This window comes from Saccoglossus kowalevskii, chromosome 2 (genome assembly GCF_978046115.1).
Source record: "Saccoglossus kowalevskii chromosome 2, keSacKowa6.1, whole genome shotgun sequence".
Lineage (NCBI taxonomy): Eukaryota > Metazoa > Hemichordata > Enteropneusta > Harrimaniidae > Saccoglossus > Saccoglossus kowalevskii.
This window is the reverse complement of record NC_140642.1, coordinates 525,984-598,072: the sequence shown is the minus strand read 5'-3', so window position 1 is coordinate 598,072 and position 72,089 is coordinate 525,984. Positions and strand designations below refer to the sequence as shown.

Sequence of the window (72,089 nt, the reverse complement as noted above, 5' to 3'; positions counted from 1 at the left end):
ACCCTGACAGACTTGTTCATGTCAGACATAGTCTTAATGTTTGATCTGGGTAATGCATCGTATAAGCTCTTTTGAGGTGCATCCTGGCTTTTTGCAGGTACCAATCTCTCACTTATGAATCGGGATGCAAGGGCCGCTCCTTTTTGAAGTGCTGTTGTCAAACATTGTTCAACCTGTGCAGAAGCAACACAGCCAGTTGCAAAGTTTATGAGGTTAGGAGGTGGCTCTCTCAGATTGAATGGGTCTGCAAAGGTTCCATCAAACATACTCTTCATCTTTGTGACATCTGTATTCCAGCGTTGGATCTCTGCATTGGTTGTATGGCCTCCTTGTGCAGACTCTCGATTATGACTGATCATCTGGGTGAAACGACAGGAATATATTCCAGTTGTGGGTCTGGCAAGAAACCACCGGGCTAGTGCTGAGCCTTTCAGGGTCAGGCCGATGATTCCCCCTGTGCCCTTTAGGGCTTTGTTTTCTGTCGCTTCTAGGGTGTAATCCAGCCAAACTCGGTTGAACTTTCCATCAGTCAACTTTGGAACAAAGGTTCCCTCATTAAATTCAGCTTTCACATCATCAGGAATTCGCAACATCATCAGCAGCATTACTGGCAAATATCTTGCATAATTTGTGCGGTTGCTGGCAAAGAGAAGAGGGAGAAGCTGCACTTTGGCTGCTTGATACACAGGCCACTTTGCCTCTCTTGTTGCAGCAAGGAAGATTTTGAAGGGCACCATGACATTACAGAGAAAGTCGTCCCAGAATCTGAATGTGGGTGAGAGTTCACGTCCTTCATCCTTATACTGTTGCATCAATGGAAGAAGTTGTGCATCAGTACACTCTTGAAGTCGTGTAAGAATATCTGTCGCTGTGTCGGAGGGACCTGGTTCATTGATAGAGGCACACAGATCGCCAAGTAAGTTGTTGAATTGCTCAGGTAAGTGTAGCTCCTTTTCCTAACACCACTGATGGAACTGTAGCAGAAACCTATAATGCAGTACTTTGTCAACAAGTTTCATGGCATACACTCCTCTGTCAAAGTCTTTGCCTGAGAGAATTTGTTGTGATGACCCTGCAGCAAACGCCCCAGAGTCATGTAGAAGTTGCTTGAGGCCAGCATCACCATAGAGAAATTCGATCCCTGAGAACACGGACATTAGCAAGTGCATCCCACCATCAACAGGAATGACATCGGGCAGCTCATTTTGATGTGACCAAACAATCTCCAGCGCTTTGGTTAGTATACCCATGTCAAAACATACTGGGATGTGTGAGTGGCCAAGTGTCGAAGATGCCTCCTGTAGTCGCACCAGAGTAGTGTAGATAGTTGCAGGATCATTTGGCGGAGCCATAAGGATAGGGTTGAATGCAACAATAGACACACCCTGTGCTTGATCACTGGACAGTTTCACATGATATTGTCTCCAGGGAGGAATAACTGTCTCTTGTGTATTGTGGAATATGCCAGATCTGGCCATATTGTATATCAGTTCAGTTGTACGGGCATCTGCAACATCTCTGATACTTGAAAGTTCTTCAAGCTCTTCTGAGGTTGGAGCTGGCTGAAGGACAGGTTCTGGTCGTTTCATTGGTTTTCTATATGGAAGAATCCAGGAGAGGTCACCACCTGAAATCATATACGTGTAAATATATATTAAACAGCCTATAAATAGGTATGGGTAATGCTTCTTTCCAATGCTGCATGGCATTGTGATAATCTCTGGTTTACAAATTTTAAACTCATCACACATGCAAATAAGTGGACACTTCAATACATCTCCAAACCTAAACTAGTAAGTCATTTAGGCAAGTGGATCTAATGATACACATGCATACTTCTATAAGCAATGTTTAGTGAGCCAGCATTAATTAAATCAAGCACTAATAGGATTTATACACTACCTTGCACAAGAGATACATCTAGACATCTATCAGGAGCACGTGGAATGGGAGGGAAATGAATGTCACCCTGCACTGTCTGGGTCACTAGGATGCTTGTCATGGCGTTAGTAGTTCGCTTGCCATCCACTGTACGCTCGTTGTGATCCCAGTTGTCTCCCACACTGATGACCATTTTGCCACCACTTTCCTTGGACAATACTTGGGGTGGAACGAATGAGCCATACTGTGCTGTCTGTGTTGCGCTAACCTGAAGCGCTGCTGATGTAAGGAAGCGACGCAGTTCTGAATAGGATACTGAATAGCCCAATGAAAACATGTGTTCCACAAGCTTCCTGCTCCCAAATTCATGATGAAGGTGGATGGCCAGCCCCAGATGCTTTGGTGACATTTGTGAAGTGGCCAAAGTGGTTATATCACATGCAATGTTCAAACACTGGATCTGGTCATTATCAGCAATATACGCTGCCTGGGAAAACAGGTCTTTGTTTGTTAGCCACCCTATAGCCTTGTAGAGAAGAGGGTTCACAAAGTCTTTCAATGAGGCCATTGTCATGTCATCAGGAGAGAAGTAATTCTGTGGCGGAGCTGTTGATTTTCTTAAGCGTTGACGTAGGATACCGACAGCTTTATGTACAATGACAGCTTCATCAGTTTCATCCTCAGGTGACTCTGTATCATCTAGCTGCTCCATCTCTTCAGATGTGCCCTTTAGTGTTTTCACAAAGTCACTTAATTTACACAGAGCATCACCCACTGAGATTTCACTTGAGCATACAAGGTCTGACATGCCAGGTTGAGGAACAAATGCAATGTCAGGGCATTCTTGCATCAGCTGCCGTTTCAAACGAAAAGACCTGTACTTCTCAGGGTTCTCAACACCAGCTTCAGTTGCAAGCTCTTGAAAGCGAGATCGTAGTGTTGAAAGGGTGAAGACTTGTTTTTCGTTTATGATGGCGGGTCGGAATTCATTAATAAGGGCCTTCAGTGCAGTTTGGTATGCATTTTCAGTGGCTGCTTCCTTTCGATGTGCTGCAATGTGTCTATCACTTATGTAGCTCGGGTAGCACCCCTTTTGTCTATGGTACCGTGCTTCAACAGCTACGAGATCCCCGTTTGCAACACCATAAAGTCGTGTCAACATGGTCTGATCACTTCTTCGTTTAGCAGCAGCTAACATTTTTGTGTATATATTCTCTGTGTCAGGCACATTTTCGATAGAAGCCTCTACCATGGACCAGCCGTATCTGTGTTTTGGATTGCAATTTCCCCCACAGATAAAGCAGTTGTTTTTCCAGTCAAATGCAGATGTTGATATTCTAGACCAGGTTAATGTTGCACTAACATCAAGCAAAGCATTCCCACCACCAGCATCTACACTACTAGTACTGCTACAACTACGCTTACTTACCACTCGTTTGATGTGTACACGACTGCAGTATGTTGCTCTACAGTTCCTGTGATACTGGATACTTATTTCCCCAAGGGAAATTTCTTTCTCAAATGCAAGTAGTTTACAGCCAATGTCATCTTGACGTTCATGACATGCTGCAAATAAGGAAGCAATTTTGGACAGTTCTGGGTTTCGTGCAGCATTTTTGGGAGAGAAGCCTTGTGAACAGAATATGCATGTACCACTGTCAAATATTTCACATTTTCGTTTCTTCGAGGTGTTCGCAAGACTGAAATCTGCTGACATCTTGATGAATTACTTTAGGCTGTCTTGATTTGTAATCTTCCTGTTCTGAAAGAAACAACAACGTGTGTGTGTGTTAGGGAGAAAAAAGCAAAATTGTGTGCAAAGCTATTGCACATGTATAGAAAGTACAAACACTTTTCAAGAAGAATAAGAATGTTTCTGTCCACATGTTGATTTGTCAACATGACTCCTATGGTCAAACAGAAACTGTAATTATCTAAATAAAATGGTATTTTACTAAGCATAGTTTGATCAATATCAATTAAGTGAACCATGAATATGCTAAACGGTGAAAATATGTGTAATACCATTGGTCACATGATCATTTGACCTCTGGTGACCTTTGCTTCAGACCTATGAACATATAACTTACAGAGTCTGAAAAGCTATTAATATAGCTTTACAATGGTATAATGGGTTTTAAGATAGAGTAATTAGAGGGAATTATATTAGGATTTATGTTTCCCCTACCCCCATTTCATAGTACCACTAGCATCTGTTTTGCGGGTTCTACATTACCAAATTCAAACCTCAATTTCTCAGCTCGCCAGCATTTCCCAAGATGTCCTCAGGCTGTTTTATACTCTAGACATATTGTCCTTCAAACTTATGCATGAGGACAAATGTGGCACTTTGGGTGCCACTACCCCCTCAGAGGTGGCCTCTGCTGCAGCACTAATAGTACATGGAAGTGGCGCGTTATATGCCATTGTCGCCTTTTTCCAAAATATCCGCCTATCTTTGTTCATCAACGACTTGGCCAGATTATCAGACTCGAATTGGATCTTATTATTTCTGCTGTAGCGTAACGCAAGTTTGAATTGTGACCTCGATTTGCGCATCATGTGGTACACAAAACCATATCTAGGTTTACCGGAATCACACCAAGAATGAAAATAATTGCGAGCTGTGTCATGTGCCTCTTTAACTACTTCATTCCAACCAGGTACAGCCACAAAACGTCTGGTTGATTTTCTAATAAATGTTTCATCACCAGCACTTCCTAAGGAATCAATAATTTGTCCATAATATTGAGTAATCATGTCATGGTGGTCACTGCGACAGCAGTCATCAGATACGCACATAATTGCATCCATCAAAATTGTCTTTCAAATCCAGATCCTGTGAAAAAAATACAATTTTTTTTACAAACAATATACAGTTCACATAAATCCACCAAAACCTTGCAACAATAATTCAGTTCTCTCAAATGCACATTTAAACAAATGGATTCAAACAAGTGACCTTGGACGTAGATGGCGCTGTGACAAGATGGCCTACTGTATATTGAAAGATGGCGGCCCGCCGTGTTTGATCGCAAATTATGAAAGATCGTCACGATATTAACGTAGCTAGTTCACGTCATTTAAAAATTGCAGCTAGATAAACACTGAGTTACACAAAATTATTATTTTTGTAAACAATAACTCGTAAACAAGATACAAACGAGAGTGCCAGTGATCAAATACAATTGCACTAATACATAGGGTTAGGGTTAGGGTTAATAAAGAAACAGCCGAAACAACAAGAAGAAACCCAAAGAGAAACACTAGAAAACCCATAAAATACAGACAAGATGACACCGCAGATACTGATGAAAAAACAGCAGACAGACCACAGTCAAATGGTCACATCGAAAATAGCGATACCAGCCAACAAGTAGTGAATGAAGTTGTGAAAGTATACACCAATCCGTTAACTCCCACCCAAAACAAATCTACCCATTTACTATTTGTTAAAGAAGATACTCCCAGCAAAATACCAGTAAGAATGATAAATGGGGACACATCTATGTCACCAAAACAACCACCAAAGATACAAGCCATTGATAATCAGCAACTTGTTGAACTAATTGAAGATAATCATCATCAGCAAATCTCACTGTTTTCAAACATGGATACCAAAATTACTGACACTTTCAATCAACTTCTTCATAAATTAGCCTCAGCTACTGCAACAAAATGCAATATTCCAGTAGATGTGAAAATACTCCAGAAGGAAATAAAACATAAAGATGAAGAAATACAAGAAATAAAGATGCAACTTAGAGAGAAACAAGACACCATAGAAAAGATGCAAGTAAAGATAAATAACACAATTATTGAAAACAACTCAATGACTATTGAAACAGCTCAAATGAAAGAAATTATCAAAAGTAAGGACTCAGAAATAAACAGACTAAAGAAAGAAATGGACAAACAAACAAACAGCAGCTACACAAATGAAAACAACTTTCAGAAAATGGGAAAAAAGATATGTGAAGTTGTAGTGGAACAAATAGATAAAGTTGGTGAAACAGTTAAAAATAATGAAAAGTTGGTAACAGCTGTAGATGAAACCAATCAGCCATCCCATCAATCAACAGAGCAAAAAGACACTAGTTATACATCAAAGAAAACAACTAAGGAACCATTAATGTTACAGTATGTCAGAAAACAACGTCAACCCAGGAAAATACCAAACGGGGTACAACATCTTATTATGAGTGATTCTCAGTCATCCTCTATACATAACAGATATTTAGCAAAGAATCAAATGGTGTTAACGTACAGTGGTGCTACTATAGATACCATAAGACAGGCAATATTAGAAAATGAATTCCCAACAACTATAAAAACATTAACACTGAATATTGCTGGTAATGATATTGACAATGGAACTAGCAATGACGATATCTGGAAAAACTATGAAGATCTTATCTTCATTATAAAGCAGAAAATTCCAAATATAGTCCTGTTCTTATGCGAGATATTTCCAAGAAGACACTGGCTGGAAAATAACAAAAGACAGATGGATATGTTGAATGACAAGATTAAAACCAAAGATAGCAAGAAAGATATCCACAGAGTCAGTATGAATAACATACAACTACGTAATCTTAGGAATGATGGCATACATATCAACCACAATGAGGGTGTAAAGCTGTTCATTAATAACATCAAATCTGCAATAAATGATTTCTCTCCATTAGAAGCACGTCCACAAACAAGAAGGAATATGCAAAATAATACATGGGGATTTCAAACAAATCCAACTAGACATACAAACTACAACACGAATGCATCAAACCAACCTACCGATACTTATGCTTCAGTACTAAAGAGTACCATCAGCAGAAAACAGAGAAATGAATACCAGCAACAAAGACATGACAACGAAGAAAATGATACACAGATTACACAGAACGCAGACGATACTAAACACCTCAATGTGACTATACTTGCGACGTTAAAAAACCTAGAAAAACAACTAGCACAACTCAGGTCAAGAGGCAGTGGTACACAATAATGGTAAAATGCACAAAACCATGAAAGGAAATAAATATAAGAAAAATGTTATTACACAAAACATAATGACAATTGGACACTGGAACTCACATGGATTACGTTATAATTACGTTCCAAAAATATCACAAAACGTAGACACTAAAACAAAACAGTTAATCAATATTGAGAAATGTATTCAAAATTATCACATCTATGCCTTTACAGAAACGTGACTAGACCAGAAATCAATTGATTTAATTCCAACACCAGAAGAATACTATGTTCATCACAAAATTCGCAGGCAACATAGTAAAGCATGGAAAAACTCTGGTGGTATAAGCATGTATATAAAGAAATCAATAAGACCTGGTATTACTGTGATACAGAACTCTAGTGATTTTACACAATGGTTAAAACTTAAAAAAAAATATTTTAATCTTATAAGAGATATTTATTTATGCACGGTGTATGTCCCACCAGCTGATTCCTCATGGTATGTGAATAACATAGACATGAACCCTTACCAGGCTATTGAACAAGAAATACAAAATTACAAAGAGAAAGGTGCAATAATGATACAAGGCGATTTTAATGCCAGAACTAAAAATTTAATTGACACAATAACAGATGATGAGGACAATTATACTCCAATGCCAGACAATTATATTTATGATAATGATATGAAAAAGAGAAACAATATGGACACAAGGAAAATGTAACTATGTAAAAGTAATCAACTACATATATTGAATGGTAGATATAATGGTGACATACTTGGTCACTTTACTTGTCATGCGGACAATGGAGGTGCCAGCACTGTTGATTACTTTCTAGCTGACAATAGATTAAGTAAATATATTTTGAACTTTAAAGTCAAAACATTAGTACCAGGAAGTGACCACTGTCCTATATCAACAACAATACAAATGCCAACATTTACAGAAACAGAGTTTAACATAAACAAAAACCTGCAAAATCACCCAGGAAGCTATAAATGGACGAAGTCAGCAACAGATATTTACAAGATATTTTTAAAAACAAAAGAAGGTGAACAATTAATAAAGTCATTTACAGAAACTGATTTTACAAAAAAACATGTAAATGAGATAACCCAAAAATTTCAAAATATATTAGAAAACATTGCCAAAAAATGTAACATAAAACAGACAAAACACAGAAAAAACATTAAGAAAAGTAAAGTAAAATGCACTGACTCAAACTGTATGAAAATGAAGAAACAACTAGAAACTCTTGCCAAGCACATACAACAGAGACCTTACGATGAAAACTTGAGAAAAGTATATCATGAAGAAAGAAAACTATTCAGAAAATATGTCAAAACACTTCAAAAGGAAAGATGGCAAATGATGAAACAAAAATTAGACAACCTAGATAATGAAGAAAATACAGTGAAATTTTGGGAGGTAATAAGACAATACACAAAGAGAAAACAAGACAGCATTGTGTCTGAAATACCATACAATGATTGGATAAACCATTTCCAGAATATCAGTCAAAATACTAGTACTTCAGAAAAGAGACAATCAGAAATACAGAAACTATTAAGGCAATTAGAAAATATGAATTTCCTAAATAATATGTTGAACGCTGAAATATCACTTAAAGAAATCAATGAAGCTTTGAAAAAGATAAAAACAAGAAAATCAGTTGGAATTGATGGCATCCCATCTGAAATGCTAACGCATAGTCATCCATTAATAGCAGAAGCATTACAAAAGATTTTTAATATCATTTTACAAAGGGGAGAATATCCAGATTGTTGGAACACAAATATAATCACACCAGTACATAAAAAGGAAGTCAAATATGATCCGGCCAATTACAGAGGCATATCAACAAGTAACACAATTGGAAAATTATTTGCAATAATTTTAAATAAACGTATAACACAACATCTTGAAACCAGCAACATAATCCATAAAAACCAAGCCGGCTTTAGACGCAATCACAGAACAACTGATCATATACTGACATTACATACACTGATCAAAAAATACCAATCAAAAAACAAAAAGCTTTACACTTGCTTTATAGACTTAAAAAAATGTTTTGATAAAGTTTGGAGAGAGGGACTATTCATAAAATTATTACAAAACAACATATGTGGTGGTGCATATCGAGTCCTAAAACATATGTATATGAATATGCAATTCAAAATTAAATTAGATGACAAAGTGACCGAGAGCTTTAAAATGCAAGAAGGTGTCAAACAAGGGTGTCCATTAAGCCCAACATTATTTAACATTTTTATAAACGACTTGGTAGCCAACATTGATAACTGTACAATGAATAGTCCAAACCTAAGTAGTCAAAACATCTCTTCACTTCTATTCGCTGATGATATTGTTCTAACAGCTATTAACAAAGAAGACTTACAAAGGTCATTAGACACACTTTATGAATATACAAAACAATGGGGTCTACAGTTGAATATGAGAAAAACAAAAATTATGATTTTCAAAAAAAATGGTCATAAATCAAAAAATACAGAATTCTCATATGGGCTAAACACTATTGAAAAAACAAACCAATTCGCATATCTAGGGGTAACATTTAATACAAATGGGGCAATGAACATGACCATGGAAAGATTGGTAGATAAAGCAAAAAAAGCTGATGCAGCAATCAAACCAGTATTAACATCAAACAAGTTAAACATGCTTTTACAATTGAAATTATTTGAGGGCATCCAGACACCAATTTTAACTTATGCTGCAGAAATTTGGGGAATCAATAGCAGACCAGAGTACTGGGACAAAACGTGTACAGAAAAACACCATTTAATGCTCTGTAGACGATTATTAAATGTTAATAACAGAACAAGTAACATTGGTAGTAGAATGGAAATTGGACGACTACCATTACTAGCAAAAATACAACTTAATGCAATCATATACTACCAAAATATTATTAAGAATGGCCCAATCAGTCTAGTATATGATGCAATAAAAGATCAACAACAAAACAAATATAATGACACATGGTTAATGAATCTGCATAAAATAAAACAGCTGTATGATATTAAGAATTTAGAAACAATTAAAAAAGACCAGTTTAAACAAAAAGTGAATGAATATTACAATTGTAAATGGAACCAAGATAATCAAAGACCAGATTCAAAACTAAGAACTTATACATTACTGAAGAAAAATATAAATACTGAACCATACATTAAAATCCTTGATAATAAAGAAAACATTGGTCTATTAGCAAAATTGAGACTAAGTGCCCATAAACTAAACATCGAGATGGGAAGGCACAAAAGACCAAAAATAAAAAACAGAAGACAGAAAATGTACTAAATGCAACCTACTTGAGGATGAAATTCATTACATCACAAAATGTGAACTTTACACAGATGAAAGAGAGTTGTTATATTCACATTTTCAAAGAAAATTAACAATTTTCAACACTGTACAAACAAAGAAAAATTCATTCATATATTGAATACAAACAACAAATATTTACTAACAGAGCTTATCAAATTTATAAAAACAGCAAATACCATTAGAGAAAACCACCTAATGGGTCATTAATATTTTTTTAACATTATTTCATGTAACTGTATTGTAGTAGATTTTAGATATCTAACTTGTTATGTTTATTTTAACACCTTTATTGCATTTCATAGACCAAAATAGATATGTAATTCATTCTATAAGGTTGTAATAAAGAATTATCTTATCTTATTTTATCATAGACGGTGCGACCACCAGCTACGGGCATCAAACAAATTACCTTTGTAGATTCACAACGATACAATTCCCGAAATTTCATATATCGTTGCTTACAAATATATCATCTTATATTTTAGTCCTGCGTACACGAACTGTATCCGGGGGGTAGACCATAACACGGACCGACGATCGCACGACTCAGTCATTTTGGAGTGGATAGCAAAAAATTAACTTTTAGCGTCTTCACAATAAAAAGACTGGGATCAATCGACATAAACTACTATTTTACGATTTAAATGACTATTCCATGTTGTCACGAGGCAATATTTCGTTTACAAATGATATTCTACACTACCGATGACGTAAAATTCTGGCTAATCTTTCAAAATGGCGGACGTACCTCCTCTGACAGGGCATTTTGAATGAAGTTATTCAGTTTTCTCTCGTAACGGCACTCACAATCGTAATCACGTGATACTGTTGGATCAATGATTTTTTTTATTGTAATAATCAAACCAGAACGATTATCTTGAATACATCCAAAAACAGTCATTTTCCAATGCATGGTCGCTATTGTGACGATCGAATACAAAACAACCGTGACTGCATGTGCAGGGCAGTGCGAAGATGCATTGTCCATTAGTTAGCCCCGATCAACATAGCATTATACGTAGGGCTACTTATATTTCAGTTAAACGCAAGAAAATATTTTTTTAGCCAACACAAATTGAAATAGATAACTGGCTTGAAGGAGCTTTAATGACAAACGAGCAGGCAAACATATCACTGCAGGAAGCATTAATTAAATAAGGTAAAAACTCACACTCAGTAGAAAAAAAAACAAATTACTCCACTGTACTTACCAAATAATTTAGTGATCTTCAGACTATTCAGTCTTAATTATCGCGAAGTGACAACAGGCATCCATAAACATGGACCCGAACACGAGGTGTGTTACCATTTACCTCGCTTAAGCGAATCTTCTCTGTCGCATACGACTTGTTTACCACTTCCGTGTGACTGGGAATGTTCTAGAACCGTACTGTGTCTGGGTGGAATTTTTAGAAACTGGTTGAATAGGTAATAGAACACTGTAGGAGGCAATAGAAGGTAATGGAACATTCTAGAAATTTGTAGTAAGTTCCAGACTCATTATGTATGCTGATGTAATGGTCTATTTATAGACAGTGTGGGTATATATATATAGGGGAGTTGTTCAGCACTGAGATCAGATCGGAGATCTCGTTGAATTGTATTGGAGTTTAAGTATCTAGTTATTGGAGTAGTGGAGTTTTACCGCGTTATTGTACTTGATGTTTGCAGAGTATAATAATACCAGTACCAGTTGAAACCTCATCTGTTGGCTCCGTGTTTGTATTTTATCATCGCCGCCAGGGAAGTCTTTTTGTTACTGTTGCCATTTTGGTATTTGAACCATCACACCTGTACTATACCAATTACGGTAATATTACGTTGCGTGTGACATCTGGGGGCTCGTCCGGAAACAGTGAAGACATATAGAAGACAACATGGCCAGCGAGATAAAAGATATGTCGAAACAAGAGTTGATGGAATGGGCGGATGAACTGGGAATGACTGGAGAAGACAAAAAGAAATTTATTTTGGAGCAACTGAGTTCTCAGCGGGCTGACAGACAAGCCGCGAGGGAAGAGAGAAAGGCAAAAATGAAAATAGAAGCAGAGGTGAGGAAAATGGAGATTGAGGAAAGAAAGTAAAAGTTACGACTGGAAGCGGAAGCAGGCGAAAGAGAGAAATTGCGAATGGAAGCAGAACAGCGAGAAAAACAAAGAGAATTTGAGTTGAGGAAATTAGAGCTGCAAGCAGCAATGTCGGGGTTTCAACAGGCTGATTTTGGCGGTCAACGAAATGTGGTCAGTGATGCACAGTCACCAAAGTTGCCTGCATTTGTTGATGGTAAGGACGAACTTGATAATTATTTATTGTGGTTTGAGAGGTTTGCAACGAATGCGAGTTGGCATAGAAATGGATGGGCCACAAAATTGAGTGCGCTGTTGACTGGTAGAGCACTGGAAGTATATTCCAGGATGTCCGACACTGATGCAGTTGACTATGATCGTGTGAAGCTGGCACTGTTGACAAGATACGATTTCACAGAGGATGGGTACTGTAAGATCGTGAGGCAGAAATTAATACAATGGTGGGAACACAAACTTGAGCTTTATTTATTCACTGCATGAACATGGCAGCCATATCGTAAACACTGTTTTACATATTGCCTGTGAGGGCGCACTTCACAAATAACAATTACATGAATATAAATGTGTACTACTGTACTGGACATTACATCCATCTCCTCTTTAGATATTCAGTCTATGAATGTTAATGAATAAATCATATTGCAGAGTTTGTATACTTCTGGTATAATCTATATGGTAGCCTTTAACTTGCCTTGTAGAGGTTATAATATAAGTTCATAAACATAGGTATCTCACAAATATTCATTGCAGTAGTAACGATGAAGCATAAATTCAACGATGTTAAACATTAACGAAATAACCAACTAACTACTAGGAAATTCCATACTTGAACTTGAACTTGAAACCCTGAGAATGTACCATTAAACATTAACAATATAACTAACTACATTTTTGTAACTACATGTACTAGAAAATTCCATACTTAAACTCAAAACCCTGAGAGAAGAAAGGTGTCAATCAGGTCAATGATCTCATTGTTATTGTTTATGTTATGAAGTCTTTGAGGTATTCCGGTTCACGTCTTAATCTGGTTGATTTGCGTATTGATTGTGGTTGTATGTCTGGTGGAGTAGATGGTACATTTTCAACATCTGAAGAATTAAATTCTTTTTCTTCTATCTCTTCTAACTCCTCTTCACCTGGAATAACTCCCTCACTAAATTTCAGTTTCTTGAAATAAGAGCTATTGCAAGTGACTTTATGATTTCCGCGACGAGCAGTTATCATTGTTCCCTTCTGTTGCTCAACTTGATATAGCTCTGGCTTAAATGGCGTAGACATCTTATTTTGTTTTCTTTGTTTGATTAGTACACGATCTCCTATTTGAATGTCTGACGGTTTTGCATGATTTCTTTGATCAGCATACTCTTTCATAATCTGTTTCTTCATTGCATCTCTGGATTGTAGATCTTTGTTTTTGTAATGCTGGTGCTGTATTTCTGGAAGTGTGGTTCTTAGTTTTCTTCCATTCAGCAATTCTGCTGGAGATTTGTCAGTTGTGGAGTGTGGTGTAGCACGGTATTGACGTAGAAATTTGAATATTTCTTTATGCCAATTCTTGCCTTCAATTACGGCGGTATGCACTGCCTTTTCAACAGTTCTCATTGCTCTCTCTGCTTCACCATTTGCTCTTGGCCACAGTGGTGTCACTTTCTGGTGATGAAATCCCAAGTGATTAGCAAATTTGCTGAAATCATGTCCATTAAATGGTGGACTGTTATCAGACTTCACCACTTCAGGTATACCTTGACGTGCAAATATTTCATCTACACGTGGAATTACAGCTTGTGCTGATGTTGATCGAAGGAATGCAATTTCTGGAAATCCACTGTAGTCGTCAATTAATACTAGAATATATTCACCGCTAGGAAATGGACCACAGAAATCCATTAGGTCCACTAGGTAGTGTAGTCATTTTCAATGGCTCATTATTTGGCTTTGAACTATGATTTGCTGCCTGACATGGAATGCATTTAGCTATCAGTTCATCTACCATACGGTCTATCCCAGGAAACCATAATGTTTCTCTGAGTAATCTCTTGGTCTTCACTACTCCTTGATATCCATTATGTGCTAATTTTACTGTACATTGCTGTAATGCGTGTGGAATTATGAGGCGGTATCCTCTCAGTAGTACCCCTTTTGCAATCGACAGTTCGTCCTTCACTTTTCTATACTGAGCAATTTCAGGATCAACATCATGCCACCGTTGTGTTAGTATTACATGTGACAACTTTTGTAATGTCTCATCTTCTGAAGTAGCTTTCTGGACTTCTTCAAGTGTCAATGCGTCTGGCATTGAATTCTCAACAATGAAGTTAACATAAGTGTCAATTCGTGAACTATGGTCAACAGAATTTGTCATATCCTTATCTGAGTGACGACTCATATAATCTGCCGGGTTTTCTTTACCTGGGCGATAAATTACTTTGTATTTGTATGGTTGCATACGTAGACACAGACGTTCAATTCTGGCTGTAGACTTGCGCTGTGGTTTATATCTCTCTCTGGCTATATCTACTCTCAGCATCAGTTAGTGCGCGACTTGCATATGCGACTATGTTCTGATTTCCATCTGTAGTGATCTGCACTAGAATCGCACCCAATCCTGTTGGGCTGGCATCAACGATAATCTCTGTATTATACTCTGGGTTGAAGTATTTCATCACTTTCTTACTAGCCATTTCAGTTTTTAGTGCACTGAATGACTTTTGTTGTCTTGGGCCCCATGACCATGGTATATCTTGATGAGTAAGCTCTCGTATGGGTGCTGATATAGATGCGAAGTCTGGTGAGAATCTGGCTATGTATTGTGCCATGCCAAGAAAACTTCTGACTTCCATTACATCCTGTGGTTCACTGACCTTCAGTAGTGATGATACTTTCTTATTGTCAGCTGATACTCCCTTAGCAGAAAAGGTATGCCCATAGAATGTGATTTCTGACTTACTTAATTCACATTTCTCTCTGTTGGCAGTAATATTATTGTCTCTTAGTCTCTGCAATACAGCTTTCAATTGGTCATCATGATCTGTCTGTTCCTTGCCGAATACTATTATGTCGTCTGATATATTTCTAGCACCTGGAATTCCTTGCAGTGCATCAGAGACAGCCTTCTGAAATATTTCTGCCGCTGAATTTATGCCAAAACTTAGTCTCTTGTAACAAAATAAACCTAAATGTGTGGCAAATGTGGTTATGTGTCTTGAATCAGGATCCAGTTCTATTTGATGATATCCCTTGTTCAAATCTATTTTGGTGAACACTGTAGCACCATTTAAATCTACTATCAGATCTTCTATTGTCGGTATCGGGTGACGTTCTCTTTCTATAGCTGTATTTGGAGCTCTCATGTCAACACAAATACGAATATTTTCTTTCTTTGGCACAACAACAATCGGGGAAACCCACGGTGTTGCACCTACGGCCTTTTCTATTATGTCTAACTCTTCCAATTTCTGTAACTCTTTCTCTACTTTATCTCGAACGTGGAATGGAACACGACGATGCTGTTGAGCGACTGGTTTAACTGATTTATCAATATGTAATTTTGCTTTAACATGTTTCATCTTTCCAATGCCCTCTAAACGATTCATGAAATCATTAACTATTTTCCCAACTGTGGGTACAATTATTGTAGAATGTACATTATTCATGATGCGTAGCAATCCAAGATTCACTGCTGTTTCACACCCTAACAAATTTCCTCCTGTGCTTTTAACTACACAGAAATTCTCAGTCAACTGTTGGTTAGTTACAAGTGATTGTACAGTCATCTCAGCTTCACCTATTACTGGAAGTGGTTTTACAGCATTATAAGCGTATATTTTCTTTGATGATTGAAGTAATTGAACACCTTTAATTTGTTGCAGTGTTTGCTCATCTATGATGTTAATACCAGCTCCCGAGTCAATGAGACATTTTACCGGTTGTCCTGCTAACATGACTTGTGTATGTGGTTGAAATTTATCAATGACTGGGGATACTGATATGTGGTATACATATTCATCATCTGTAGAATTATCTTCGTGGATGTCAATTGCTTTTGCTCGCTGTATATTATTGCTCCTACATACTTTTGCAAAATGTCCAATTTTCTGACACTTTTTGCATGCTTTGCCGTATGCTGGACATGGAGTATCTTTGTGTGGGTATATGCCACCACATCTGAAGCAAGACTTACTAATATCATTTCTAGTTGGACCTTTGATCTGACCTCTCTCCTGATTTTGAATTCAGCCATGTTTTTTTTCTATTCCTATTAAATTTCTTAGACACATGCTTAATTTCAGAAATATGATCTACCCTATCAGTGTCCTCTATGCCTTTTGCTTGACGTTCTGATATTTCAAAAGCACGACCTGCATCAAGAATGTCTTTTAATGACACATTTTCTCTGAGTGCTCTCCTTCTCAGCCTTGCTGATGTTGTAGATAGTACTATTTGTGACTTGATCTCTTCATCTTCATTATGAAATGTGCATGTCTTTGCAAGTTGTCTCAAACGTGCGTTATAACTGTCTAATGTTTCACCAGGTTTCTGTGATGCATTTCGGAATACATAAACTTCGTATGCTTTATTTACTTTGGGTACAAAGTATTTATTCAGTGCTTCCAAGGCTTGCTTGAATTCATCACCAGTATCTGGTAGGGTATCAAAAATATCTGCTACCTCACCCCCAGCTGAATATAATAGTAAGGCACGCTTTCTCTTATCATCAGTAATTCCCTGGGCAACCAAATATGTCTCAAAACGCTTCACCCATTTTGTCCATCTTGGCCCTATGGAGGTGCTTTCATCATGTACTGGGAATGACGGAAATGGTAGCAGTGCAGTAGCCATTGTTCAGAATTAATTCAATAATTTCACATCCAGCGAATCTGTATTACTCTGACGGTAGTCTGAATTCTAACGAATCTGTAAACTCTGACACTGGGAAATGTGTATGGCTGATTTACACACTACATGTATGTTCAGTCAATGTTCAACTCACGGTTTATGAATTAAAATATTTCTGCAGGCATCTCAGGTTTTCTTGAATGTTGCACTAGATCTTGTTCATCCTCGTCGCCATGTTGTAAGATCGTGAGGCAGAAATTAATACAATGGTGGGAACACAAACTTGAGCTTTATTTATTCACTGCATGAACATGGCAGCCATATTGTAAACACTGTTTTACATATTGCCTGTGAGGGCGCACTTCACAAATAACAATTACATGAATATAAATGTGTACTACTGTACTGGACATTACAGGTACAGGAAGCGATTCTGTGAAATTAAACCTGAAAGTTCCGAGAGTCCTGACCAGTTAATTGTGCGGCTTAAGAATTATTTTGCTAAATGGGTTGAGTTGTCAGGCACTGCAGCAACATATGATGGTGTTACCGACTTGATGGTGAAGGAGCAGTTAACTGGTGCCTGTACAAAAGATCTTGCAGTTTATCTTAAAGAGCACCCAAAGATTTAGATGAGTTGGCAGTAATAGCAAAGCAGTACCTAGTGGCACATGGTCGACAGTTATCCACAAAGAACCAGGTGAGGTGTAACGATAATAAGACTGCCATTAGAAATACTGATGTGGGACAGGGTAGTAGTATCCGGTGTTATGTATGTCAGGGTGTTGGTCATCGAGCAGCACAATGTCCATGCCGCTTTACTGATGTCAACCATGACAAAGGTGAACAGTGCCTTCAGTGTGGTGCCGTAGGACATGTGGCTAAGTTCTGCCGTAGTAGACAACACAAGGGTCAAGAAAGAAAGAATGTCAAACCCAGCACTACTACTGGTGCAGCTGCAGTGGTTAAAGAGGAGTCTAATATCAGTGCTAGCTGTGCTGTTCAAATTACCAGTGATGTGCCTAAAATTATTGACAAGGACCATTTGTTGTTAGCATCGGGGGAGCAGTTAAAGGTTGTGAATGGTGCATGTATGGAACGGAGTGGCGTTGTGGAGGACAGGACTTTGCCTGTGGGTCAAGGGAAGGTTGGTGACACAGTTGTGACCATGTTGAGAAACACTGGATGTAATGGCATTATAGTCAAGAAGAGCTTGGTACCAGATGACCAGTATACAAAAAAGATGGGTCATATATTGATGGTTGATCGTACTGTAAGAAGGGTTCCAGTCGCCATGGTGAAAATGAATATGCTATATTTGAGAGGCACGGTTGAAGCATTATGTGTGCAGGAGTTCCGAGTTCCAGGTATATGGAGGCTTGCTGTATTGTGTGTATCGGGATTGTTCAGTTCCAGGAGGCAAGACAGTACGTCAAGTGGTTGTGCCGAAACTGTTGAGGACTCGTGTTATGGAGATTGCCCATGATTCAATATTTGGTGGACACATGGGAATAAAGAAGACAGAAGACCGGATTGTGACTAGTTTTTATTGGCCTGGGCTACATCAAGATGTTACCAGTTTTTGTAGATCGTGTGATGTGTGCCAGAAGACTGTTTCAAAAGGATCAGTTGTGAAGGCCCGTTAGGTAAGATGATTATTATTAATAATTGATATGTCATTCAAGCGTGTGGCTATAGATTTGGTTGGACCAATTACACCAGCCAGTGACGGGGGTCATCGATACATCTTAACTATGGTGGACTATGCTACACGGTATCCAGAGGCCGTTCCACTTAAAAATATAGATACGGAGACTGTAGCCAAGGCGTTGATTGACTTTTATAGCCGATTGGGGGTTCTAGAAGAAGTACTAAGTGACATGGGGACTCAGTTTGTGTCAGAATGCATGCAAGAAGTATCAAGATTGCTCAGCATTAAGAGACTGACGTCTACGCCCTATCACCCCATTTGTAATGGACTGGTGGAAAAGTTTAATGGTACTTTGAAGAAGATGTTAAAGCGGTTGTGCCATGAACAGCCAAGGCAATGTCATTGGTATATTAGTGCTTTACTCTTCGCATATAGAGAGGTACCACAGGAGTCAACTGTTTTTTCCCCATTTGAGCTGTTATATGGTCAAACGGTTAGAGGCCCAATGAAGATCCTTAAAGAGTTATGGACCGAAGAGAGCGATACTCCTGAGATAGTTAATAGTTACCAGTATGTGTTTGAGTTGAGAGATCGGTTAGAACAGACTTTAGAGATTGCTAAATGCACAGAACCGATACAAGTGTTACTATGCTCGTAAAACGAAGAAGCGAGTGCTTAAGGAAGGAGATAAGGTGTTAATTTTGCTGCCAACTGACAACAACAAGCTATTGATGCAGTGGAAGGGTCCTTATGTGGTGGAGCAGGTAATAGGCGAAAACGATTATCGAGTGAGGGTAGGTGACAAAGTGAAGACGTATCATGTAAATATGCTAAAGTTGTATGTTGTCGGGGCGAGATGCAAATCATAGGTGTGTTTGTTGATTAAGTTTGAATTGTCTAGTTAGACTTCAAAATGTTTTCTATAATTAATATTCAATTCGCTGTATTATTTCTGTTCAGCAATAGCTTTGATGTTTAATTTTTAGATTATTCGTATTTCTATTATATCATACATTGTATTTGACCTATGACGTTATTACCGCGATCAGTGATTGGTTTAAAACCGATCTATCACAACTTGAGTTTTGTGTCATGTGACACTTGAGGTCCTCGTGCCATTGTTATCGTTATTATTATTTTTACGTTTGTTGTTGTTTCAAGCCGTTGTTGATGTTTCCTTTTCAAAGTTCAATAAATGTCAATCCTGACATGAGACTTTCCGACTTCGTGAATTGTTCCGACCTATAGAGTACAGTGGCTATACTTCGAGCCAAATCACAGCCACATATTGGTGCAAGAGACCAGGATTCAACGGAGCAATTCAAAGTCGCGCGACACAGTGAAAGTTTCAACCAGCACAGTTTTCAACATGGCACCAAAAATCACCACGCTAATCAAGAACAGAGATAGAGCAAGAGTCAAGCTACAAGCGGTGCTACAACCCATTGAACAACTAGTATCCAACTACGAGACAGCTCAAGACAAGACCGTCGCATATCGGGAAATCGCCGCAAGAAAGTTAACCGTTGATACGCGAGTCGAAGCCCTAGTCACCGCCGACGGATATGTCACGGGTCTCATCGATATCGACGACCCAGAATTCGCCGCTACTGACAGTTATGAGGTAGATATACTGAATCGTGTTGCTTTTATTACTTTATTTGTCAATCAAAACAATCCTGCTTCAATTCTAGACCCAAATCAACGACCAGTCAGCGTACAACGCCACCCACCTCAACTCAAAACTGTTCAACTGCCTCGCCTCGAGATACCCATTTTCCGCGGAGACCCACTAACATGGAACGAATTCAACGACAATTTTAAGGCCACAATTGATTCAAATACGCAGATTACCGATGTACAGAAGTTTACATACTTGCGATCATTTGTTGCCGACGACGCCAAGCAACTCATAGACGGCTATCAGATGTCCGCCGAAAATTACAAACTGGCATACGCACTGCTAGAAAAGCGTTACGGACAGACACAACTTATTATTCAAGCGCACATGGAGTCATTATGGACGCGTGCACCACCCGATTATAACGCCACATCTTTGCGAACATTTCACGATAATCTGGACACAACTATTCGCTCACTCAAAGCTCTTGGACAGGATGAATCTCACTACGAAAAGCTATTGATACCGTTTTTACTCAAGCAACTGCCAGTTCAATTTCAACGCCAACTTTCTCGATCCAACACGGATGATACATGGACTTTGGCGACGCTCAGCAAAGCAATGCTACATGAAATCAAAGCTCTCAACATTGGATCAGACGACGCTGCTGATAGCGATCACTACCCATCGTCTGTTGCTGCTTTCAATACCAACAGTCAGTATCCTCAGTCAAAACAAGCAGCTGGTACCCATGGTAACTATCAATGCAATCCACATGTCTCTAACAAAACAAAATATACTGCTAATGCCAGAACACACACTGCACAAAACAATGCTAAATCACAGCAGTATACACCCAGATCACCACATTGCACTTACTGTAATGGTAAACATTATACCACAGACTGTCGTACCATAACAACACGCACAGATCGTTTGAAATTTATACATGATAACAAGCTCTGTTTTAATTGTTTAGGTCATCATCTTTTGCGAGAATGTCGCTCCCGTTGGACTTGTCGCACGTGCAAAGGCAAGCATCATACTTCAATTCACTCGACTATTTCGACAGACACCCAACAAAATAAATCAAGCGATACCCACATAAATTTCGCGCATGTATCAAATCACTCTCCCAAGCGACCATTTCTCAATGGGCGGTCAAATACCGACCCACCACCGCGCGTCTTGCTGAAAACCGCACGAATCACCACATTTGGCAATGGTGTTTCTAGGGTCGCTACAGTCCTTTTTGATGAGGGGGCTGATAGGAGTTTTGTGACAACAAAGTTTGCAAATTCGATAAATGCAAATCCCAATTACTCGGAAACTCTCAATCTGAAATCATTTTCCAATTCGAAAACAGGGTATAAAACGATACCTCGTACCACTGTCGGTCTTCTACAGATAGATGGTATAAAGAGCGCAATCGACTTGCTCATAGTCAATGAAATTTCCGATAATTTAGATAACAACCTCACACACGATTTACGCAATATATCACATATACGCAACCTCAAATTAGCACACCCACTTTCTCACGACACTAACATGACTGTGGATGTATTGATTGGTGCTGACCATTATTGGGACTATGTTGGATCCCACATCATTAGAGGTTGCAGTCCTGTCGCAGTTTCTTCCGCTTTCGGCTATCTCTTATCAGGGCCTATTCCTTCAACTAGACGGAGGGGAAGAAATATCCAGACTTTTCATATATCCAGTGTCAAAGCCCCAGATACTGAACTCGATAGTTTAGTCAGCTCATTTTGGGATTTAGAGACAGTTGGTGTTTACGATACAATCAAGTCAAGCGAACTCAAAGTAGCACAAAATGAACAATACACACAATATATTGATCATTGCCTCACCACCGAAGATGGAAGATACACAGCTAAATTACCTTGGAAACCGGATCACCCTACCTTACATACCAACTATCAAGCAGCAAATACTCGCACCAGAAAAATGATCGCCAAGCTACCAGACAAACTTGTCAAAGTTTACGACAACATTATCAATGATCAGTTGCATAGAGGTTTTATTGAGAGAGTCACCGATGATAGTACAAATATCGGGCATTACTTACCTCATCGCTCGGTCAAGAAGGACAGCGAGTCTACTCCAATTAGAATAGTGTACGACTGTTCAGCAACTACTGGTAAGGACCAGCCCAGCCTCAATCAGTGTTTAGATACAGGACCCCCACTTCTCAATTCATTAACATCTATACTACTGAGATTTCGAGCAGACCCTATAGCATTAACCGCAGATATTGAAAAGGCTTTCTTACAAATTAGTCTACATGAAGCCGACCGGAAATACACTAAATTTCTATGGTTAACGGACTCAACCAATATTAATAGCCCTTTCGAAACCTTCCAGTTCAAATCAGTTCTATTCGGCGCTACATGTTCACCCTTCATATTGAATGCAGCCATCAAACATTTAACGAATGAACACTCTTCAAAATCGACAGCCCAAGTTCTACAACAGGACATTTACGTCGATGACGTAGTTTCTAGTTGCGCATCTTCAATGGAAGCATTACAGTTCTATGAACAATCAATCAATATCCTATCTACACGCAAGTTTAACTTACGTTCCTGGAACACTAATGATGCATTTCTGAGACAAGTTATTGATATTGATGGTCGATCCAACTCAAAGTCTGACTTATCAATTCTCGGGATCCGCTGGGATTCTAAAGCTGACCTTCTGCGCGTGAAACCATTAAAAACGCCGAACTTCGGACAATTCACTTCTAAGCGAGATATCGTAGCATATAGCGCTAGTCTATATGATCCACTAGGTTTGTTTTCTCCTGTTCATATCAAAGCAAAATTGATCATTCAACATTTATGGATCACCAATCACAACTGGGATACACCCATCGACTCTGAAATACTACAACAATGGCAAAATATAGCCGATGATCTCTACAAGATGACGAACAATCACATCCAGCGCAAATATTTTGTCAACAATCCGACTAGTGTTGAAATTCACACATTTTCTGATGCATCAGACAAGGCCTACGGAGCCGCAGTGTATTTAGTATCTGACACCGAATCTACATTAGTGATGGCAAAGGCACGAGTTGCTCCCATAAACAAGCAAACCCTAACAATACCACGCTTAGAGTTAATGGGAGCCCTGATTGGAACACGACTTAGTCAATTTGTTGGTAAATCCCTTGAACGGAAATACTCAATCTCAAAATATGTGTTATGGTCAGATAGTCAGATAACATTACATTGGCTACATGGACGAGGTAAACAGAATGTGTTTACTCGCAATCGTGTGACAGAAATCAACTCATTTCAACAGGAACTCCACTACGTCAATACAGCAGAGAACCCAGCCGACTTAGTAACCCGAGGTATCACACCAGCTGAGCTATCAGAATCAAAATTGTGGTGGAACGGACCGTTTTGGTTAACTAATCGACAACACTGGCCCAGATGCGAGTTATTTGATACTCCAAACACAACCAATTCTGATCAACGTGTGAAGACAGGGGACACTTCAGTATCCACATATACGCAAGCCCCATCTTCAACGCCCACTGAAGTCTCTGAACAGACAGTACTTCACACTGTTGTTACAACACTGCCAAATTTAGAAAACGCACAACTAGGCCCTCCATTCATATCGCCTACGATACGCGAACAATCAATCTCAGTCACAGAAACTTCCACAGAAGTCAACTACAATATTGACAATGTATTCCAGATCGAACATTATCAAAATTTATCACATCTACTTAGAGTTACAGCGTTTGTATTACGTTTCATTAACAAGTTGAGAGAACGCACAAAGAAGACAGCCATATTGACCTCTCCAGATGACAACAATCAACAAACAACAGCGCCCTCACCGACCGAACTAGAGACCGCCGAGCTAGTTTGGATTCAGAATATTCAACATATGTACTACGCTGATGAAATTCGAAGACTAACCAAGAACGATGGTAAACTTGGAATTCTCTGCAAGCAACTCAAGCTATTCGTCGACAGCGATCAATTATTACGTGCAGGAGGTCGACTGCAGAATACCAACTTACCCTTCAACACTGTACACCCGATATTGATCCCCGGTAAACATGCGTTCACCACAATGATAATTCGGGACACTCATTTAAGTCTTCAACATGCCGGTACTAACGCAGTCACGTCTCAATTACGCGAGCGGTACTGGATAATCTCAATGCGACGCTACGTCAAAGCAGTTCTACGCCAATGCGTCATTTGCAAGAAAGTAGACGGTACGCCATACTCCAAGCCAATTCCAGCGCCACTTCCTACCTTCAGAGTACAACGATCTGAACCCTTTTCTTCTATTGGAATAGACTACACCGGACACTTATTCGTCAAAGACCCAATCAATCAAGCTATTGTTAAGGTCTACATCTGTCTATTCACATGTACTATCACGCGCGCCATACACTTAGAACTCGTCAGAGATCTTACGACTGAATCGTTTCTATTAGCCCTTCGACGTTTCACATCACGTCGCTCGACACCTAATCTCATCATATCGGACAATGCGTCAACGTTTGTATCAGCGTCACACCAGCTCAAAGAAATCATTCAAAATTCTACAGTACAACGCTATTTATCAGATCAACGCATAGCATGGAAATTTACTCCAAAGCGCAGTCCATGGTGCAGAGGTTTCTTCGAACGAATGATTTCTATTACCAAGACAAGCCTTAAGAAAGTTCTTGGGCGATCCTGTGTGACCTATGTCGAATTGGAGACTATTCTGACCGAAATTGAATCTTCAATAAATGAACGACCGCTGACATTTGTTTCTTCAGATATCGCCGATCTGAATCCGCTCACACCTTCACATTTGATCAACGGGCGTAGTATACACAGTTTACCACAAGCTACTGAAACGGTCACAAACCCCAATATCTTGATGAATCATCACATTGCAAATCACCGATATCGTTACCTCACTATGCTTCAAGATGCCTTCTGGAGGCGTTGGTCGCATGAATATATCACCGCTCTTCGCGAACGGCACATCAACCAACACAAGGGTGTCAAAACCAATAGAATCAAAGTTGGTGATATAGTTTTAGTACATGATGACATCAAGAAGCGCCTTCACTGGAACCTAGCCTGTGTTACCAAGTTATTACCAGGTTCGGACGGTATTGTTCGCGCAGCAGAAATCAAGACGAAAAGTGGAATGACCAACCGAGACATTTCACGTTTATATCCATTAGAGATATCAACCGACAACACGCAATCTGATCAAGAAATATCAACGGACATATCTGCGACGTCATTGATCGATTCACAACCAATCAATGATGAAGTAGACAATTCTAACACAACGCAAATTCACAGACAATCACGAAGAAAGGCAGCTCAACTAGCCAAACAAAGAATCACCATGCAGTACAATGATAATTCTGTTTGAATAATTACATTGACTCTTTATCACATAGAGACTCTTTTACAAACTTTTCGATATCACCAGAGAACTCTTTTCAAAACAGTGATTTATTACTGAACACTAGAAATAAGTAAGAACAGTATTTCTCATAATAATGAATATTGCACAATTTAGGCAAGATATTCATTTGTATCATAATTCTATGTTATAATGTTCCCTTTATTGAATATTTGAGCATTTTACATTGATTCTACAGTTAAGCAAACCCACTATGTTTTGATACAGGTTTGCCAGCAACTCGTTTGTGCCCGGAGTATGTCGGGGCGAGATGCAAATCATAGGTGTGTTTGTTGATTAAGTTTGAATTGTCTAGTTAGACTTCAAAATGTTTTCTATAATTAATATTCAATTCGCTGTATTATTTCTGTTCAGCAATAGCTTTGATGTTTAGTTTAGATTATTCGTATTTCTATTATATCATACATTGTATTTGACCTATGACGTTATTACCGCGATCAGTGATTGGTTTAAAACCGATCTATCACAACTTGAGTTTTGTGTCATGTGACACTTGAGGTCCTCGTGCCATTGTTATCGTTATTATTATTTTTACGTTTGTTGTTGTTTCAAGCCGTTGTTGATGTTTCCTTTTCAAAGTTCAATAAATGTCAATCCTGACATGAGACTTTCCGACTTCGTGAATTGTTCCGACCTATAGAGTACAGTGGCTATACTTCGAGCCAAATCACAGCCACATATTGGTGCAAGAGACCAGGATTCAACGGAGCAATTCAAAGTCGCGCGACACAGTGAAAGTTTCAACCAGCACAGTTTTCAACATGGCACCAAAAATCACCACGCTAATCAAGAACAGAGATAGAGCAAGAGTCAAGCTACAAGCGGTGCTACAACCCATTGAACAACTAGTATCCAACTACGAGACAGCTCAAGACAAGACCGTCGCATATCGGGAAATCGCCGCAAGAAAGTTAACCGTTGATACGCGAGTCGAAGCCCTAGTCACCGCCGACGGATATGTCACGGGTCTCATCGATATCGACGACCCAGAATTCGCCGCTACTGACAGTTATGAGGTAGATATACTGAATCGTGTTGCTTTTATTACTTTATTTGTCAATCAAAACAATCCTGCTTCAATTCTAGACCCAAATCAACGACCAGTCAGCGTACAACGCCACCCACCTCAACTCAAAACTGTTCAACTGCCTCGCCTCGAGATACCCATTTTCCGCGGAGACCCACTAACATGGAACGAATTCAACGACAATTTTAAGGCCACAATTGATTCAAATACGCAGATTACCGATGTACAGAAGTTTACATACTTGCGATCATTTGTTGCCGACGACGCCAAGCAACTCATAGACGGCTATCAGATGTCCGCCGAAAATTACAAACTGGCATACGCACTGCTAGAAAAGCGTTACGGACAGACACAACTTATTATTCAAGCGCACATGGAGTCATTATGGACGCGTGCACCACCCGATTATAACGCCACGGGGGTCATCGATACATCTTAACTATGGTGGACTATGCTACACGGTATCCAGAGGCCGTTCCACTTAAAAATATAGATACGGAGACTGTAGCCAAGGCGTTGATTGACTTTTATAGCCGATTGGGGGTTCTAGAAGAAGTACTAAGTGACATGGGGACTCAGTTTGTGTCAGAATGCATGCAAGAAGTATCAAGATTGCTCAGCATTAAGAGACTGACGTCTACGCCCTATCACCCCATTTGTAATGGACTGGTGGAAAAGTTTAATGGTACTTTGAAGAAGATGTTAAAGCGGTTGTGCCATGAACAGCCAAGGCAATGTCATTGGTATATTAGTGCTTTACTCTTCGCATATAGAGAGGTACCACAGGAGTCAACTGTTTTTTCCCCATTTGAGCTGTTATATGGTCAAACGGTTAGAGGCCCAATGAAGATCCTTAAAGAGTTATGGACCGAAGAGAGCGATACTCCTGAGATAGTTAATAGTTACCAGTATGTGTTTGAGTTGAGAGATCGGTTAGAACAGACTTTAGAGATTGCTAAATGCACAGAACCGATACAAGTGTTACTATGCTCGTAAAACGAAGAAGCGAGTGCTTAAGGAAGGAGATAAGGTGTTAATTTTGCTGCCAACTGACAACAACAAGCTATTGATGCAGTGGAAGGGTCCTTATGTGGTGGAGCAGGTAATAGGCGAAAACGATTATCGAGTGAGGGTAGGTGACAAAGTGAAGACGTATCATGTAAATATGCTAAAGTTGTATGTTGAGCGGGAGACGTCACCTCAACCAGATGGAAGTGGGACAAGTTACTCACCAAATACGGCCATAGACTTGATGAATGCTGTGCGCGCAGCTACAGCGGGTTGCAATGAGTCAGATGAAGAGAATGCTGTAGACGAAGATGATCTTCTAGAGTTAGGAACTTGTAAACCTAAGGAGTCAGGTAAAGATGTTCAAATTGGTACAGACCTGACAGAACACCAGAGGAAAGAACTGGTGGGTTTAGTCAATACCTATGATAAGGTGTTTACTGACTTGCCAGGAAAGACCAAGATAATCAGTCATAAGATTGACCTGACAAATGATACACCAATACGATCTAAGCCATACTGACTACCATATGCAATAAGGGAGAACCTTAGGCAAGATATTGAAGATATATTAAAAATGGGAGTAATCAGGAAGTCCACATCACCCTATGCGTCACCAGTGGTGATTGTAAAGAAGAAGGATGGATCGAATCGCATATGTGTAGACTATAGAAAATTAAATAAGATCACTGTAACCGACCCTGAGCCAATGGTAACAACAGGGGATATATTTCAGAGGCTACATAATAGTAAGTTCCTGTCAAAAATTGATTTAAGTAAGGGTTATGGGCAGATACCAGTAGCTGAAGAAGATATACCAAAGACAGCATTTGTTACTCCCGATGGAACTTATGAATTTTTAAGGATGCCATTTGGAATGAAGAATTCGGGAGCTACTCTGGTGCGGGGAATCAGGAAATTATTGTCAGGTATGGAGGGGGGTTGGAAGCTATATAGATGACCTGATAGTTTATTCAAGCTGCTGGGATGAGCATGTTCAAGTATTATCTGAGTTGTTACGAAGACTGAGGGCAGCGGACATAACAGCTAGACCATCCAAGTGTGTTCTGAGTGCAACATCAGTAGAATTCCTGGGTCATGAAATTGGACACAATTGGGTGAGTTCGAGTCACGACAACATGGAAAAAATTCAAGAAGCGCAAAGACCAGCGACCAAGAAAGGTGTCCGATCATTCTTTGGGCTGGTCAATTACTACAGAGACCACATCCCCTTATTCGCAACTATTGCAGCACCCCTGAGTGATCTACTAAGGAAAGGACAACCCAACAAAGTTGTATGGGGAGAGGCCCAGGAGAAAGCATATAACACATTGCGGGAATACTTATTGGGCAAACCAATTTTGAAGTTGCCAGACCTACAGAAACCATTTGTGTTGCGGACGGACGCGTCTCAGGTAGGAATTGGAGCAGTACTTATGCAGAATCATGGTGAGAAGCTTCATCCAGTTGCGTATGCAAGTAAGAAGTTATCCGATGCAGAAAAGTAATATTCAACTGTAGAAAGGGAATGTTTAGCCATTGTATGGGGCGTGAATAAATTTCGCCTATATTTAGCCGGTATGGAGTTCATTTTGCAGACGGATCATAAACCATTGTCTTACCTGGATAAAGCCAAGTTTGCAAATGACCGAGTGATGAGATGGGTGATGACTCTGCAAGGATATAATTATCGTGTTGAAGATATTCCTGGACGGGACAATGTGGTAGCGGACTACCTGAGTAGATTGATGGACTGAGGAACTTTGAACAGTATAGTAGAATGTTATTCGTTTATGACTGTATTTCATATTTTATTATATTCTACTGTATGTGATTTTCGAATTTATGTACTCAGTTCGATTTGATATATTGTATTGTTGTTTTATTTGAAATTGTTATCGTATTCGTATTATTGACGTCGTTGCTAGTCATGTAATATTATATGTTATAATATTCTTGAGAGGGGAAGCATGTCGCATACGACTTGTTTACCACTTCCGTGTGACTGAGAATGTTCTAGAACCGTACTGTGTTTTTTAGAAACTGGTTGAATAGGTAATAGAACACTGTAGGAGGCAATAGAAGGTAATAGAACATTCTAGAAATTTGTAGTAAGTTCCAGACTCATTATGTATGCTGATGTAATGGTCTATTTATAGACAGTGTGGGTATATATAGGGGCAATAGTTATATCTCCCTACATATGACAAATGCGCAAAGACAACTGTGAAGACTTGAACATATCTGGTATACTTGCTGTTTATGTACTACAAATACATTGTGCCCATTTTATATTTGTCAAACAATTTTTCTTGTGTATATTTAATTATGGAAGTTATCTATAATGTGTTAATAAAACTTGCTGTTTATATGCTGCATATATATATATATATATATATATATATATATATATATATATTGTCTGTAGTTTATTTATTTGTTATTTTTACTTTGTTTTGCATTTGTTTATGTTTTACTGATTGACGTAAACCAACAATCGCCAAATAGTAATGGTAAAGCAACATTGGACTTATTCTTTTATGTACTCGAAAGACTGGGCTAATTCAAACATTTTCAGTAAAGAGGCAAAAAGTCTTCTTGTTGTACGATGGATGAATGGCCGGCTTGTTGATATATCTGTGAGTAAATAAATATACCCACTTTTAATAAAGCTGTACGTACTTTAAACAGTACATTCACGGGTCTATTCATTATATATGTTTTATTATATTAACCGTGAATAGTAGCACTTACGTAATTATGAAGAACATTACTTTCAAATAAAAGTATTATTGTAAAAGGTGTGACCGCGGTATCTTTCCGATATAATATTGAAAAATGTATTATGAATGAATTAACGTACCTATTGTAAAAGGTGTGACCGCGGTATCTTTCCGATATGATAATTAAGAACGTACTATAAATGTATTAATGTACCTATTGTAAAAGGTGTGACCGCGGTATCTTTCCGATATAATAATTAAGAACGTACTATAAATGTATTAATGTACCTATTGTAAAAAGTGTGACCGCGGTATCTTTCAGATATAATATTGAAAAATGTATTATGAATGAATTAACGTACCTATTGTAAAAGGTGTGACCGCGGTATCTTTCCGATATAATAATTAAGAACGTACTATAAATGTATTAATGTACCTATTGTAAAAAGTGTGACCGCGGTATCTTTCCGATATAATAATTAATAATGTATTATGAATGTATTAACGTACCAATTGTAAAAGGTGTGACCGCGGTATCTTTGCGATATAATAATTAAGAACGTATTATGAATGTATTAATGTATCTATTGTAAAAGGTGTGACCGCGGTATCTTTCCGATATAATAATTAAGAACGTATTATGAATTTATCAATGTACCTATTGTAAAAGGTGTGACCGCGGTATCTTTCCGATATAATAATTAAGAACGTATTATGAATTTATCAATGTACCTATTGTAAAAGGTGTGACCGCGGTATCTTTCCGATATAATAATTAAGAACGTATTATGAATGTATTAATGTATCTATTGTAAAAGGTGTGACCGCGGTATCTATATAATATTACTCATGATGTACCGTATTGTATAATACTACTAATATCGTACCGTAATGCTCGTGTGGTACAGTACTGTATAATAAAACTCATGTTGTATCGTACTGTATAATAATACTTATGTTGTATCGCAATGTATAATAATACTAATATCGTACCGTAATACTCGTGTGTTACAGTGCTGTATAATAAAACTCATGTTGTATCGTAATGTATATGACTAATATCGTACCGTAATACTCGTGTGGTACAGTACTGTATAATAAAACTCATGTTGTATCATAATGTATAATAATACTAATATCGTACCGTAATACTCGTGTGGTACAGTACTGTATAATAATACTCATGTTGTATCGTAATGTATAATAATACTAATATCGTACCGTAATACTCGTGTGGTACAGTACTGTATAATAAAACTCATGTTGTATCGCAATGTATAATAATACTAATATCGTACCGTAATACTCGTGTGGTGCCGTACTGTATAATAAAACACATGTCGGACGTAAAGAGATATTGTAACATACTCTATAATAATACTCCCTCGTATCGTACATCCATAATAATACTCATGACTCTTATAAATATAAAGATATATTATAACCCGTGTCGTACAGTACTGTATAATAATACTAGTGTCGGGCGTAAAGAGATGTTATAACATTCTCTATAATAATACTCCTGTTGTATCGTACATCTATAATAACACTCGGGTCGGACGTGAAGATATATTATAACGCCCTCTTGTCGGACGTAAAGAGATATTATAACGCACTCTATCATAATACTCGCGCAGTACCGTACTGTATAATAATACTCTTGTCGGATATAAAGAGAAATTATAACGTACGTACGTACTTAGCCGCCACCCCTACAAGTGAATGGCAACGTTCAAACAAAATGGTGGCCGCCGGACAATTGCGTCAGCAGAACGATGATATCGCAAGGCAAAACATGTTAATTGTGGCATAGTCTCCCACTTTTATGGTTCTTAACTAGAGTCAATATAGCCCCGGGTGTCTAGATATCGTTGTAAAACTGTCAACAACTAAGTATTTTGGCCCCGGACAGTCATATTCCACCCCGGACAGTCCCCGGGCAGTCCCCGGGCAGTCTCGGACAGCCCCGGACAGTAAATAGTAGGACCGGCCTCTACACCGAATCACATGTTTAAAATCAATCTGGCTGTTATACATAAAATAATCAAGACCATCAATGATCTGGGGTGGATAACTATGAAAAGTAGAGTCAGTTTATTAAAACTGAATTATTACAAGAGGTTGTGTTTAATGGAATCAACCAGATGGTCAAAAATTAGTTTTAATAAACTAACAGCAGTTAAAGAGAATAATCTGATTAAGACCTGGCCATAGCTAAATAGCATTGAAAATATAGAAAGAAATATAAAGATAAACAAAAGTCAATTCACTAATCTGTCTGAAAGAAATATTACAAATTTGATTGTAAAAAGTGACGAGATTCAATGGAAACAAAAAATGGCAGAGAAATCAAGTCTCGTTCGTTATAGAAAATTTAAAACAAATTTAAAAAATCGTGAGAAATATTTAAATTCTTTATCCAACTTCAAGGGCACCCAATTAAAATTCAAGGCAAGATCCTGCATTCTTGGTTTGGCATATGAGAAAATGAAATGGGCAAACTTGGATAATAATGATTGTATCTGTCCATGTTGCAAAAAGGAACCTGAAACACTGGAGCATTTCATATTACATTGTGAATGTTTCTCAGCACAGAGAAAAACCCTAATGGAAGGGATTGAAATGCTACTATGTAACAAAAATGAAATAAATTTACATAAAGACTTCATAGCAAACAAAGAAGTGCTATGCTAATCCTGGGTGACAGTACAAGGCAGTATAATTCAGTCCTGTGTGACGAAATTGATACTTTTACAAACAAATTCTTAGTTGATGCCATGGACAGTAGAAAAAGGTATACAGATAATATTTAATATTTTTCCAGTGTACTTCTTATATTTTAGTTTTAATATTTTTTTTTTGCTACTTTTAGATGTTTTTTATTGTTGTTATATTTTGTTATCTTAGTTCATGTAACTTAATTTCTTTTTGTCTATCAAAAGTTTTTTTTTTCATTAGTCTTTGAGTGAAATGTATTTTTTATTTGGTGCAGCTCCTAGTTTACATAGTGAGCCCCTGTTACAAAAGGGAAGCAATAAATAAATAAATAAATGAACAATACAATCATAGTCTGAAAACTTACATTTATCGTTTTCTTGTCAAAAAACATCAGGTTAGCATGGGTGACAGCAAATACAAACAAGTTGACAGGCTGCTTGAAACGCAAGTCTTACATTGATGTCCTTTTCAGTATGATGTGTCTTATAGCCGTTGGTGGCGCTATACTATAAAACATTCCCCAAGATTTACGACAAATCTTACAACTGCTATTACAAAACTGGTAGGAGGCAATACATTTGGCGCGAAAGTATTCAAAAATCATTTTTTGGCTGTTGCAATGACAGTGGTGGGCCAAGATTTTTTTCCAATCAGTGACGGTACGACCTAACTGTCAAGTATGAACAAAATCAGCCAAGCCAAAAAAAAACGTTGCTGGTGAAACTAGTTACCCTAACTGAAGGTGCACTTGTTTGGAGCAGCATCATCTCCAGGGTGTGCAAATTATGGCATGAAGTATCTAGCTAACCAGAATAAGATAGAGTTTCCCCTAGCAGCAAGTTCCTTACAGGGTGACTTTTATGTTGATGATGGGCTTATCAGTACAGAATCAACAGATGATGCAATTAAATTAGTGAAGGAGGTACAAACCGTGTGTTCTAAAGGAGGACTACATCTTCACAAGTTTATTTCAAACAGCAGAGAAGTAATGAAAGCCATACCCATTAGTGAAAGAGCCAATGGAATTAAGAATGTTGATTTGAGTCATGACAGTCTACCAATAGAGAGAGTACTTGGGATCCAGTGGTGCGTAGAATCAGATACGTTCAAGTTTCACATACAGGCTAAAAATCAACCTCCCACACGACATGGAATTCTTTCCACAGTAGCTTCAATTTATGATCCACTGGGATTTCTCGCTCCATTCATCCTCATTGGAAAACGAATTCTTCAAAAAATGTGTAAGAAAAACATAGGTTGGGATGAGCCGCTATCTGATAATTTACGGCCAATATGGGATAGGTGGAAAGCTGATTTTGAGAATTTAAAAGCAGTTCAAGTACCAAGGAGTTACAAACCACACGACTTTGGCAAGATCCTGAGCACTGAGCTGCATCACTTCTCGGATGCCAGCACCAGTGGTTATGGTCAATTGTCCTACCTTCGACTTGTTGGTGAGAATCGAGTACACTGTACTTTGATTGTTGGAAAGGCCAGAGTTGCCCCAATTAAAGTAGTTACCATCCCACATCTAGAGTTGACTGCTGCAGTAGTGTCTGCAAACATGAGCCATAGACTGAAGGAAGAATTAAATGTCAATATTGATGGAGAGTACTTCTGGACAGACTCCCAGGTTGTTTTAGGATATATCGCAAATGAAGCCAGAAGGTTCCACGTATTTGTAGCAAATAGAATCCAAAAAAATCAGGCATTTGTCTAACTGCAGTCAATGGTCTTATGTTTCATCTGGAGAAAATCCTGCTGATCACGCCTCTAGAGGAGTTTTCGCTTCTGAGCTGCTTGACTCAAACTGGTTTCAGGGACCGAAGTTTCTGTGGAAAAGAGAGTTGGAAATAGTGGAAGAACCAACCTATGAATTGAATGTTGGAGATCCTGAAGTGAGAAATGTGACAACTTTCTCAGCTGTGACACAAGAAGAACCATTCAACTTGGAGACTTGCATGTCCCGCTTCTCTAAATGGTCCGGAGCTGTTGGAGCATTGGCACGTATTTAAAAGAGTTTTAAGAGAGGGAAAGGGAACGAGTGACCCTTGCAGTTCCCAAGAAAGACAGGAATCAATCCAAAGTCAAGCTTTTGCTGAAGAAATTAGAGCTATTAAGAAGTCAGCCAGAGTGAATGGAAGTAGTAGTATTTACAATTTGGACCCATTCCTTGATGACGCTGTTGATGAGTTGGAGGTCGTTTAAAGAGAGCTAGGGTTCCAGATATCGTCAAACACCCAGTCATTCTGCCGAGAGATAGCCATGTCACTAGGTTGATCATTTTACACTTCCATAGTAAAGTCCAGCACCAAGGACGAGGAATGACACTTAATGAAATGAGAACCAATGGGTATTGGGTCATTGGAGGAACCAAGGTTGTAGCCAGTCACATTCACAAGTGTGTCAAATGTCGTCGTCTTCGCCATCCTGCAGAAGAGTAAAATTGGCAGATCTACCAGAAGACAGAGTAGAGCCTTCACCTCCATTTGCATATTGTGGCATGGACTGTTTTGGTCCTTTTATTGTTAAAGATGGAAGGAAACAACACAAGAAGTATGGACTTCTGTTCACGTGCATGTGTTCCAGGGCTGTCCATATTGAAATGCTTGATGATATGTCAACAGATTGTTTTATTAACAGTCTTCGATGTTTCATTGCGATTAGAGGTTCTGTGCTACAGCTTCGATCTGACCAGGGTAGCAACTTCGTAGGAGCGCAGAATGAATTACAAGAAGCTCTGCGGGAGTTAGACACAGAAAGAATCCAAGTATTTCTGGCAGAGCATCAGTGTGAATTTGTTATGAATCCTCCATATGCTAGTCATACAGGTGGTGTGTGGGAGCGACAAGTCAGGACAATCAGAAGTGTACTGTCATCACTTCTACTACAGTCTTCTGGTCGTCTTGATTCTGCATCACTACGTACATTTCTGTATGAAGTTATGGCCATTGTTAATAGCCGTCCACTCACAGTAGAGATGCTGAATGATCCTACAAGTCCTGAACCTTTAACTCCAAACCATTTACTCACCATGAAAACATCATTAGCACTGCCCCCTCCAGGTAAATTTGTAAAGGAAGATTTGTACATCAGGAAACGCTGGAGAAGAGTACAGTATTTAGCTGAGTAGTTCTGGGGTAGATGGAAGAATGAATATCTGAATACGCTGACAAAACGACAGAAGTGGAACACACAGAGACGTAATATCAAGGTGGGAGACATAGTCTTATTGAAAGATGAACAACTTCATCGAATGCAGTGGCCATTGGGTATCGTAACTGAGATTGCGGCAAGCGATGATGGTTTAGTCAGAAAGGTTAAAGTTCAGATTGGTACCAAGAACATTGATAAGAAGGGCAGAAGAGAAAGCAAGCTATCAGTATTGGAAAGACCTGTTCAGAAACTGAATCTTCTTCTGGAAAACGATTGAAACCTGTACTGTGATCAAGCTTTTACAAGATATATATATATACTAACTCTCAGGAACTCTTATATTAATTTTGAAATCACTCAAGTATAGACAATATTACTTTTATGTACCTTTATGAATGAGTGATTTGGTGGGAGTGTAGCTGACGAGGTGCACTGAGACTTCACGGCATTTTTGTGTTAACAGCGCCCTCTAGTGTTAGTCGTGAACGGAATAAAGACTAAGTAGTTTTATTAAATAGTTTCTTATTTCATGTAATTATTTCATGTTAAATTATTATTATTTGTAGGAATAGATATTTTATATTTATAGGGCAGTTTTATTGTCTGCACGAGTTTTTTGTTGCGTATTACCGTGGATTGTTTGTCCCATGATGCAACAGTAGCCATGTTTCCATTGTTCGTAACGTTGATCGCTAGGACGCAATTTCGTCGATAATCACTCTCGGACTACCAACTAAATAGGCCCACGAGGTAATATACAGCTGTATTATTTGTACTTTGAGTATTCAGAGAGCAGTTTTGTTGTAGTATGGATCGACATAGAGCTTTTTTGATGTTATACTGACTTGTGTTTTCAAGCTTTACATTACTATGTGTACGATTTCATCATCACCGTGTTTAGCATAGTATCAATCATTGTTAGTAAGTTGTTATATGGACTCGTGAAGGGACTGAAGTGTATCTACATTCATTGTAGTGGAAGAATTACTTTTTGTATTTTTGAAGAATCGTTTTTATCGTGTTAGCTGAATTACTGTGATTATTATTTGTTATGTTGTGACCTTCAGTGATAGCGCCATCTATGGTGAAATAGTGAAGTACTGAATTGTAGTATTTAGTGATATTTTTAGTACTATATATTTTACACCTTATTTGTATTAAGATTTAGTGATTTGTTATATTTTTGTTAATTGCTAGATCTTACGGTGTTGGTATATTTAAGTTGAAGATGTGATTAAAGAGATATGCCACATCAGTCAAGAACGTGATCGCCTGTCTTTAGTGTATTAGTTGGTGCTGCCACACTTTGAGGTCAATTTTCTCGGTAATGAATTTCGCCAAAACCATTCAGTCGTTAGAAGTCACTTAGCTTATTACTAGGACGTATTCTGCTGTTACATTTATTATTTCCAACCGTTATAGTATTTCTAGAATGAAGGCAGCATTTACAGTTCATTCAAAGTTCAAAGTTGCGTTGGAATTACGTTGATACAGTGTAACAACGTCGGCACCAGTGATATCTTACCAGTGCGCAAAGTAGCCAAAATAACAAGCATGTTCATTCAAACACTGCTATAACAAAACTGGTAGGAGGTAATACATTTGGGGCAAAAGTATTCAAAAATCATTGTTTGACTCCCGTGTGCGAAGTACAAAAGGGAGTCTTTGCAGCTACCCTGTCTGTCTGTCTGTCTGTCTGTCTGTCTGTCTGTCTGTCTGTCTGTCTGTCTGTATGTAAATGAGACATACACACGCTGACCGGAGCTCCCGAAATACTTGTACTTTTTACTTGAATGTGAGCAGCTTGTTGTCTTTAAACCTATTCTAGGTTCTTTGTGAGTATTTTCTCGTTGTATGGGTGGCTTTATTTGGTATTTTTGGCATAAATCTGCCTGATTTTCGTTTTTTGGTGGCTGACTTGCCCCGGCAGTGTGACCAAGATGGCGACTGCCATGTCAGCTTTGCACGCCAACACACAGTCACTAGGGGGCTGAAAATCAATAAATACTAATTAAAAAAAATCATCCGCTATAATAATAATAATAGTAATGTTTATTCAACCTTTGTATCGGCAGCATGAAAACAGTAATACATACCTTTAAATTACATTCATCATTTCTTTTCTATATTGCCATAAATCAGTTACACATTTCCTGATTAAAGCTGATGAGGTATTTCCCACATTTTCATTTATGTTCCATAGTGTATCACCAAAAAGGAAATTGAACCTATAATTCAACCCCCCTGAAAGAAAACTATTCATTAGTGATGAAGATTCAACATTGTTTCTCAGTGAGGTTTCTAATGCTAAATACAATTCCTTCCTAATATGATTAGATGACGTACAAAGGTAAAGAAAGTGGTAAATGTCTTCTTTGCCCTGATTGCAGACTCCACAAATTCCATTACCCCCCTGCAATTTTTCCATCCCATTTTTTACCTTTAAGATTTAAAGAGTTTGACCTAGTCTTAACGACAAGGGAGACACCATGATGATCATAAGGATCCATTATGTAATTTTCTTTTTTAATGTTTCTTTTAATCCAACAGTAGTGTTTTAATGATTTCATCTTCTCTAAATTTTGTGTAAACATGTTTATTTCATTTTCTTTACTGATTTTGATAAAACTTCTTTTTTTGGGGTATTTCATTTCCATAGATATGATCCATGCCATTAGTCTCTAGAATGTTTTCTACATATTTAGGCCAGTTCCAAGCCACTTTAACTTTGTTTTTATACTGAGTATTCATTTCTTTAAAAACTATTTTAGTCCATCTATTGTTTTTCATTTTCTGAAGTCTATCCAGGTATTGAATCCGCACTTTATCTTGGATGTAATTCAAGTCTTCCCATCCTAAGTCCCCCAACACTGCAGGCCCTGCCACATTTCTGTTTACTTTGAATACAAATTTCCCAAATTGGTACTGAATACTTTGTAATTTCTTTTTAAACTCTCTGCTATCCTGAAACCATATTCCACACCCATAATTCATTGATGGCATGATTATGCTATGCCATAACACATCACCGGTCTCAAATCGATTAAAACTGTTGTGTTGGTTAATTATTGATTTGCCATATGCTAAGATTGTCATTTCTTTTTTATAAACTTCAGTAAATTGTGTATGATCATTCAATGTTTTTGATATGGTTATGCCTAAATATTTGTACGTTTTACTTTCTTTTAATGTCAAGTTTCCTAGTTTCCAAATTGTGTCCTTTTTGTGGAGTTTCTTGCCAAAATACATTATCTGTGACTTGGATTGGTTATAACTAAGTTTCCATTTACTAGCGAACTGAGCTGCTATATCAAGCATACTTTGAAGTTCACTTGCATCATTTGCTATTAAAGCTACATCATCTGCCCCAAAAAGCCCTGGAATTATTTGTGTTCCTATCCTCACCCCTAGTTTTGATTCAAATAACATTTTTGCAAATTCATTTATATAAATTGAGAAGAGTAGGGGGCTTAAAACGCATCCTTGTTGTACACCTTCACTGGTTTCAAAGTATTCAGTCTCAATATCAATAAAATTGACCTTATTAAAAACATTCTCATACATGTCATCTATAATATTATATAATTGTCCTTGTATTCCTGCTTTCCACAAGGATACTCGCAAACCATCCCTCCAAACTCTATCAAACGCTTTTTTAGAAATCATGAAATGCTACATAAGTAGATTTCTTACTCTATTTCCTTAAGGACGCTATACCTTTGAGTGTAAACACATGATCCTCACATCTCCTATCTTCCCTAAAACCTCCTTCAATTTCTCCCAGGATGTTATTTTCTACAACAAATTTTCTTAACTTTGTTTCAATAACCTTACTGTAAATTTTTGAAACACAGGAATTTAGAGTGATACCTCTGTAGTTGTTGAGGTCTTTTGTATCACCCTTTTTGTGGATTGGTTTTACAACACCCTCTTTCCAACCATCAGGAATTTTGCTTTCTTTTAGAAAGGACTTAAAATGTAGCGTTAATGTCTGGGTTATTGTATCGCCACCATTTCTAATAAATTCATTGACGATTTCATCAGGACCACAAGCTTTTCCAGATTTGGTCGAATGTATTGCTTTTAGAACATCGTCTTTTGTTATATCTATAGTGTTAATTACTGGAGAGTTTGTATCATTTTCCTTTTTAAAAATATTATTTCTTATTAAATATAGTTCCTCACATATTTGATCATGAAAGTTTGTTACATTATTAACTTCCCTATTCATCTTCCCTAAAGTATTCCAGTAATGTTTCAAGTTGTTCTTAATGACTTCTGGGTGTGTTGTTATGTTTTTACTTTTGGTTAAAATGTCATAAATGCATGTTAGGTTAGCATGATTTTTAAAGCCTTTCAAATTTTGCCAAAACAGTTTCGATGACCTTCCTCCCCTTTTGGCTATGTCTATGCTGTGTTTCACTTTAAATTATATCATTTTTGAATTAATTAGTGTTTGTGCTTTCTTTTTGTGGTCAATATAATTAGACCATAGTTTATCTGTATCCTCCATTTTCCCTTGATTTCCAGATACATTTGCAAAACTTCTGTATTGTATACATGCTTCCTTTCTTTTATTTATGGCATCTCCTATCTCTATGTCCCACCACCCTTTGCTTTTATTACTGACACGTATATAAATAAACAAGTTGTGAAACATGACACTTAGCATAATCGACACCTTTCGAGTTCTTACCTTAAAATGCGAAACAAAAAGTTTAGAGGGGATCGGGTGTTACGTTAATAACCATTGTCCATAATCGCTAACTTTGTTTTATTCAAAACTGCACAAATCCTGCGTTTTCTGATGGTATCCGACGACTTCATGAACGAAAATGGCCAGCAGCCTAAATCAAGGGGGAATCGCACAGAGTTCTGCATAAATCAAGTGCGCATACTCAATTCCAGCCAATCCGGCGTGTCGTAACAACGAGTATTTCCTTGATATACCTTGAACTCTGTACCACAAACGAAAATAAAAGTACCACTAGTCAAACTAATGATAATACTGAAACTGAAATCACGGAAACAAAAACCGACAGTACTGATAATCAAACTGAATTCACTAACACTGACAATAATAATACAACTACTCAAAATAAAACTGCAGGCGATGAAAATGGAAAAGTAAACGGAAAAATCAATTCAAAACGAATAATTGAGCATGCTACCGAATTTTGTCCGGACCTGAAGCTGCCAGTGTGCTCTCTTAACCATTTTCGGAAAAGCTCAGAGCCACCAAGCAAAGAAAAAATACGCCTTCAGCGTATGACTTCAAAGATAGCAAAACACATCATAAAAGTTAATCAACAACAAGAAGACGACACGGGAACTAATTCAGCAAAGAATCCTTTGTTGAATAAAAAACGTGGGATACCTACCAATCACGGTAGGTCAACCAGAAAAGCTAAAAAACTTCCCACTCAACATAAATTGTAAAAAATCAATGGTGTTTATTCTTACCTTCATGAATGTCTCTCCTTTGTTTATCATGGAACGCCAAGGATATTATTTTTTTTTCTAAAATAAAGGATGTTAAATACAATAATGTTACTTGCTGTAAAGTCTGTCATCTGCTTCAGTACTGGCTACCTACTATGTATCGTTGTCCTGTCATACTTACTGTTACAAATGTTATTTTTTTCCACATTATGCTATTTATTGTTTTTGAATCTGATTTTCCTTTTCGTTCAAGTTGTCTTAACTCGTGTCGCCATGGCAAAGTTTCTAGCTCCTAATTGGCGCTGTGACAAACATTTAACTAATGATACTCATAAAACCTATGATGCGTATTATTTACACGTTTCTTCTTTCTAAAGGCAAATCATTCAAGCAACGTTTATTTTCTCCAAGAAACTCATACAACTGACTCTGATGAAGCTCGCTGGAATGTTGTATGGCGAGGGCCTATGTATTTCTCGCATGGTGACTCCCATTCGGATGGTGTTTCAATTTTGATTAAACCTGGGTCAAAGATCAACTTGTTTTCTGTCAACAATTTAATAGAAGTTCACTTGTTACATGTCCATATGGATTTGAATGGCTTCTCTGTTCATTTAATTAATGTATACGCACCTACAAATGGGAATGAGAGAATGGAATGCTTCACGAAGATCAAAACATTGTTAAACGGGTTAAATTCAGATACAGTCATAATGGCTGGTGATTTTATTTGCACCATAAACCCCGATATGGATAGGCTCAACAATCCTGAGCCACATTTGCCTTCTTCGCGACTATTGTTAAATATATCAAAACGCTTCAAACTTGTTGATGCATGGAGGCGCATTATTGCATGCTCCAAACAATACACCTGGAGCTGTAACAACACTCAGTTTAGAATAGAAACGTTCTATGTATCAAAATCTGTGGTTTCAAGGATTAAACATACAGTCATACAGTCACATTTTAATTTCTCTGACCATTGCCCAGTTACTCTCACGCTATCCTTTCAAAACATTTCAAATCGCAACCCAACTTGGTCATTTAATGTGAGCCTGCTAAATGATGAAGAGTACTGTGACATTCTTCGTCAATATTGGTTGTCATGGCGTGAACAGAAGCCCCGTTTCAAATCCATCCAGCAGTGGTGGGATATCGGTAAACTCACGATACAACAATTGACAAAGCAATACACAGCAAAACTAAGTTGCAACTATAAAACAGCTAAACAGAATCTCTGTAATGAAATTAAAACACCCGAAAATGACACAAACACAAATCCTGCAATTATACAAGTCTTAAATGAAAAAAAAAAACTTATTAGAAAATATTACTCGCTCTGAAACCAAATGAGCAGCAATTAGGACCCGCCACCAAATTTTAAATGAAAGTGATGCTCCAACATCCTTTTTCTTTGACCTCGAGAAGCACGAAGGGGGGCAAAAAAATAATCTCACAACTTCAGCTTCAGCTTCAGCTTTGTTTCAAAGTTGTTGCATAGGCTTGTTTCTTCATGTCCACCAAAAGCTTTAATACAAAAAATACAAGATCTCCTTTTAAAATTCTTCTGGCAAAGACGACACTGGGTGAAAAAGAGAATTCTTTACCTACCGGTAGATGAAGATGGCCAGGGTCTCGTAGACTTGCCAACTCGTGTTGCTGCTTTTCGCCTCCATTATATCAAGCGATATTTGTATTCTGAGTCTGATCACCCGACTTTTATATTTGCAGACTTATTTCTACACAAAACACAAAATATGAAGTATGATAAACAAATATTCCTTACAGTTGTTCCAGAAACTAACTATAACACACCTACCTTTTACCAAGAGCTATTGTCCTTGTGGTCGTCACTCCATGACATATCCCAAGAAACCATATTCCTGAATCCTATATTACTACATCGTGTACAACAACAACCATTGTACTTGCGCTACTTTGTTGAAGCTGGCATCACCAAAATTGGTCATTTACTGGACAACGACATATGGCTGAACTGTGACACCATTCACAGCCATAGCAATCGATGTAATCATGAAAGCCATACCTGCAGAGTGGAAGAGAATAGTTGCAAATAGTTCTGAGAACAACTCGTCAGAAAATGTTACAAGATACTCCTTTGACATTGTGTACAGGAACGACGAGAAAGACATCTTATTGAATTACCCTTTATATAAACTGGAAACTACGTCACCTTACAAATTTCTTATTGCTCTTCAATGTGCTAAACACCCAAGTACGCAACTGACCACGGTTTGGCATGATGTCCTGTCTTTTCCTTTAAACACTATGCCCAACTTTTGCAACTGTTATCTTCCACCCTTACTAAGAAAGGACGGCGATTTGCAATGGCGCATCTTACATGGTGCATATCCCACTTGCGATTTCCTGGTAAAGTCCTCACTGAGGAATACTGACCAATGTCCTTTCTGCAATGAGGTCGATGACCTCACTCATATTTTTTTAGAATGTACTAGACTTGTGCCACTACATCGCACCCTAGGTCAGTTAGTTAAGCAGATAGTGGACAATGATAATAACATTCCATTGCAGTGGTATATATTTGGTCCACCAAAACCACGTCGTATGAACGATGGGCATCGATTGCTATGTTTTGTCTTCACAACTGCTAAAGTGGCAACCCATGTCTCTCGATTTAATAAACTGAAGGATTTGGACCAAGATGATGCACTATTGTGCTTTAAAACAAGGATAAGAAACCGTCTAGTGAACGAGTTCAAATACCACCAACTCAAACACTCCACACAGTTGTTCATCAATAGATTTTGTATAAATGGTGCTATTGCTTCTGTGAAAGACGACACACTACAAATATCTGATGGTATTACATGGAAACTTACCTGGATCATCGATGACTGAAAACCACCTATCATCACTACGTACTACCATATTAGACTACTGCAAAAGGAACGAGTTCGCGTGTTATCGTCAATCTTCCTATTTAGTACTTTTAATCCCCGTTATGTTTACTTCGTTTTTCCCCCACATCATTATTTGTTATATACAAATCATTAACATTTTCTTAATTCGATTACTTTATTTTACTCGATATTTTTTCATTCGATAGTATTTACTTGCCTGATATCATTGTATCACTCGATACTTCTTTCATTCGATATTATTTATTCGCTTGTTATTACATTACTCGATATTTATTTATTTATTTTGTTCGATATTATTTACTAGCTCGATACCATTATATTACTCGATATTACTTTCATTGGATATAATATACCCGTTTCTTTCCCCTCGCATAGCGAGTTTTTTTAAACTGTAAATATTTGTAATTGTTTTTAATACTTGAGAAATAAAAAAAGAAATGTATGTATGTATGTATTTGTATACGAACATGTTTGAGTTAAGCTCCTGAAAATCACCGTTTTTTACTCCTCTTTGCAAGTTACGTAGTTACTTTCTTGGTTTCGTGAGGCTTCACAAGTACTTTCTGTGCTTGATTATTGTCTTATTTTGTTGCTTAGGCATAAATCTGCCGACTTTACTTTGGTTTTGTTTTTTGAGTTGTGTCGACTCACCGGGCTGTCAAAACAAGATGGCCACCGGCATGGCGAGTCAACGTGTCAACCCCTTTGCAGGTTTGACAAGAAAACACGGGATAAAGTGCGAATCCATTGATGGTGTCAAAATTTAGTCTTATGTCCAAGCAATCGCTGGGGTTATTGGGCCCGAAAAAGTAGTCGCCGCCTCACGGGCAAATGGCAATGTTCTTATTTTTGTTGACTCGTTAAATTTAGTTGAAACAGGCTGTGTAAATGGTCTCAGTAATGTTGGTGATTGTCAGATTTACGTTGAGCCACTTGTAAAACCGGCAACTAAAGTTGTTCTGTCTGGGGTTCCCCTTTTTATCTCCAATGAGGTACTGGAAAGTGAACTAAAACGCTATGGCCGGGTTGTCAGTGCTATACGGATGATCCTGTTGTAGAATCCCGGAATTGAAGCACGTCAAGTTTTTCCGGAGACAAGTGTATATGTTCTGCGACATTGACAGACTGGAGGGAATTATAAATGTTATGCATGAGCAAAGGTATTATCGTGTTTACTTGTCAACCGATGAAATTACATGTTACAAGTGTTTTAAAAAGTGCCATATACAGCGCAATTGTAGCGAGAATGCATCCACCCCACCAACCAATATTAGTACAGCAAACAAATAATGTCATGACGGGTACTGATCAGAGCGATCAAAACACAAAGGACTCAACTAAAATGATAACTGATCTTGATGATCCTGTTGATGATAAACCTAAAATAAACGATAATATTAAACCAACGGCTACTATTGAAAAAAAAACACGATAATATTAAACTTGAAACTGGCACGCGTACAGTGAATGCAAATGCTAATGAGACTGACCAAATTAACTTGACTCAAACTACACCTGCTCAAACAGACAGTGTTTCCACGGTTACGTATACTCATAGCGCATCTGTCGCCCCTACTCAGGTTCAGTCTGATTTAATTGAAATTAATAGTAATGGCGAGGAGAGGGTACTAACCCCTCCTTCTACTTTCATGGCGTCTTCGTCATGCTCTCTTTCTTTTGAACCTGGGGAGCTGGAGGGCGTTTTGCCCTTTGACGTTTTTAATCGGAATCAACCAGATGGTGATACTGATGACATGGAATCGGTGGCGTCCGGTGCATCAGACTTGTCACAGTTTATGGTAGATGATCTTTCCGAGGCAACTAAGAAGCTTCTATCACACGATTCGTTGGTAATATTTCTTGATGACTGCACTATTGATATCAATGTAAAACCTACTGACGCAATATTGAATACCAAGCGTGGACTTTCCACTAGACGTGGGAAGGCTTAAAATCGAGGTAAATAAACATGTCTGTTTTCTATATGGTACAAATAAATACATATATAGATGGCTCGTTATTTCTTCATTGCGTGTAATTACAGTATTCTTGGTTGTTTATTTTTTACTATCAATAATGGCTAACATATCAGATGTTACTTGGAATGTGCATGGGTGCAGGGACTCTTTTAAGAGGCACCAACTCTTTAACTTTCTCAAAATAAACCATTCTAGTGATTTTTATTTCCTCCAAGAGACGCACACTGTTTCTATTGATGAATCTACTTGGCAAGTAGTTTGGAGAGCATCTCTCTTTTTCTCGCATGAAAATACTCACTCGTCCGGTGTGGCAATTCCAAATAAAAATATTAATGTTCTGAATGTCACTAGTGTTGTATCCGGCCGGTTACTTCACGTTCACACCAATGTCGACGGCTCCCCTGTGCATCTGGTTAATGTTAATGCACCTACTAATGGGTTGGAGCGTTTAGAGTTTTTTTTAAAATTTTTAAACATTTTATGGCCTCAATAATGATTCAGTAATAATTGCAGGTGGTGATTTCAACTGTACCGCTAACCACAAGGTTGACGGAACCGCACCCTGTGTCCGGCAAGTTTCTTTCCAACGTGCTAATACGTTTCAAATTGTCGACGCCTGGCATCATTTTAATACACCATTACAGCAATATACCTGGGTGAGAAACGAGAGTAAATCTCGAATAAATCCGTTCTTTATCTCAAAGTCTCTTTCTTCCAGAATCAAACATGCATCTATAAAACCGCATTTTGATTTCTCAGATCACTGTATGCTTTCAAGCAGATTAATAATCGTAATCCTGTGTGGTGCTTTAATCTAAGTCTGTTGCACGACAAAGAATATTGTACAATGATACACGATTACTGGGTGTCGTCGCGTAAAGAGAAAACGTCTTTACAAATGTGGTGGGACGTCGGGAAACTCAAAATAAAGGAACTGACAAAACAGTATATTGCTAAACTTAGTAATAATTACAAACAAATGGAGCACACACTATCTGCAGACATCGCACTCATTGAACAGCAAAATATGTACAATATCAACCCAGCATTGATTAAAGATAAAAAGACACTACTTGAAAATCTCGTTAAAACAGAAACCAAAGGTGCGGCTATTAGATCTCGTCATAAAATTCCTAAACGAGAGTGACGCACCAACTTGTTTTTTCTTTGATATTGAGAAAAATAGAGGTAGTCGAAAGGCCATTACCCAACTACAGCGACCTGATGGTACTATTACTGAGACTCCAAATGAGATTCGCCATCTTGCGCATAGTTTTTATTCTGATCTGTTCTCGCCAGATCCTGTCTCTGTTGAATGTCAAAACAAAATTCTGGAAGATCTTCCTCAACGTGACGATGATTTGAGAGATGACTGTGACTCTCCTTTGTCTTTTGACGAGCTTTCTTTGGCCGTCAAGCAATTGTCTAGTGGTAGGTAGGAGAATTTTACAAACATTTTTTGCCAGTCCTTGGTAATGATGTCTTGTTTTCCAATCCTCGATCGAGGATGGGCAACTTCCTTTGTATTGTCGCCGTGCTGTCATCACTCTCCTACCAAAGAAGGGTGACAACACATCACTTAAAAAATGGCGTTCAGTAATCGGTAATGTCGTACACACTGATCAATCATTTTATTCCTGGTGGACTTGAATGGTGGACTAAGTATGCACTAGCCATGTCATACAGAGGGCGCACTTTGGTCGTCAATCAACTTGTTGCGTCTAAGTTTCTTCATAGACTTTGTGTTTGAGTCCGTCTAGAGAGCGAATTGATTTGTTACAAAAGCTATTTTTAAACTTTGTTTGGCAGGGCCGTCATTGGGTTCCTGCGAACACTGTCTATCTACCACCATGTGAGGGCAGGCAAGGACTGATTCATTCACATACACGTATTGCGTCTTTTCGCTTACAATATTTACAACATTATTTATACAACAACTCAAATCATCCGTTTAATAACACTCATAACACTCCCATACAATTAACTGATATCCCTGTATTTTATCAGGAGCCTCTGAAAATTTGGTCCACACTTACGACAGTGAGGAAAAGTCGGCCATCAACCACGTGTGTAATGAACCTTTGTTTTTTAACCCACTTATAATACACCATGTTCGTAATATTCCATTAAACATGTTTCCATCAAGCCGGGCTTACTAAAATCGGGAAGCTGCTCGATAAATAACCACAATTGGCTTCATGTTGACACGTTGTATAGATTAGTGCCCATATATTCCAAACGCCTTATTACTATGGCACTAGATGTAATAAAACGTGCGATACCACTAGAGTGGCATGGTATAATAAATAAGTCCAGTCATATAAATAAAACTGAGTCACGTGACACGAATTACACCTTAGAATTAGTGTACCGGGATGACAGGAATGATATCCTGCTGAACTATCCTCTCTATAAGATCAATAAGGGAGGAGAGCCGTACAAGTTTTTTGTACTTACCAATAAACTCTCTAAAGAAAATGTTCTTAACGAAGCAGTTTGGACGGATATTTTATCCTTGCCTGCTGATATTAAGCCAAACTTTCGTGACTGCTATATTGCGCCTGTCACCCAAAAAAGACGGCCATTTGCAATGGCGTCTTTTACATGGCGCTTATCCAACTGGTGGTTTTTACTTTAAATCTAAAATCAGAAATTCAGATGCGTGCGTTTTCTGTGATGAAAAAGATGATTTGGTGCACATTTTTATTGAGTGTCCTCGACTGACACCACTTTTTACTACGTGCAACACCATAATCAGTACATTGTGTGACCAAGGTCCAGTCCCCCTATCCTGGTATATATTTGGTCCTCCAAGAAAGCGTGTCATTACCAATACACATCGCCTGCTTTGTTACATACTGATTACGATGAAGGCATCAATTCATGTTACACGAATTAGTAAGATTAAAGATCTGTCATCACGAATTGATGTTCTGCAGTGCTTCAAACACGGGTAAAGTTCAGAATATCAAATGAATTTAGATACCATCTACTTATCCACACACTTGATGGATTTGAAGCACTTTTCTGTATCAACAACGCTGCTGCTATGGTTAATGGTCAGTCGTTGCAGTTCCCGGATTATTTGATATGAGCAACCGATCGACACTGTTGTGCAACAACCAGGGGTATATCACACGGACTCCATATCGTTTTCTGGAACATTTTATATTATGTTTAATAATGTACCATTATTTCATGACTTTGTTTTTTATATTGTATAATGCTTCAGCGTTTTAAATCATCGATCTTTTCATATTTTTAATTGTAGAATATTGTAGTTTATTGCAAATTTGTTGTCGCTCGTTGGATTGTATACTGTGAACCAATTGTAAGTACGAGACTGTAATTTTATTTTTACGTATTTGCATGTGGACGCTTCTGAACTGAGCTCCTGCAAAATTGTCTCTATCTACGTGATTATATTTGCAACTACAACTTGTCAACTACAACCTTTCGTATCGCCTGAACACACTGCTAAGTCTAACTCGGAATTTGGTTACTCTCCTACCTTGTATTACTAGTTTCCAGATCGCGAGCCTTTACAGGCCCGTGACTGTATAAATTCAATATGGCGGCCGCCATGTTGAAGCCTCCACAGAGCGACCCATTTGAAGGAGTTACACGAAACCATGGAATTAAGTGTGACTCTATCTCTGGTGTGAATATTGAAGAATATGTTCAAGCTAATACTGTTGGGGCACGAAACATCATTGCTGCCTCTCGAGTGAATCGTAGTGTAATTGTTTTCTTCGACTATATAAAGTCCGTCGAAAAGGTATGTACAGATGGTGTCTACTTTGGAATTCAAGTGCCATAAGCTAGGCCATATTCAACGTAATTGCAAAGATGAATCACGGAATTTCTACCACAATAAACTGCCAGCTGAATGCCAGCTGGCGCCCAGAAGAAATACTCACAGGAAGATGTTGCTACCTGCACTGATAATCAAAATGCAAATGAAGCAACTCAAAATGACTGTACAGCTAAAGACAATGACGCCATGGAAACCCCTAATGAAATAGATAAACCTGATTTCGACATGAATGATACCAATACAACGCCAATCAAGCATACTAGTGATGACGTGACATCATTTTCTATGCCATCCGATTTTCCTATTTCCTTCTCTTGTACTAGAAAACCAAACGCCGACAGCACTACACCTCGACCAACCCAAGGAATTAAATCAAACAGAATAACCGCCAGTAAAGCGCAAACACGTAAACCACCCGTCTTTTCATTGCGGTCCAAGATTTCCACTACCGATTTCTCCTTCTTCAAAAATTCAAAGGGTACGTTGAATACATCCAGTACGCCAACTGATGTGTTTAAACAGAAAACCTGTACGGCCGCCGAGTGTTCTGAGGATGGGGAGGGAAGACATGGAGTCCACTGCTTCGGATGTATCAAACCTGTCTCAGATTCTACAAGACGATTCTCCAAAAGAAATTGAATATTTGCTACCTGATGAGTTCCTTATGACTTTCTTGGAGGACTCGTATAACTCTAAAACATTTATCGATAATGCCACTGAATTCTGCCCTGATCTCAGGCTGTTAATACGGTCCCTATCAAAACTTGCGTAAAAATAATGAAATACGAAGCAACGACAAAATAAGAATCGAGCGTATGATATCTAGGCTTGCAAAACCCTACAAGACCGTTACTAAACAACGGGAAACAGATAACACGAATAAAACTCACCAGACTCCAACTGATACGAAACTATAGATGTCACGTGCAATCCAAGACGAATAAACAGTGATTATAACAAGTACCACAAATGATATTTATTTCATTATATGTTACTGAACTTCAAACATTTAACTTGTAAATACAACATGAGAAATATTTTCTTTCTTATTCTGTTATTTGATACTATTGTTTGAATTCAATTTAATTTAACTTGATTGGACATAATTTAATTTAAAGCCAGTCACCTGATTTCGTTTCAATTTTTAATATGTAAATAAGTAACCGTTTGTTATACACTCGAGGAATATGCATACTACTGAAAAGGACACGACTAAGCCCACACTGGCAAAGGAACGATTATTTACACTACTGTCTTATTTGTATCAATCTTTATTTGAAATTTATGTAATAATTTAAATCAGTCATTATTATTATAAATTTTATCGTACTCAATTTAATCGTTATTATTAATTCATCAATGTATCATTCTTTCATTCGCTTTATCAATTCAATACTCATTTCAATCGTTCCTTTCCCCTCACCTTTGTGCGAGTTGTTATACTGTATATAATGTAAATGTTTTTAAACTTGAGTAATAAAAAAGAGAAATGCATGTATGTATGTATGTATGTATGTCCGTAACATACTGCACAGGCTAAAACGAGCTCCTTTTTTACTAGAGTTTTTCATCCGTTGACGAACTTACTGACTTGAATTCTACCCATTGACTGTTTTCTAAAGTACTAGTGAACACTCTGGTTGATTTATTTTTGACTGAAGGCATAAATCTGCCGTATTTTAGTTCATTTTGTATTTTTATTTGAGCCTGTGTCGCCAGGCTGCTTTCCAAGATGGCCGCCGCCGCCATGGTGAATCAGGAACGTGTCGGATTGACAAGACGGAATGGGATCCAATGTGAATCCATTGATGGCGTGAGTATTGCTACCTATGTAGAGGTTATTGCAACAATCGTTGAATCTAGAAGCATCGTTGCAGCCTCTCGCGTTAATGGTGCAGCTATTATTTTCGTTGATTCATTGAAGTCTGTTGACACAGTCACTGCTTTGGGGCAGATAACGATTGGTGACATTCCTGTCCACGTGAGCCCACTGGTGAAACCTGCAACTAAAATTGTGCTATCAGGTGTTCCACCCTTTGTGCCAAACGATTTACTACAACATGAATTGTCTCGTTATGGTCGAATTGCCAGTGAAATCAAAACAATATCACTTGGATGTAAAAACCCTGCACTGAGACATGTTAACCAGTTCAGACGGCAACTATATATGCATACTGAAGATTAGCCCTGCGTACAGTGCTGTGTGTACGGGGACGTGTTCGGTTGTTAGATGTCCCCACCACAGCCCTGCGTACCTCCATAGACAAAGTCCGGGAGCGCACCGTAATTGGTGCACAAGTTAAAAATAAGTAGTTTCCCAGCCGAAATCGGTTGAAATGACGATAGTTATCCGTAACAACCATTATAAAGTTATCTGAAACTGAAATGTCTTTAAAAAACCGACTAGTAAAGACGGACAAATTGTAAACGCGTAGGTACCGGAGGAATTATCCACCAAACGCCGCCATTTTTAATTTCATTCACGCGAGAGAATGCGCTTGTTTTTAGTAGCCGATTTCATCCAAAATTGGACTCCGAACTGGGAGTTCTGGATATATCTGGTAATCGATCATCATTTTTGGTACCTGGGCATATTATTTCATTAAAAAAGTTATATTTTTCAAAGTACCGGACTTTGTCTATGGAAGTTCGCAGGGCTGTGGTGGGGACATCTATCAACCGAAGGCGTCCCCGTACACACAACTATGGAAAGCCACAGCTATCTTAAGTCGTAAAATATTATGTTGTGTAGTGCATTTACCTTGTGATGTGGTGCATTTACCATGTTGTGTGGTGCATTTACCATATTATGTGGTGCATTTACCATGTTGTGTAGTGCATTTACCATGTTGTGTAGTGCATTTACCTTGTTATGTAGTGCATTTACCATGTTGTGTAGTGCATTTACCTTGTTATGTAGTGCATTTACCATGTTGTGTAGTGCATTTACCTTGTGATGTGGTGCATTTACCATGTTGTGTGGTGCATTTACCATGTTGTGTAGTGCATTTACCTTGTTATGTAGTGCATTTACCATGTTGTGTAGTGCATTTACCTTGTTATGTAGTGCATTTACCATGTTGTGTAGTGCATTTACCTTGTGATGTGGTGCATTTACCATGTTGTGTGGTGCATTTACCATATTATGTGGTGCATTTACCATGTTGTGTAGTGCATTTACCATGTTGTGTAGTGCATTTACCTTGTTATGTAGTGCATTTACCATGTTGTGTAGTGCATTTACCTTGTTATGTAGTGCATTTACCATGTTGTGTAGTGCATTTACCTTGTGATGTGGTGCATTTACCATGTTGTGTGGTGCATTTACCATATTATGTGGTGCATTTACCATGTTGTGTAGTGCATTTACCATGTTGTGTAGTGCATTTACCATGTTGTGTAGTGCATTTACCTTGCTATGTAGTGCATTTACCATGTTGTGTTGCATTTACCTTGTTATGTAGTGCATTTACCATGTTGTGTAGTGCATTTATCTTGTGATGTGGTGCATTTACCATGTTGTGTGGTGCATTTACCATATTATGTAGTGCATTTACCATGTTGTGTAGTGCATTTACCATGTTGTGTAGTGCATTTACCTTGTTATGTAGTGCATTTACCATGTTGTGTAGTGCATTTACCTTGTTATGTAGTGCATTTACCATGTTGTGTAGTGCATTTACCTTGTGATGTGGGGCATTTACCTTGTTGTGTGGTGCATTTACCATATTATGTGGTGCATTTACCATGTTGTGTAGTGCATTTACCATGTTGTGTAGTGCATTTACCTTGTTATGTAATGCATTTACCATGTTGTGTAGTGCATTTACCTTGTTATGTAGTGCATTTACCATGTTGTGTAGTGCATTTACCTTGTGTTTGTGTGCATTTACCATGTTGTGTGGTGCATTTACCATATTATGTGGTGCATTTACCATGTTATGTAGTGCATTTACATTGTTGTGTAGTGCATTTACATTGTTGTGTAGTGCATTTACCATGTTGTGTAGTGCATTTACATTGTTGTGTAGTGCATTTACCATGTTATGTAGTGCATTTACCATGTTATGTAGTGCATTTACCATGTTGTGTAGTGCATTTACCATGTTATGTAGTTCATTCATAATTTTGTGTAGTGCATTTACCATGTTATGTAGTGTATTCACATTGTTGTGTAGTGCATTTACCATGTTGTGTAGTGCATTTACATTGTTGTGTAGTGCATTTACCATGTTGTGTGGTGCATTTACATTGTTGTGTAGTGCATTTACCATGTTATGTAGTGCATTTACATTGTTGTGTAGTGCATTTACCATGTTATGTAGTGCATTTACCATGTTGTGTAGTGCATTTACCATGTTATGTAGTTCATTCATAATTTTGTGTAGTGCATTTACCATGTTATGTAGTGCATTTACATTGTTGTGTAGTGCATTTACCATGTTGTGTAGTGCATTTACATTGTTGTGTAGTGCATTTACATTGTTGTGTAGTGCATTTACCATGTTGTGTAGTGCATTTACATTGTTGTGTAGTGCATTTACCATGTTATGTAGTGCATTTACATTGTTGTGTAGTGCATTTACATTGTTGTGTAGTGCGTTTACATTGTTGTGTAGTGCATTTACCTTGTTATGTAGTGCATTTACATTGTTGTGTAGTGCATTTACCATGTTGTGTAGTGCATTTACATTGTTTTGTAGTGCATTTACCATGTTATGTAGTGCATTTACCATGTTGTGTAGTGCATTTACATTGTTGTGTAGTGCATTTACCATGTTGCGTAGTGCATTTACATTGTTGTGTAGTGCATTTACATTGTTGTGTAGTGCATTTACCATGTTGTGTAGTGCATTTACATTGTTGTGTAGTGCATTTACCATGTTATGTAGTGCATTTACATTGTTGTGTAGTGCATTTACATTGTTGTGTAGTGCATTTACATTGTTGTGTAGTGCATTTACCTTGTTATGTAGTGCATTTACATTGTTGTGTAGTGCATTTACCATGTTGTGTAGTGCATTTACATTGTTGTGTAGTGCATTTACCATGTTATGTAGTGCATTTAGCATGTTGTGTAGTGCATTTACATTGTTGTGTAGTGCATTTACCTTGTTGTGTAGTGCATTTACCTTGTTATGTAGTGCATTTACATTGTTGTGTAGTGCATTTACATTGTTGTGTAGTGCATTTACCATGTTGTGTAGTGCATTTACCATGTTATGTAGTGCATTTACCATGTTGTGTAGTGCATTCGCCTTGTTATGTGGTGCATTTATCTTATTATGTAGTGCATTTACTGGTATATCATTATGCCATGTGGTGCATCCATCATGTGGTGTATTCATAATGTTATATATTTTGTTTTATTTACTTTTGAATAAATTATCAGTTGTGTCCCACAATGCATCTAATGTGAGCACACTCCATGTTCTAAAGATGGCTGCATCTATGTCCAATATACTGGCTGTAATACGTCTTGGTCATCTTGTTCCAAACTTTGAAGCTCAAAAAGTATCCCCAGACTTGGTATGTAAATTAACATTCGTGGAGTTGGAACAACTTGGGGTGAATAGTAGACACGACATGATGTCACTTCGGCTAGCTTGCGCTACACATGGGGGTCATGCTCCAACCAAACAACTCAGAGGTCAAGGTGGTGCACCAGCGTTTGTTGTCCCGCGTAGCGTGTTGGAAAGCTTCATTATCGAAGGTTTTACTGTCTCAGAGATATCAAATATGTTATCAGTTTCTGAGGCGACTGTCTATCGAAGAATGGGGTACTACGGATTGAGTAAGATGGAATTCAGTGATATATCAGACATTGACCTAGACACGCATGTCCGACAGCTAGTTACAGATTTCCCTTATTGTGGTGAGAAACTGCTGAAAGAGCTACTCCGTGAGAAAGGTGTAACAGTCCAGCGGATTAGATTAAGAGACAGTATTCATCGTGTTGATGATGATGGTGTGGAATCACGCACGAAGGGTCGTTTACAACGGCGAGTATATAATGTAAAAGGTCCTAATCATTTGTGGCATATAGATACCAATCATAAATTGATTCGATGGCATTTCGTTATATTTGGCTGTATAGATGGTTTTAGCCGATTACCTGTCGTTCTACAATGCACTGATAACAATCAAGCAGCAACACTCCTTCAATGTTTTGAGACTGGTGTACAGAAGTATGGTCTACCCATCGTGTGAGATCGGATAAGGGAAAGGAAAACGTTGATATTGCGGATTTCATGATATCACAAAGAGGCGAAAATCGTGGGAGTATCATCACTGGCAGAAGCGTCCACAACCAGCGAATTGAACGGTTATGGAGAGATGTTTACGAAGGTGTGTTGAGTCTGTACTCACAGCTATTTTACTTTATGGAAGAAAGCAATATTCTTGACCCATTAGACGAACAGAACATTGCCGCACTCCACTATGTGTATATGCATAGAATAAACAAGAAGTTAGAAGTCTGGCAAAAGGCATGGGCACGACACAGAATACGCACAACAAGGTCATCCCCGATGCGTATGTGGCTTTCAGGTCAATGGCAAGATCCTGTGGGAATAGACTTGACGGATACCATGGGATATGGCAATGAAGGCGTTGTAAATGAATCCGAGTCAGGTAATGGCAGACAGGAGGTTGATTCTAGGCCTGTGATCAGTTCGTTAGCATACGAGATTAGTCAGCCCTGCATGGATGAGCTTTCAGTGCGTGTACCTATTGACTGGGCATCTATCAATTACGAAATTGACATTTACAACACCGCACTCGATATTATTAAATCGTATTAATTATAAACGCAGTTAATTTGAGATTCCTTGTGGTTGCTGTAGATTTTTGTCAACATTTATAAATGCAGTTGTATAGATTCGAAACCAATGTACGAAACTGTTTGGAGCCTGAGGGTGCTCAGATCAATGCCATGTCACATTGAAAGCTGCTGTCGTTTGTTGGATGGGTTCCAGCCGCTATTTTGAGTTCCCAAATATTCTTTAAACAACTTGTTGTTAACCTGAAATGATTGTAAAATAATGATAATATATACAATCGATATCTTGCGTTTTTGTTTCACTCAGCGTGAGCTCTTTTCTATATTTATTTATAACTTATTTATTACTTTCAAACCTACAATGCGATGCGGAGTATGATTTCACTACGGACGGAAATGAACAATGTGTTCAACCATTACCTCCATGGTTCAACCATGTATTGTTAGCGGCGATTAGATCGATACAAGATTGACTTGGTGCCATGTCGCACATAGTGCCTCTAACACTAAACTAAGATTTAATTCTCATAAATGATTATAGAATTCAATAGAAAATATACACGAATAATGCTCTAGACTGTTAGAAAACTATTTATTTCACATCGCATGGTCAGCAAATTGAATATACAATGGCACAACAACTATGTTGATGAGGTGTAGCCGTTATCTGTAATATACATGCAATATATGAACTATACTCAAAATGGTATGTCAAAATGGTATGTGCCTTATGTCACGACTCGAAACAGCCTTTTTTGCCTGATGTGTTCATTTGCCTTCAATAACGTTTCAGTGGCTGTCATACTCTGGATCTTGCCGATAACATTTTGGTCCAAATTCACGTATCTATCGTCTAGAAAACTCAAATTTACAACTAAAGCTAATTTGCATAACAATGTTTTGACATTGGTCGCTATATTGGATACCGCATACAACTAAGGAAATTAAGTAGGGAAATTCACTCGCATTAAATTGCGTTCGCCGTGATAAGCAAAAATGTATTTCCACTAAAATACGTTCAAGATCTGCACTTTCTCATAGCATAAACATGGGTTTACCCTAGCTGCTGGGCTGAATCAATGATATATCACCCCCAAAAATGGATGAATGGGCGAATTTTTTTTTCTTTTCTTTTTTTTACCCCCAACATTTTTCGCTCGGAAAGCAATTCACGCTAAATTTCACGACGAACTTTTCAATGTTCTGGTTATCTCTGTGTGACTGCAGTCTTTGAAACAATTTATAGCACAACAAAAACGCAATGTAATGCAATATCACGACGAACGTTTCAAATGTTCACCCAATCCTCCATGTTTATTTGGTGATAAGAATGATTCAGCCAGCGCTTAGATTTAGCGTGAATGGCTTTCATAACGAAAAAAGTCGAGGTTCTCTGCAAATAATTGAGTTCGGGTTTAAAAAGTAGATAAAAATGGGACCAAGAAACCGCCGATTTTTCGGCAGTTTTTTAAGGTGTTATTTTAATCTTTTCTAATGACTGAAAGTTTAGCCGCAGTCAATAACGCATATTCAAGAGTATTGATATTTATTGCGACTAGCGTGAATGGGTAGCTTCGTTTCGACAATGAGCTGTTATCGCTGTAAACAATGTCAGTTAAATTATTCTTCAAATGCCCAGTTTATCTTTTTTTATTTGAAAACAAATCATGTCGCTTTCCCATCAAAATTCATTTCTACAGCATCGAGTGTTGAAAATGCGATCGGATTCATTCATTCGCTTCCGTTGAAATAAGTTGAAATTTATTTGTATTTCAACGAATTTATTTTGTTTCACGTTATTTTAATCATTGCTAGGTAATAATCAACAATCGTGAAACGCAGCATGACCGGATTGCGCTACCGCGATCATTTGCTACTAAGTAATGCAGTTGGTTCGTTTTTATTTGAAACTTTTTTTAGAATATACTTCCGTTATAAAATGAAACAAAATAATTGTATTTGGCGCACGAGGTTCGTTAATGTGATTTTTTGGGAGAAAGATGCGCGGTCTACTTTTTAATCCAGCAAGAACAAAATGTATAAAATTTAATAAATTGAATAGTGTCTTTCGCTTTGGGTGGTCCAACTGCCGGCGTTGAAAATCGGCGTAGGTGGATTTTTCAATGAAAATATAAGCCTCTAAAAATATTTGATGATATTTTTTTTGAAAATTTGAACCCCAAATAAGGGCCCACCAGCCGTGAAACCGCCCAGGGCGATTTTTTGGATGGGCGAATTTACGGCAGAATCCGGTATTTGTTCCCCGGGAATCTATAATCAAGTAATACAAATGGTGTCACTATGCAGTATTTTTGGTGTCATTTTACATTTACAAAACATTGTATTGCAATGCATTAGTAATAATGTAAATATATATAATACATTCCTTTATTTTATTGTTGAGACTGAGTTATACAGTTTGTTACTACTACAATTTATCTATATTGGAAAACGGTTATGGGTTTTATTATTAATTTCAATAAACAATATTCAACTATCCTTTGCAACACCAATAAGATCATAATGGTAATGTTTATTGCTCTTTGAAACTAGAGGCATTATCAGAGCATGGGTCTTATTTTGGAACTCCTGCCAGAATGGTATTCCCAGAATAGAGCCAGTTGTTAAAGAAACATAAACCTTTAATTCTCAACAAGGATGAAAAAATAGTTATTGAGACAAAGCCCTACTCCCCGCGACACCCACCAGAAACGAAACCTGCTTACCGCGAAAGCCCCTCACCGTGAAGCTACTAGTTAGTACTCTAAATATCCAAACATATTTTAGTATAAGGTAGTAAAAAAACACTAAAAGAATAAACGAGACTGTATGCAAATCTAAATTATATCGTAAAAATGCATACTATCCGCCATGATATGCTGTGATTTCATCTTGTTGTGATGTTCTTTCATCTTGTTGTGTGGTGCGTTTGTCATGTTATCTTGTGGTACACTGTGTTATGATGTCCATTCGTCTCGTTATGTGGTGGTGCATTCATCATGTTGTGCTGTGAGTCGTAAAATGAAATACGGCAATGAATATTGAATGAATATTTTGCGACGCCGTATACCGTCCTGCGCATGACATCATAATTCTCTCATTTCGCGCGGTATTTTGAAGCAGACATCGTTAAATCAAGCATGGAAGCCATACCGTATGACCTCGAATTAGGTTCAATACTACACAATTTCCAGGCAGAAAAGATAGATCCGCAAATAGTATCTGGCATGACTGACGCGGAACTTATGAGGCTTGGGGTCTCAACAATTGGCGATCGCGTTCGATTGCGTGAGCGGTTCAAGGTTGCTGACCACGACTCGCCATCAGCAAGTGGAACTCCAGCCGCGAACGTACGTCGCGAAAGATACCGTCTTTTCAGCCCAGGCAGATCTAGCCGACAGATTGGTGAACGTCGACCTTTATATGTTTGTCCGACTGTCATGCGCACAGAATCCCCAATACGACAGAAAGAGGGGTACTTTCCAAGGCTGGGCTTGGACTCAAAAAGATTAGTTTTTACGCAGATGACGACGAAGATGAAGTTATGAAAAAAATAACAGCAGAATATCCGCAACTCCAGGGATGTGGTGGATTTGAAATAATGAATTGCACTGGAAACTGTCGAAATTTATTAGTTGTTCAATGTGCTTGGAGCGTAGCTGAATTGAAAAGTAATGTTGGGTCACAAGCAAAGCTTTACCTTCGACCGATACAAAGTAACCTTAGCATGAAACCAATTGAATCATTGACGTCCGCGTCGAGTTTAAGGGAAACTTGCAAAGATTGTCACCAGACATTTCCATTGTGTGATCTTCGTTGAAGTGTACCAAGGATTCTTACCTGTCGCAAATACATGTATACATTGTATGATCCTACCACGACCAACTATCAGCGACACTTTACCAGAGGAGAATAGGTTGTTTAATGTTTATGACTTTGCATTCTCTAATACATACTTTGGTAAAGATTAAAACTGCTGTATAAAATAACTTTTTATATGGTTCTGTTTTGTTAATACATCTATGTAATTCAAGTTGATGGCCTATATTGATATTTTACTGTTGGGTGCAAAGACAATATATGATGCCATATAGTCCGCTACAATTTGTCCTTTGTGGTGGCAGATTCCATATACTGGTACTAGTATATGCATGTAAAGTTACTTGTAGGGAGACATTATACATGTTTACAGTATTTGTTCAATTAGAAGGACATTTCAAATAAAAGTGCCATGTTATTACCGGTACATCGCCCTTTATTGCACCTGGTGATAATGAACCCATAATGCATCTGTTGAAACTTGAACCCACAGTGCACCTTTATATACTGTGTGCAACTCCAGAACCAAACAAATTCTTGTTGTTTTGCCTACTCCTTAAGTCCAATTTCATTTTTCAAATCTGGACAGAGTGATATGCTCATGACATTATAACTGTATCCCGTTGTATTCCATTTAGTTGTAGTCCTAATTCAATATTTGCACTTTCATTTTTTGATATACTGAGAAATACTATATTTTCATGCGAAACAGTGTCATGATTTCTTTCGTTCTCTTGGTGCATAGATTTCGTTGCTTTTCATTGGTACCTGACTTTTCAGTGTCAAAATACACAAACATAAAATCCTTGATAAAATAAATAAAAATATCATGGGAATTACACCAAATTTGGCAAAAAGATTTTGTTTTCAAACAAAAATCTGCACTTCATTCTTGTCCACCTTGATAGGAATCACAATTATGTCACAAAGTGTGCTGTATACCCATGATTGCCAATCTCCAGTTCTAAATCACTGTATAAATGAGGTATTTACAGAGGTCAGGTTAGACTCATTTTTATCGGCCCTTCGCCTGCAGGTGGGATAAAACCTCTTTTAATTTACAGTAGTTTTCTAGCTAATGCGACATCATTTTTTTCTGTCTTTGATAATTTTTCTCACCAGCAATTAAGAAGTAAAAACTGCAAATAACAGATGTTTGGCAAATAAAGTAGATCTTCATGACTTGCATTGTAAAATTGGTTTTTGTCAAAGTTTTGTCCTTACTTTCTTCCAATTGATTACTGTCATTGCATTTTATTTTTAATTTGGGCTCGGTACGTCCATCCATCTGTACGTACGTCCGAGGCTATATCTCGGACACCCATTGACGGATTTCATTCAAACTTTACATGAAGACAATACATAATGTCTTACGTGTCAAGTTACTTTATGATCGGGGAAAAAATGGTCGACTGGCGGCCATTTTGGATGTAAAATTTGCTATTTCTGATACCTAAACGTGTCCGCAGCAGTTTCTTGGAGATGACTAGGCTGATTTGGATCAAAGTTGGTATGATGATCATACATATTGGGTTGTAGGTGCACATCATTTTTTTTTTCGTGATTCGAGAAAATATGGCCACCTGGCGGCCATCTTGTTTTTCATGGTACCCATGCTACTTTATCTTGAATGCAATGAACGTTTCTGTTTAAATTTTGTACAAAGATAGTATACCAAGCGATACATCTGCACCAACATGATTTTTGTGATTCAATTCAATATGGCTGGCCGACGCCCAATTTTCATGTAAAAGCACTAAAACGTCATTTTTACATGTCCGGAGCTGTTTCTCAGAGATAACTGGGCCAATTTGGATCAAAGTTGGTATGGTGATCATACAAATCGGGTTATAGGTGCACGTCATATTTTTTCTGTGATTCAAACAAATGTGGCCGACTGGTGGCCATTTTGTTTTTCATGGTATCCATGCTACTTTCTCTTGAATGCAATGAACGTTTCTCTTTAAATTTTGTACAAAGATAGTATACCAAGGGATACATTTGTAACAACATTATTTTTGTGATTTGATTCAATATGGCTAGTCGATGCCCAATTTTCATGTAAAAGCGCTAAATCGTCATTTTTTACATGTCCGGAGCTGTTTCTCAGAGATGACTAGGCCAATTTAAAACAAAGTTGATATGGTGATCATACATATTGGGTTATAGTTGCATGTCATATTTTTTCTGTGATTCAAACTAATATGGCTGACTGGTGGCCATTTTGTTTTTCATGATACCGATGCCTACTTTCCCATGAATGCAATGAACATATTTGTTTAAATTTTATACAAAGACTGTATATCAATAGGTACATCAACATGAACATTATTTTTGTAATTTGATTCAATATGACTGCCCAATGTCCAATTCTCGTGTAAAAGCACTAAATCATAATTTTTTACAAATCCATCTCCAATTAATGGTTTCAATCTAATCTCAATGACTTCATCAGCATCAAATTGATATGTCAGATCACAAAATTTTGAATGAGGACTGTGTCATTAACAATGTAATTTCGTAAATCAAGCAATTTGAGTATCACTGGTTAAATTTCAAGTATTGCAGGCGAATGTCCAAGTAATGATTGATATTTATATCTTGTATTTCGATTTTATTCAAGGATTGTTTACAGGTATTCTTTAGTTTGTTTTGCGTCTACTCTATCGTCTACTGTATTGTCCATGACACTTTGTGAAATTCATGGTGTGAAATTTATTTCTGTACAAAGTCACCTGCGAAAATAAGATCTGTTGAAATTAAAGTATTTCATAGTAGTAGGCTACACACAGTTATAAAGATGTTTTCTATATTAAAAATATTTTGCTTTTTATTCAGCTTCTATAATGTGTTGACTTTTGCATCAGTTTTGTGATTTACACTAGTTGTAGCAGTATTATTAAAACAGTATTGAAAACATTTTTTAACATCTGTTCTACAAGTTCTGCATTAAAAATTAAAGTAAGCTAAGAAAAATGTGTCATCTGTGTTCATTATTCCATATTTTCATCAAATATTGGAGTAAGTTTCTATATATTTTTTATATAGTATATCCCACTGCAAAATGTGTGTTTTAGAACTGTTGCTTTCCAACTTTCAGTTTGTTTTTCAGCAGGCAACTCATAACAAATTAAGAATTTGTCGTAGAATCACTCATACAGCCATCTAGCTAGTTGCCAGTGCAGTCTGGCAATGCTATTTGGTGATTCGTTAGAGTTAATGAATGAATCCCCATCATCTGTCAATACTGAAATATATATTTTTAGTTTTCAAACCTAAACATTTCCCTGTTCCTGTAACTGATTCTAAAGTTTTATTTTCAATGTAAATAGTATTTTGAATTCAATTGGAAGGAAACTACTAATCAAGGAAGTCTGTACAGGCCAAATAATAACTGACTAAAGTACATATTTCTTCACAATTATGTGAATTAAATTGATTTTAGCAATTTTTGAAATGTTAGCCTGGTTACAAACTAATCCACACTCGGATAAACTGGAAATGGCCTCATGGAAATCACACTGGCCAATATTTAATATATTGAACATTCCATAGTTCTATCTAGAATGTTTTCACTGACAGCCTATATTTGTTACAAAAATGCACTACATAACATATAACATGGTAAATGCACTACACAACATAGTAAATGCATTACATAAAGTAAATGCACTACATAACATATAACATGGTAAATGCACTACATAACATGGTAGATGCACTACACAACATGGTAAATGCACTACATAACAAAGTAAATGCACTACATAACAATGTAAATGCACTACACAACATAGTAAATGCACTACATCAAGTAAATGCACTACATAACAAATAACATGGTAAATGCACTACATAACATGGTAAATGCACTACACAACATGGTAAATGCACTACACAACAATGTAAATGCACTACATAACATGGTAAATGCACTACACAACATGGTAAATGCACTACACAACATGGTAAATGCACCACATAATATGGTAAATGCACTACGCAACATGGTGAATGCACCACATAACATGGTAAATGCACTACACAACATGGTAAATGCACTACATAACATGGTAAATGCACTACACAACATGGTAAATGCACTACATAACATGGTAAATGCACTACACAACATGGTAAATGCACTACATAACATGGTAAATGCACTACATAACAAGGTAAATGCACTACATAACAAGGTAAATGCACTACACAACATGGTAAATGCACTACATAACATGGTAAATGCACTACATGACAAGGTAAATGCACTACATAACATGGTAAATGCACTACATAACATGGTAAATGCACGACATAATATGGTAAATGCAACACATAACATGATAAATGCACTACATAACATGGTAAATGCACTACATAACATGGTAAATGCACGACATAATATGGTAAATGCAACACATAACATGATAAATGCACTACACAACATGGTAAATGCACTACATAACATGGTAAATGCACTACATAACAAGGTAAATGCACTACACAACATGGTAAATGCACTACACAACAATGTAAATGCACTACATAACATGGTAAATGCACTACATAACATGGTAAATGCACTACATAACATGGTAAATGCACTACATAACATGGTAAATGCACTACATAACATGGTAAATGCACTACACAACAATGTAAATACACTACATAACATGGTAAATGCACTACATAACATGGTAAATGCACTACATAACATGGTAAATGCACTACATAACATGGTAAATGCACTACATAACATGGTAAATGCACTACACAACAATGTAAATGCACTACATAACATGGTAAATGCACTACATAACATGGTAAATGCACTACACAACAATGTAAATGCACTACATAACATGGCAAATGCACTACATAACATGGTAAATGCGCTGCATAACATTGCAAATGCACTACACAACATGGTAAATGCACTACATAACATGGTAAATGCACTACACAACAATGTAAATGCACTACACAACAATGTAAATGCACTACATAACATGGTAAATGCACTACACAACATGGCAAATGCACTACATAACATGGTAAATGCACTACACAACATGGTAAATGCACTACACAACAATGTAAATGCACTACACAACAATGTAAATGCACTACATAACATGATAAATGCACTACACAACATGGCAAATGCACTACATAACATGGTAAATGCACTACACAACATGGTAAATGCACTACACAACAATGTAAATGTTATATCCTGGCCTTATTATGTATACAGCGCCCTCAATGGGCTAGTCTACAAATATACCCATGATGCATTGTTCTTCTCATCATGGCTGCCTACATGAAATAAATACTGTCCAGGTTAGTTAATCACAATCAAGCCATCCTGTCTTCTATATAATATTGGTGAATATATAACATGGTGGCAGCGGTAAACTGATATGTTAAGACTCTCAACAATATATTATTAACGATTTTGAAGTCATACAACTGTCAATTTGGAAGCCATAAAGATGACGCTACAAGCTCCATTGCCAGCACCTCAGATGGACTGGGAAGCACCCGATATAGTGATAGCCTTTGCTCGATTCCGACAAAAATGCGAATTAACATTCAAAAGTGCACTGAAGGATGCCACTAATGAAAAAAAGGCTAGCTATCTATTGTTATGGGCAGGAGAGACAGGCCTTGATATGTACAACAGCTGGAATTTTGATGATGCAGATGACAGGAAGAAGCCTGACAAAATTTTGGAAAAATTTGTGCAGCATCTTGAACCCAAGTCTAACCACCGCATACATAGGTACCAGTTTCAGGACAAGAACCAGAAGAAACAGTGGACAACTTCATGTCAAAATTAAAGAATGTTGCAGCCAAATGCAAATTCGAATCTGACAAAGAAATGGAAGAAAGGTTAGTAGATCAACTAATATGGGGTTCATGTCACCCGGATGTTCAAAAAAAATTGATTGGGCGAGATGAGAAGCTTACACTCAAAGATGCGATAGATGTAGCCCGCAGTTTTGAGACAACAAACAAACAAATGAGATTGCTTGCAAGTAACCAGGACTATTCCTCACCAAATAAATCTGTGAATACAATCAAAGAGTATAGCAAGCCACAAAGCTACAAGCCACAACAACAGACAAAAATATGTAACAATTGTGGGAAAATGCATGACATTTCTGCACGGAAAAATTGTCCTGCGAATGGATCTCAGTGTCACAAGTGTGGAAAAATGAACCACTGGCAATCAGTATGCAAATCATCAAAGAAAACACAAAATCGTCCACCAACACAACGCCGTAATAGACAGCAGATACATGATGTGGGGTACAACACAGATATGACAGAAGAAGAAACCCTGACAATAGGAACTATTCATGCAAATGACAACCGAGAGGAAGTGTATACAATACTGCAAATTGAACGTGCTGAACTGACACAGAAAATAAACCTGAAATGCAAAGTTGACACAGGCACCCAGAGCAATGTACTCCCATTGCGTCTATTTCGTAATATCTTTCCAGATAAAATAGATAGTAAAGGCAACCCCAAACCAAATGCATTACAAGGAACAAACATGATTCTATCAGCATATGGAGGATCGCAAATCAAACAGTTGGGAACAATAACAATCCCTTGTCAACACAGAGGAAGGAAAATTAACTGTATTTTCTATGTGACAGATGCAACAGGTCCTGCCATTCTAGGCCTAAAAGCATGCAGAGCACTTAACATTATTTCATTACATTGTGCTATAGAAAGTAAACATACAACAAATGCAGCAAAACAAACTGCACATCAAACGGAACAGAAGAGCCCCAACTACATTGATAGCGACATGCCTCTGAAAGATCATCCACCGATACGAGACAAGGAACATCTACTACAGATGTATCCAGACTGCTTCGATGATGTAGTCGGATGTTTTGAAAACTATACCTACCACATCACTTTAGACCCAAAAGTACCACCTGTAGTACATGCAGCTCGTCGAATACCAATAGAGCTCAGAGACAGACTCAAAACAGAACTAACTGAGATGGAAAACAAAAATATAAATACCAAAGTTAACCAACCTACTGATTGGGTCAACTCGCTTGTCATTCGAGAGAAAGAAAATGGCAGATTACGACTGTGCTTGGATCCCAAAGACTTGAACACTGCAATCAAGCGGGAACACCACCCTACACCAACACTTGAAGAAATCACACATAAGCTGACTGGTGCAAAATTGTTCAGTAAACTCGATGCCCGGAACGGATATTGGAATGTTAAACTAGATGAAGAGTCATCAGTACTAACAACATTCAACACTCCATTTGGTCGGTACAGATTCCTACAAATGCCATTTGGACTCCGCATGAGTCAAGACGTTTTCCAGTTCAAAGTTGACGAAGCATATCGCAACTGCAAAGGAGCCATAGGCATAGCAGATGACATACAAGTATACTGTTCAAATGAAACAGACCATGACTTACATCTACATGAAGCTATGGAAGAGAACAGACGGGCAGGCATACAACTAAACAGAGATAAATGTCACATAAAAAGCAGAGAATGCAATTTCTATGGTATGCTATACACCGCTGAAGGAGTTAAAACAAGTCCAGACAAAGTCAGAGCCATAGAAATGATGCAGCCCCCAAATGACAAGAAAGAACTACGAACATTTCTTGGTCTTGTAACATACATGGGTCCATTCATACCCAAGCTGTCAGAACACACAGCACCACTGAGAGAACTCATCAAAGACAACTCGGAATTCGTTTGGACGCCAACACACACAAAGAGTTTCGACAAAATAAAGAGCCTTATCAGCGCAGAGACAACACTCGCCTACTATAACCAAAAGAAACCAGTCATTCTTGAAGTTGACGCTTCATCCAAGGGCATAGGAGCAGTGCTACTACAAGACAACAGACCAATCACCTTCGCATCTAAAGCACTGACACCAACGGAAACCCGATACGCAAACATCGAACGCGAACTACTCGCTGTAGTATATGGATGTGAAAAGTTTCACACCTATCTATACGGGCGACCCTTCTGTGTCGAGAGTGATCACCGTCCACTTGAGCAGATTCACAGAAAAAACTGAACCAAATCACCACCACGACTACAGCGAATGTTACTACGCTTACAACCATATGATTTTGACATCAGATACAAACCCGGAAAACAAATGCTTCTGGCTGATGCACTATCGCGTTTGTCACCCCAGGAAACAATTGAAATCCCAGATATGGAAGTGAAGATTCACCACCTGGTAAGCATCACACCAGTAAAGCTATCAATAATTCGAGAAGAAACAAGCAAAGACCCAACCCTTCAGTTATTGATACAACAAATCATACAAGGCTGGCCAGACAGCATCAAGAAAGTACAATCAGTTGTACGACCATACTGGTCAGTACGTGACGACATATCCATTGAGGATGGCACAGTTCTGACAGGTAGCAGAATACTCATTCCCACAGCATTGAGAGATGACATCTTACAACAAATACACAAAGGCCATCTTGGAATGGAGAAATGCAAACTGAGAGCAAAATCCAGCGTCTACTGGCCAGGTATCTACAAGGACATAGACAATCTTGTCGCAAATTGCACCTCGCAAATTTCACAACTCGCAGCAGAAAGAGCCAATAATTCCTACAGAAGCCCCACCAAGGCCATGACACACTGTTGGAGCTGATTTATTCTACACCAATAACACTTGGTATCTCATTATCGCAGACTATTACTCAAAATTCCCATTCATACGAAAACTAGAAGACCTTCGAGCAAGTACAATAATCCGACTAACTAAGGTATTATTTGCAGAACAAGGCATACCAGAATCCTTTATCTGTGACAACGGTTCACAATTCACGTCAAGAGACTTTAGAAATCTAGCTAACCAGTATGGTTTTGAAATTATAACTTCTTCACCATACTACCCAAAGGGCCATGGATTCATTGAGCGCCACATCCAAACAGTGGAGAAAATACTCAACAAATGTAAAGAATCGGGAGATGATCCAAACTTAGCTTTATTATCACTACGCACTACACCACTAAAATCCAACGTACCCTCACCTGCAGAATTACTGAACGGCAGAGTCTACAAAACTACATTACCAAGTAAAATCCATCCACCACGAAATCAGGAAGATATACGCCACTATCTCACCTCACAACAAGAAATACAAACCCACCACTACAATCAGCATGCCAGACAACTGCCTGAGCTGTTCGTCGGACAACAAGTTCATGTCCAGAGTCCCATCAATAAAACATGGTCTCCAGCAAAGATAATAAACACAACTAACACACCAAGGTCATATGAGGTAGAGACAGAGACGGGAAGCCAGTTTCGCAGAAACAGAGTCCACATACGCCCACAGCAGCCAAATATTCCCCTAACGCCTAAGAAACAAATATCAACATCATCAGACTGTAAACAAGCATTGCTTGCAGACAAAACCACTCAACAGTCAATGCCTAATATGGAACCATCTAAATCAACAAGATCTAGGAGTAACATACAGATGCCATCGCGATTCAAAGACTTTGTTTCTAAATAATGTTCGAACTGAACCTTGTTAACTTTTACAGTTTCGCTTGAGTGTTAATATTAATTAGTTACTTATTCAAGTTCATTGAATTCATTGTTAAAATTGTGATTACTTAGTCGAATTCAACATATTAAGGACATATAATTACCATATCGTCGAGTTGAACTTTTCATTATTTTCAAATACCATTGATATTAACATTCTTCAGAGATATCTTCGATACATTGTAAGAACCATTTGAATGATACTTTTGCTTAAAACAAGAATGGATGTTATATCCTGGCCTTATTATGTATACAGCGCCCTCAATGGGCTAGTCTACAAATATACCCATGATGCATTGTTCTTCTCATCATGGCTGCCTACATGAAATAAATACTGTCCAGGTTAGTTAATCACAATCAAGCCATCCTGTCTTCTATATAATATTGGTGAACATATAACAGTAAATGCACTACATAACATGGTAAATGCACTACACAACATGGCAAATGCACTACATAACATTGCAAATGCACTACATAACATGGTAAATGCACTACACAACAATGTAAATGCACTACACAACATGGTAAATGCACTACACAACATGGTAAATGCACCACATAATATGGTAAATGCACTACACAACATGATAAATGCACCACATAACATTGTAAATGCACTACACAACATAATATTTTACGACTTAAGATAGCTGTGGCTTTCCATACACAACACTGTACGCAGGGCTAACTGAAGATAAACTTATTGACACTTTTAATATTGAATTTGATATACAAGATCTATGTTACTACCAATGATATTACATGCTATAAATGTCGTCGTATTGGGCATATTCAGCGCAATTGCCCGCCCAAGAAAACTAGTGATAATTTACATAATAATGACCTGACGCGTGCCGAGGTACAGCAGCACAGGCCACTCGACCCGCTTTCTAATCGTGAACCTGATGACATTCAATTAATAACAGAGGACGTCACGCTGGACATGAACCCGTTGAACACTTTATTCAACCTGATATTAATGAGGTTAAAAATAGTATTGAAGGAAAAAACGAAAAAGTTGATCGATCTGCTGTCTCTCACGATAATGAACTCGACAACAAACCGGGAAAGCGTGCCATAATAAATCAGGAATGCGGTTAATGAAAAAACAATGGCTCGATTAAAGTTCAAGCAACAGGTGACGAGACTTCAGCTGCTGCTGAACCCGAACCCGACGTCCCTATAATGTAATCCCATGATGATCATCGTGTCACTA

The 72,089-nt window shown here is 37.9% G+C and overlaps 3 protein-coding genes and 1 long non-coding RNA gene across 4 annotated transcripts; all 4 read left to right on the top strand.

Annotated features, from left to right (window-relative positions):
- The first annotated feature begins 20,160 nt into the window (after positions 1–20,160).
- On the top strand, positions 20,161–25,848 carry LOC146748040 (uncharacterized). The gene has a single exon (XM_085496115.1). It carries the CDS (start codon positions 20,161–20,163, stop codon positions 25,846–25,848), a length of 5,688 nt encoding a protein of 1,895 aa, XP_085352241.1.
- Positions 25,849–34,168: 8,320 nt separating this feature from the next.
- On the top strand, positions 34,169–35,393 carry LOC146748039 (uncharacterized). Its single transcript, XM_085496110.1, has 2 exons — positions 34,169–35,053; positions 35,199–35,393. The coding sequence occupies exons 1-2, from the start codon at positions 34,169–34,171 to the stop codon at positions 35,391–35,393; spliced, it is 1,080 nt and encodes a 359-aa protein (XP_085352236.1).
- A 395-nt stretch (positions 35,394–35,788) lies between these two features.
- Positions 35,789–36,288, top strand: LOC146748038 (uncharacterized). Its single transcript, XM_085496104.1, has 2 exons — positions 35,789–36,170; positions 36,272–36,288. The coding sequence occupies exons 1-2, from the start codon at positions 35,789–35,791 to the stop codon at positions 36,286–36,288; spliced, it is 399 nt and encodes a 132-aa protein (XP_085352230.1).
- A 908-nt stretch (positions 36,289–37,196) lies between these two features.
- LOC144352175 (uncharacterized) lies at positions 37,197–37,789 on the top strand. The gene is made up of 2 exons (XR_014930994.1): positions 37,197–37,284; positions 37,732–37,789. It is a non-coding gene; the product is annotated as an uncharacterized LOC144352175 (long non-coding RNA).
- The last annotated feature ends 34,300 nt before the right edge of the window (positions 37,790–72,089 follow it).

What these genes read in the sequence shown, in the direction of transcription:
- LOC146748039 (XM_085496110.1), top strand. Translation starts at nt 34,169, where the DNA reads ATGAAGTATCTAGCTAACCAGAATAAGATAGAGTTTCCCCTAGCAGCA. An exon ending in ATGAAGCCAGAAGGTTCCAC is followed by an intron (nt 35,054 to 35,198) that starts GTATTTGTAGCA and finishes AACTGGTTTCAG; the next exon opens with GGACCGAAGTTTCTGTGGAA.
- LOC146748040 (XM_085496115.1), top strand. Translation starts at nt 20,161, where the DNA reads ATGGCACCAAAAATCACCACGCTAATCAAGAACAGAGATAGAGCAAGA.
- LOC146748038 (XM_085496104.1), top strand. Translation starts at nt 35,789, where the DNA reads ATGTCGTCGTCTTCGCCATCCTGCAGAAGAGTAAAATTGGCAGATCTA.